Raw genomic sequence first — 72,089 nt, 5'->3', positions numbered from 1 at the left:
TTAACAAGTCAATTCTACTCTAATATTGAAACTCAAACAGGATTTTTTTCATGTGCTAGCTGTGCAAAGTTGCATCTGTAGATGAAGGCCTACCAGGAAAAGGTGGCACATCCCAAGGACAAGATGTAAGATTGTTTACACTGTGTGTGAAGACAGCACCGAGAAACATATGCAAACTAGTTGAAATCAATCTGAATTAACTTTGAAGTACAAAACCTACTATCTTATAGTGAGAGCTATTACAGTGCTGTTTAACTGTTTTTCCACTGTATGTTTCCAATTACTGGAGATAGGGGCCAGTTATTAAGCAGGCTGATAACTTTGATCAGTAGTTATGTGCAATCACACCATGTTATGATCCAGTCTTGACCAAACTCCAGTGTAGAATACCGTGTTCAATTTTGGGAACCTTATCAAAGAACAGAGCATGGATTGACAAGAATGATACAATGACTTCAGAGGTTTCACTCTGAGGACTTGTTGTATACACTTGGCCTCAGTAAGGAAGACCAATGTGTGTAAATGTATACATGATTCTATAGGGGAAATATAGGAAACTTAATTCCTCAGGTGGGTAAAATCAGACCAATGGACGTGAACTTAAAATTAGAGCCAGGGCATTAACAAGAGAAATCTATTTGCACTTCTTCACGCAGAGGACAATGGAAACCCAGAATTCCATTCCTTAAAGTTTGAGGGTGCTGGAATATACCCAATTCAATGTAATAAATATGAAAATGAACAATCAGAATCTTTTCATATGACTTTAAGGTGATACCACCTGTGAGAAAAACTGACAAGTTGTTTTCCATCAATTGGCAAGCACGTGCATTAAATACTTGAAAACATAATTTCAGGTATGATGACAATTTCAGCATTATTAGAAGACCTGTAACCTATCAGCTGGCTGAAGTAGATCCACCCAATTTTCACTTCTCATCAGCTTCAGTGGTAATGTTTTCCTACCTCTGTGAAGATCGGCCTCACACTGTCAGTCCATTTCTGCATGCTGAGCAGAAAAGACAGTTTTATTTGCATAATATTACATAAAAGCAACAAAGGAACAGCAAGTAACATGACTATACTTCAAATAAGAAAGATAGAATCAACCCACGAGAGGTTAATGAATCCCTTTTATTATTTACCTTCACTCTCTTAGATGTATGTGCCCTTTCACAACAGGAAACAAACATTATAGGGAAGAGTGGAAACAGTGAAAGAAGCTGGATGGTAATAGCTGGAGGTGACTAAGGGCTGCAGATGATGGAATCTGATAAGAAAGGAAGATGGAGCATGGAATCAAATAAGAGTGGGCAGATAGTATACTATAGGGAGGGGAGCCAGTGGGAGAAATATAGGTGATGTGAGAAATGTAGGTGTCAGAGGAATTTAGCAGATCGGGGGATAGAGAGAAAAGGGACAGAGGGTGAGCAGATTGAATTTACTGTTCCTGTTGTTGGGTTGTAGCCTATCAAGACTCCTTAGACAGCGCCTTCCAAACCCACGGCCTCTACCAGCTGGAAGGACAAGGGTAGCAAAAGCATGGGAACACCACCAATTCAAAGTCACACTTCAAGCCACACACCATCCTGACTTGGAAATATATCGTCATTCCTTCACCGTCGCTGAGTCAAAATCCTGGAACTCCCTCCCTAACAGCATTGTGGGTATACCCACTGCTCAAGAGCTGCGGCGGTTCAAGAAGGCAGCTCACCACCTCCTTCTCAAGGGCAAGTAGGGATGGACAATTAAATGCTGGCTCAGTCTGCAAAGCCCACATCCCTTGAATAAATAAAACAAAATATGTCAAAGAGTGTGGAAGGTGTGGTGTTGAGTAAATTCAATGAAGGGAATTTTTCACCAACAGGGAAATCAAGATTTTCTGGGATTGAGCAGAAAAATGGTGCTGAGGCCAAATATCAAAATGGGCTTGAATTTATTGAATGATGGAGCTGGCAACATAAAGCTATGTGGTCAAATCTTATTACTGTTTATTTTCTTAACTCACCTCCTATTCCCTAGCCCATTAGGTCCTTTTGCAGTGCACCAATTCTTGTAATTATAGGGAAACATATTAGCTTGCTGCTGACATAATGGAAACAATCATCAGTCTGGTTTCACCCAATCACAATTAGAAGGCTTCTTAATCTACCTCTAATTGGTTACCCACTTCTCATGTACTACATATAGCCATTCTTTTCCCAGATCACTGTATTTCCTCTTGGCATGCATTCTGGATGAAAGTGAACACAGCTGGAAAGCACCTTAAGGTGCCACACAGCAACTCACTCTGTCCCCTTTCATGAGACATTGAGAGTCATACTATCAGGGAGATAACTAGCACTGGACAGCCATCATCCTGATCTTCATTAGATACAGCAAGAAGTCAGATTGATTTTTTGAACAGACAGTCTGAGGACTATCAAAACATTATCAGTTCAAGGTGACAACATTTCCTTCTAGCAATTATTCCAACAAACAATACTCCACCACAAGGTTGACTAAAGCTAACAGCCATCTGCTGATAAACACCATTCCAAGCCATGCTAACTCTTGACCTGTTTCTCTTCGCCCAGGTTCCTACCATCATTCAGACCCTGCCACGGAAGACCTGAAGAACAATCCAGCAGGAGAAGCATTGATACTCACTCTATCCCTCTCAAGTTCTAGCACTGAAACCAGTAACCAGATTGGGATAGAGGATGATGTAAGGAGAAACGATTAGGTGAGTCTTGATGCACAAGTAAGAAGGAGAGGAGCAGAGATGTGTTTTGCAAATGCGATCACAAACTTTCCATGTAATTGCCACAATTTAGAATGAGCCCACAGCTAAGGGGCTTAGGGTAAACAAGTTCCAATAAAGAGAAAAGATGAGACTTTCAAATCCAGAGGCCCATGATGACAATGTGCATAGAGGGTAGGATAAGGCAGAACAAGAAAGCTTATGTCAGTCACTGGGAGGTTAGCACAGAATGGATGAGTATTAAAGATGTTGAACTGAATTTAAGAGAAAAATAAGAAGAGCAAAGCGAGTGTGTACAATATAGGCAAGTGAAAACAAAGAAACTGCAAAAAAGCTTTGCATATATAAATAAAGAGCAAGGTGATAACTGTGGAAGAAGTAGAGCAAATCAGGAACCAAATAGATAATCTATGTATGGAGGTGGAGGATGTGGGTAAGATGTTTAATATATATTTCACAACTGCTAATGTTGTAGTTAAGGAAAAAGATTTGAAATATTAGATTTCACCCAGCAAGAGAGGAAATATTAAGGGGTTTATAATGTTTAGAAAGTGACAAATTACCAGGGCCAGGTGAAATACACTCCAAGTTGTTAAAAAAAGCCAGGGAGGAAATTGTGGAGGCTTAAACGACAAGTTTTCAATTCTATCTGGCCACTGGAGTGATACCAGAATGTTGTACTGTGTAGGAAAGGAGGGAAAATGATAAACCAAGTAATACGGACAAGTTTTGTGGCCTTGCAAATTATTAGAATGCATTGTAAGAGATTACATAAATCTTCAAATATGAATAGATCAATCAGGATGGATTCCTAAGAGGAAGTTGTGTCTGACTTAGCGTTAATTTTTTTGTGGAGGTAACAGTGATTAAGGAGGGCAGTATATTTGATGTGGTCTACATGGATTTTAGCAAGGCTTGTGACAAGGTTCCGCATGATCATCTTGTCAAAAAATAAAAGTTCATGGAATCCACAGGAGATTAACAAATTAGATCCAGGATTGGTACCATTGAACAGTCTGCTGGAAAAACTCAGCGGGTCGAGCAGCATCTGTGGGTGGAAAGAAATGGTTCATGTTTCTGGTCAAAACCCTGCTGAAACGTCAACAATTTCTTTCCTCCCACAGGTGCTGCTTGACCTGCTGTGGTTCTCCAGCAGATTGTTTGATGCTCCAGATTCCAGTATCTGCAGTCTCTTGTGTCTCCTTGGTAACATTGAAGACATGCACTCCAAAACTAGACAGTTCAGCTGAAAAATAATAACTCACCAGACAACGTGAAGAATTTCCCAGGTACGCCTTGTATACAAAAAGCATAACAAATCCAATCCAGCTAAATATTCTCAATCATCAGTAAAATGATAGGAGGAGTTATTCGTAGTGTTACCAATAACCTGTCCAAATATGGCCAGCTTGGGTATTTGCATTGCTGCTTGGTTCAGACTTTATCATAATCTTGGTCCAAATTCAATGACCTTCAATGGTTGGGGTTATAACTCAAAAATGGAAGATGGCTATTGTCGTTGGAAGGGCAACACTGCAGGAATTCCTCAGGGCAGTTTCAAGCACCAGTCACCTATACCTGCTTCATCAATGACCTCCTTTCCATTAAAAGGTCGGAAGTGAATGTATTTTCACCAACGTAGCAAATGCAACCAGCCTTACCAGAACACAGCAAGACTTAGATAATATTCAGACTTGGGTTGATAACTGGAAGTGTTAGGAAAGGACCATCTCTAATGAGAGTCTAATCACTTACCTTCGACATTCAATAGCACTACCATCACCAAGGTCCCCACCATCAAGACCTTGGGGGTCAATATTAACCAGAAGGTCAACTGGAACAGTTATGGAAATACTGTGGCTACATGAGCAGGCCAGAGGTTGGGTATCCTTTTGTAAATGACTTACCTTCTGATGATGCAAAACCTTTCCATCATATAAAATGACAAGTAAGGAGTGTGGTGGAATTCCCTCCATTTGTCAAGATGGTATGTCTTCAATAACACTCAAGAAGCTTTACACCATCTGGGACAAAGCAGCCTGCTTTATTAGTACATTATCCACCACTCCCTGCCCAACTCTAAATATTCATTCCCTCCACCACTGGCAGATAGTGGCTGCAATGTGCACCATCTATAAAATACACTTCAGCTACTCACCAAGTCTACTCCAATAGCACATCCCAAATCAATGAACTCTTCTGTCAAGATGTACAAGGGCAGCAGATACAGAGAAACACCACCACCTGCATGTTCCTCTCTAAGTCATGCGTTACCTTGATTTGGGGAAATGTCACCATTCCTTCATCAGTACTAGGTCTAAATCCTAGAACTCCCTACCTAACAGCTCTGTGGAAGCACATTCACCAAAAGGAGTGTATCAGTTCAAGAAGGTGGCTCATCATTAACTTTTCGAGGAGAGTTATGGAGGGACAATAAATCCTGGCCTTTTCAGTGACAGTCAGATCCTAAAAAAATGAAGATATAAAATGAACCAAGACTTCATCTGTACATAGCTTGCAAATGGATATTGCCTCTATGTGTTCTGAGTGCTTCATGTGTGTGCTGGTTAGCACACATGTCATTGTCCAATCAAAAGCTGTGATATGTGCTAGGGAAACTTTTAGTTCCCAATTGCATTCAATGATCTGTTATTCAATGATCAATCATCCCTATAATTTAATATAATCTTGGCTGCTGTCTTTTGGATTATCTATTAAAATACTAAACCAAATTCAGGATTATATGGAAGGTCATAATTTATCTGCTAAAAAACGAATCGGCTATTCATCGTACTGTTACATAAGGGACCTTGCTGTTCATAATGTAAGTAACACGTCAACCATCAGAAATACAATGAATACATTTCGGTTTGTTTAGAGGATGTGAAAGTGACTGTCATAATTATTTCGCTAAGAAGTCTGATTTTCAGGGTGGTCTGCTAGATGTTGATCAATGGCATCAATTTAATTGCTTGCAATTAACTAGGATTGAGAAAAACATAATTTAGAAGCAGATGTATTTATAGCTCTGACTCAATATATCCTCACTAACCATATTTCCTTGGCCATAACTGTGACTACACTTCAAATGTATTTAATTGGCTGTAAAGCATTTTAAGGCATCCCTGGACTGCTTGCACTGTTACAGAAATTAATTCTTTTTTCCCACATACAGCACAGAAATGAGTAAAGGATGACTTCCCCATGCATTGGAATAACATCACAATCATAAGCAACCAAATTTTCCACTTAGATTTCCAATGTATCTATTATGTTTCTTCTTTTGCCAAATGTAATTATCTTTACCTTCCACTTGCCTGTTTGGCTGATACTTCAGTGTTATATGCTGTGTTCATTTGCAAGCATCCTAAAGGTGAATATGTACACCAGCATGTAAACAAAAGCTTACAAAGTAAATGATCATAATGTCTGTATCCATGCAAAAGTAAGATTTTTAGGTGAGTTATAGATGTGGAGAGAATAGAGTGCATATCGACATGAATTAAAGAGTTTAATAATCAGTACAATGCAGGAGCTCCAATTTTGAGGCAAAGCTTGTTGGCACATGAAACATGGGCTATATCTCAGCTGAGCAGGTTTAGATAAGTTCTGATGAAAGGCCAACAACCTGAAATGTTAACTCTGTTTTTTATCCACGGATAAAGAGGCCTGACTTCCTGAGTATTTCCAATATTTTCTGTTTTTTTTAATTTCAGATTTGCAGCATCTGCAGTATTTTACTTTTGTATTGGTTACTGGTTGCTATCTGGGCTGAAGCAAAAGGCATGATGGAGACATTCCAACCACTTGTGACTTGAGTGATACAGAATGATGAAAGGCCATCAACCTGAAATGTTAACTGTTTCTCTCTTCACTGATGCTGGTTGATCTGCCAAGTATTTCACTTTTATTTCAGGATTCCAGCATCTGCTGTATTTTGATTTAGGACAGCACACCAGAATAGAGCAGACCAAGAGCCACATTAAATGTAGCCATAGCCCTTGTCATAATTCAGGTGAGCTATAGGCTTCAGTCAGATGACACAACACTTTCCAAGTTTTGCCTACTCCATTTTGACTGCGCAAGGCCCGCAAATAACTGCAGAAGGCAATGGGTGATCAAGAGGAAGGTTGAGTCAGTGGTTGCCTTGGGTATATGATGGCACCGTCGTGAAGCCTGACTAAAACTTTTCTATTCTTTTTATTTTGAGCATCCTGTTTTTTGGCCATGAGTCAAAGCCTGGAGAAAGAGTTGTTGTGGTAAACTCTGCTGAATATAAGTGAGCCGAATCTATCTGGCACTGGTTAAGTAAGAAAATAGAGACAAAAAGCAGGGAAACAGACCCTTTGGCCCACCAAATCCATGCTGACCATCAACCACCCATCTTTACTAAACTTATATTAATCCCATTTTTTAATTGTGTACAGTGTTTTCTGTATTTATTTCAGATTCCCAGATTCTGTAGTTTTTTTTAACGTGAGTTTTGTAAGGAACCACAGCTCAGCTTGTTTCAAACAAACACAGAGGTCTGAGATAAGCTGGAGATCAGATGTCCACACAGTCACCCTCCTGCTCAGCTGCTGAACTTACCATTCAGTTCAGCCATGGACTAATGACGTGCCCGGAGATAGATGCAGATTTGTTCTGGATCCACTGCCAACTTTATACCAGGGCTGGAGAAACAAGAGACTGCAGATGCTGGAATCCCTCAACAAACTTCTCTTTCAATTCCTCCCATTATCTACAAATCAAAGGTGTAGCCATGGGCACTCACATGGGACCAAACTATGCCTGTCTTTTTGCTGACCATGTAGTCCTTTGGTCCCTCCCAACTCTTTCCCCACTGCATCAATGACTGCATTGGTGATGTCTGTTGCACTCATGCAGAACCCATCAATTTTATCATCTTTGCGACCAACTTCTATTCTGCCATTAAGTTCACCTGGACTATGTCTGACACTTTTCTTCCTTTTCTGGATATCTCTGTCTCCAACTCAGGAGATAGACTAACCACTGATATCTACTATAAACTCACTGACCACCCCCCACCCCACCACCACCACAGCTCCCTCAACTGCATCTCTGTCTCCTGCATTCTGTCTCCTGCAAGGATGCCATCCCTTTTTCTCAGTTTCCTTGTCTCTGCTGCATCTGTTCTCAAAAAGAGATTTTCTGCTTTGGGATCTCCGGAATGTCTTCCTTCCAGTAATGCAGCTTCCTCTCTGCCATTGTTGATGGAGCCCTCGCACATATTTCCTCCATTTCCCACACTTTGCTCTCACCTCTCCTCTCCTCTCCCCAGACAGAACAGAGATAGAGTTCTGTTGGTCCTCAGCTTTCACACTACTGGATTTCACATCCAGCATATCACCCTTCACCATTTCCGTTTGTTCCGAGGAGATCCCACCTCCATTCACATCTTCTCCTGTCCCCTACCCCTTCTAATTTCTGATGAGACCACTCTCTCTGTGATTCCCTAGTCATCTCTTCCTACCCACCACTCCCCATCTCCTGGCACTTTCCCCTGCAACCACAGGAGATGCACACTTGTTCCCTTCTCATCGCTATCCAGGGACCCTAAGTAGCCCTTCCAGGTGAGGTAGAGCTTCATTTGTACGTGCTCTATTGCATTATGCGCTTGCAATGTGGCCTTCTCTGCATCGCTGAGACTAAGAGTCAGCTCCGTGACTGTTTTGCCGAGCACCGCACTCTGTCTACAACAGCCATCTTGAGCTTCAGGCTGCATGTTGTTTCAATTCCCCTTCCCACTTCCACACTGACTTGCCTGTCCTTGGCCTTCTCCACTGCCAAGGTAAGTCAAATTCTAACCAGAAGAACAGTACCTCATTGGAACTGGAATTGAAATTGGTTTATTATTGTCACATGTACTGAGGTGCAGTGAAGACCTTGAATTGCATACTGTTCATACAGATCAATTCACTTAACAATTCATTGAGGTAGTACAAGGTAAAACAATAACAGAATGCAGAATAAAGTGTAACAGCTACAGAGAAAGTGCAAGGCCACGATAAGGTAGATTGTGAGGTCAAGAATCCATATTATCGTACCAGGGAAGCGTTCAATAGTCTTATAACAGCGGGATAGAAGCTGTCCTTGAACCTGGTGGCACATGCTTTCAGGCTTTTGTATCTTCTGCCCGATGGGAGAGCGGAGAAAAGAGAATGTCCCAGGTGGGTGGGGTCTTTGATTATGCTGGCTGCTTTACCGAGGCAGTGAGAAACATAGAGTCCCTGGAGGGGAGGCTGGCTTCTGTGATGTGCTGAGCTGTGTCCACAACTTTCTGCAGTTTCTTGTGGTCACGGGTGGAGCAGTTGCCGTACCAAGCTGTGATGCATTCAGACGGGATGCTTTCTATGGTGCATCGATAAAAATTGGTAAGGGTCAATGGGGACCTGCCAAATTTATTTGGCCTCCTGAGGAAGCAGAGGCACTGGGTAGCTTATCTCCCTCATGTATTAACTTTGAATTTTCCAATTTTGGGTAACCCACATCCCCTTGTGTTCCTTTCCCACTCCCGCCAGTTCACTCAGGTCCTCTCTCCCTTTGTTCACCTTTTCTGTCCCTCTCCTCCTCCATCTGGCTCCATCTGCCCATCATTCTGCTCCTATCCACCTATCACCTCAGCTCCTGGCCCATCCCTCTCCCATACTTCTCTGTACTGTCCACCTTTCCTCTTCCTTCCCCCCAACCCCTAAGGTAGTGTCTAAACCTTTTTACTTCCACAGATGCTGCTTGATCGGCTGAGTTCTTCCAGCATTTTATTTTTATATAATGGACTGGAATACAGCGACTGATTTCATTTGGGTCACTGATCCTGTCGACAGTTAAGTGTTTAAGTTAATTAACTTTACTCTACTTTGCTTTAATATTTTAAATTATTTGTTTGCATTTTAAAGGGTTTTATATAAAAGATATTTTCTTTATATCTATCTTGTTATCACAAGATCACACAAGACCACGACAAAGGAGCAGAAGTAGGCCATTCGGCCCATCGAGTCTGCTCCGCCGCACCACCATGAGCTAAACCATTCTCCCATCTAGCCCCATATCCCTTGATACCCTGACTAATCGGATACCTATCAATCTCCTTAAACACCCCCAGTGATGGGTCTTCCACAGCTGTATGTGGCAACGATTTCCATAAATCCACGATCCTCTGGCTAAAGAAATTTCTCCTCATCTCTGTTCTAAATGGATACCCTCTAATTCTAAGACTGTGCCACCAAGGGAAACAACTTAGCCACATCTACTCTGTCCAGTCCTTTCAACATTCAAAATGATTCTATGAGGTCCCCTTTCATTCTTCTGTACTCCAATGAATACAGTCCAACAGCTGACAAATGCTCCTCATATGTAAGCCCTTTCATTCCAGGAATCATCCTTGTAAATCTTCTCTGAACCCTCTCCAACATCAGTACATCCTTCCTAAGATAAGGCACCCAAAACTGCACACAGTATTCCAAATGAAGTCTCACCAGTGCCCCATAGAGCTTAATCAACACATCCTTACTTTTATACGTTATTCCTCTCGAAATAAATTCCAACATAGTATTCGCTTTTCTTACCGCCAATCCAACCTGGTGGTTAACCATTAGGGTCTCCTGCACGAGGACCCCCAAGTCCCTTTGCACTTCCAAATTTTGAATTTTCTCCCTATCTAGATAATAATCTGCCCATTTATTTCTTCTTCCAAAGTGTACAACTGTACATTTCTCAACATTGAATCTCATCTGTCATTTCTCTGCCCTTTCTCCTAAACTGTCTAAGTCTCTCTGCAACCTTTCTGCTTCTTCTACACTTCCTGCTCCTCCACCTATCTCGGTGTCATCCACAAACTTAGCCACAAAATCATTTATTCCATGATCTAAATCATTGATATACAGTGTAAAAAGAAGCGGCCCCAACACCAACCCCTGCAGAATACCACTAGTAACCCGCAGCCAACCAGAACAGGATCCCTTTATTCCCACCCTTTTACTTTCTGCCTACCAGCCAATGCTCCACCCATTCTAATATCCTACCTGTAATTCCATGGGCTCTCATCTTGTTAAGAAGCCTCTTGTGCAGCACCTTGTCAAAGGCCTTTTGAAAATCCAAATACACAACATCCACAGCCTCTCCCTTGTCCATCCTACTTGAGATTACTTCAAAAAATTCCAATAGGTTGGTTAGGCAGGATCTTCCCTTCATGAAACCATGCTGGCTTGGACCTATCTTGTCATGCACCTCTAGGTATTCCATAACCTCGTCCTTGAGGATCGACTCCAATAACTTTCTAACCACCGACGTCAGACTAATAGGCCTGTAATTTTCCTTTTGCTGCCTCCTTCCTTTCTTAAACTGCAGAGCTACATTTGTGACACTCCAGTCCTCCAGAACCATGCCAGAGTCTACTGATTCATGGAAAATCATCTCCAATGTCGCCACAATCTCTAAAGCCACCTCCGTTAGAACCTGAGGGTGCACTTCATCCGGTCCAGGAGACTTATCTGTCCTTAGTCCATTTAGCTTCCTGAGCACCTTCACTCTAGTAATCTTGACTGTACTCAATTCTATCCCCTGAGACCCCTGACTATCAGATGTATTGCTGATGTCTTCCACAGTGAAGACTGATGCAAAATACTCATTTAGTTCCTCTGCCATCTCTTTGCTACACATTATAATTTCTTCAGCACCATTTTCAATCAGTCCTCTATCTACCCATGTCTCTCTTTTACTCTTCATATATTTAGAAAAACTCTTAGTATCCTTTTGTATATCATCTTCCAACTTCCTTTCATAATTCATCGTTTCTTTCCTAATGACTTTCTTAGTTTCTTTCCGTAAGTTTTTAAAAGTTTCCTAGTCTTCTGCTTTCGCACTAATTTTTGCTTCCTTGTATGCCCTCCCTTTTGCTTTTATTTTAGCCTTCACCTCTCTCGTTAGCCACATTTGTGCCATTTATCCATTCATAATTTTCTTCTTTCTTGGAATATATCTACCCTGCACTTCCCTCATTTCTTGTAGAAATTCCATCCATTTCTGCTCTGCCGTCCCTCCATCTAGCTTACTTTTCCAATCAATTTGGGCCAGTTCCTCTCTCATGCCACTGTAATTTCCTTTGTTCTACTGAAATGTTGACACATCTGATATCAGCTTCTCCTTTTCAAATTTGAAACTGAACTCAATCATATTATGATCACTACTTCCTAAGGGTTCCTTTACCTTTAGTTTCCTAATCACCTCAGGTTCACTACACAGCACCCAATCCAAAACAGCCAATCCCCTGGTGGGCTTATCAACAAGCTGCTCCAAAAAGCCATCCCGTAGACCTTCCACAAACTTGCTCTCCTGAGATCCACTGCCTTCCTGGCTTCCCCAATCCACTTTCATGTTAAAATCCCCCATAATTATCTTAACATTGTCTCTCTGACACACTTTTTCTACTTCCAGCTGTAACTTGTAGTCCACATCCCGGCTGCTGTAAGGGGGCCTATATATAACCGCTATTAGGGTTCTTTTACCCTTGCCATTTCTTAACTCAAACCATAAGGATTCTACCTCTTCTGATCCTATGTCTCTATGATATTAAGTTAATTAACTTTACTCCACCTTTTCTGATCCTATGATTCTATGATATTAAGTATTTCTGGGTTTTCTGCACACTAAGGGCAATTTACAGTGCTCAATTAACCTACCATCCCACATGTCTAGAGAACATGGGAGAAAACCGGAGCACCTGGGGCATTTCCACATGGTTACAGGGAGAACATGCAAAACCTGGATCACTGGCAGCTCTGGTACCGTGGCATTCTGCTGCCAGGATTACTAAATTTATCATAAGATTTAAAATATCGATAAGTAAAACTTAAAGCGTAATGAAAAGGTAGGGAATCAACTGAAAGTAAATGAAAATTAGGTTATAAGTGCAAGAGAAATGTATAATCAAATATTATCTCCTTATATGTGATGTAAGAATTCAGAATAACTGAATAAGAAATGTCTGCTTTACTTGAAAATAATGACCTCACCATTATAGAAATATGGCATTCTGCACATACTGAGAAGGGAATAAATTTGAACTGTAGAAGTTTAGAATCTTCTCGTGATATGAATAACATGAAAGAAGGAGTGGTAGCTTTATATGTCCTTGACAGCCAATTTGACTCAATATGCACAGGATAAAAAAGTTTTTTTGTGTACAGAAACGTACCATTCAACTTAAAAGGTCCAGGCATTGTTCATATCCCACTCAAGCTTTAGCACACCCTCCTTTATGCAGCTCCTATCCCTGTTTTCCTTCCTTGCCTTAAATGAGTCCATACATTTACCTCAGCTTATCTCTCTGGTGGGACAATCCACATTTTCACCACTCTCTGGTTCAAGGAATTTCTTGTGAATTTTATATATGATTTCTTGTTGAATATTATAATTTTATTGTCAGCTCTCATCTTTGTTTTCCCAAGAGAAAACTGGAACAGTTTATCCATTCCTTTCTGATAGGTATGACTTTGCAATTCTGATATTACCCTTCTACTTGATTTTTTTACCTTCTCCAATGTAGATTTTTTACATGTTAATTTGAACTTTATAAAAGACTTCAAATGTTGGATATTCATTTAATAAAACCTCTCTCATTTCAATTCCATTCTTCTGGAACTGAACTTCATATTCCTGCAATGGTCTTTTTTGGCAATTTGTTTATGAATACTCAGATTCCTTTGTTCCTCTAATCCACTTAGATTTCTATTTTTCATGTAATTTGTGGCCTTCTTACTTTTCTTTCTAAAACATCTTACACTTGTCGATGTTAAAATTCATTTGCCAGTAATGTACACATTCTGTAAGTGTACCATTCCGCCCTTGAAACCACCTAAAGGTGCATTTATGTTGATTTATTTTTCCAACTCACCAGGGAAGCTGTGGCAGGATCGTGTCACACTTCAGGAAAGCAAAGCTGTCAATGTGACTTCTACCATGAACTTTCAAGCTTTAGACTACTTGCAAGTCACAACAGTGGATAACAATTAATCTACTGCGGACAAAGAATGACTCATGCATTGCTCACCAGACAAAACAATTACATTATTTCCACTACGAACATCTGGCTGCCATTCGTTCCAAGAGACCATTTTCTCCAAAGCTATTTGCTTTTGTCACTTGATTATATAAAATTGCACCTTCATGAATTACAGGACTTAGTGATCAATAAAAAATGCAACTCAACTGTGCAGGGGATGCTGTAGATAGTGAACATCTGGCATGCCGCTTCTGTTTTAAAGAAATCCATCACATCTATTGTTTCACACAAAGCTGAAAATTAACAAATAACTTTTGCCGTTCCTGCTAATGAATCTCATCGTTGGTATGGTATTAATCCTGAAAGCAGGTAAAATAGCCCTACGTGTAAACAGCATAAGTTATTGTGCAAAAGAAACATTTCAGATACCTGTAATATCATCTGACCCAGCATCATGAGTAGTATGATACACACTGCAGAACTTTTGAATCATCCAGGAATAACTATGAAATACCTGCAGCAGGTGGAGTAACAGTAGCAACAAAAGGACTGAAAAAAATGAGCACGAACATCCTGTACAGCAGCTCTAGACTGACACAGCAGGCTGTCACAGATAAGCTTTTTTTTCCAAGCACCCGACTACTCAATACATCAATAACTTTCTTTACGTTAAAGCCATACCATCAAATAATACATTTTTTTACCTGCATCACCTCTAGCTCCCTTTCAACTTCCAAAAAATCAGATTCTTGACACTTGCTGATGCATAATTCAAGATCATTATAACAGCACCCAGGTGGCTCATATCTGGAATTCAGGAAACAGATGGTTCTCCCTTTAACCCTGATTAGCCACATATAAAGTCGTTGCAAACTAAAAGGAAAAAAAAATCATGAGGATGCAAAGCTTTTTTAATTGTCCCAAGAGATAATAATAAGGTTTTATATAAATGCAAAAGGTCTTTCATTTGAAGACTGAATTAATGTCTCCCTGGTGTTTTAAGCTCCAATCATTGGTCTTAAGTAGGCAAAATGAGCATATATTACATTTGCAACAAAAACATAAATCCAACAAACAGCAGCTGTGATGATGTACATCTTGTTTGAGTTCATCTCCATGCAAAAAAATGAAGCTCACATCTATTTCGAAATCAGACAGAATTGGTCCCTGCCATTTTATCTATTCTGTTCCATGGTTATCAGATGTGAAAGCAAAAATATACCCTGTAATTATGCAGTATGAATGGCAAAAAATATCTGGCTTTAAGATGATGTATTCACATAGATTAAACTTTACTGCATATTTGTAATCAGGCAATACAGCTATCATTTCTAATGGAGACTCAAGAGACTGTTGACTCTGGAAGCTTTCTTGCCACTCCCCTTCACCTCTCTAAGCTGGCCATCTCGCCTCTCCACTCTCAGTCCTGATGCAGGGTTTCAACCTGAAACATCAACAATTTCTTTCCTCCCACAGATGCTGCTCGACCCACGGAGTCCCTCCAGCAGATTGTTTGTTGCTGTCATTTCCAATGCTTCTATAAAGCTTTCTATTGGAGCAGATCTTCCTTTGCCTTGAATTGACTGTTTCCATTGTGGCACCAGCATAGCCCACATCTCCAGATAGCCATTAATGAACTGTGGACAAAGATGGAACATCTCCTACACAAGCCCTGCCAAGTGGCCTTCTCAAAAACAATTAAGAATCAGAGGTAAATACAGTCTTGCCCCTGATGCCCGGATTACCAATATGAATAAAAACAATTGTATGTCACTATTCTCAGTACAAGCATTATCAATCTCTTTATAATGCATCAATATGATTTACATACAGTCCTTATGCAAACAGTCCAAGGGATTTTTTTTTCTAACGTGGGTTCCAGCCCCTCAGAGTGCAATAGCAGGAATGAATTAAGATAAGATATCTTTATCAGTCACATGTACATCGAAACACACAGCGAAATGCATCTTTTGCGTAGAATGTTCTGGGAGCAGCCCTCAAGCATTGCCATGCTTCCGGCGCCAACGTAGCATATCCACAACTTCCTAACCCGTACATCTTTGGAACGTGGGTGGAAACCGGAGCACCCGGAGGAAACCCACGCAGACACAGGGAGAACGTACAAATTCCTTACAGACAGCAGCCAGAATTGAACCCAGGTCGCTTGCACTGTAATAGCGTTATGCTAACTGCTACACTACTGTGCCTGGCCATTTAAACCATGATCTTTCCCTACAGAGCCTTTGTGGTGGCTGCACCAATCTTCAATCCATCCTCAGTTCATATTCTTGGACCCTGGAATGTGCCAGATCACAATAGTTTTGGATGGCTCCTTGCAAGTCAAACAAGTGTCAGGCAGTTCAGATGATATCCTTCACTGAGCGGATAATCTTTCAGCAGCAGTTGATGTTCGTCTCAGTGTGTGTCTCTGGGAACAGCCCATTGAACAAAGAATCCTGTGTTATGCAAGTGTTCAGGGTCAACTTTAACAAAGACTGGTGCTGAGATCTCCATGTGTAGGAAGGGCCTGGCATTAAGGGCCCTTCTCACCACCAGCCATAAAAAGTCTTGGTGCTGGTTTGAATGTTTTACCACTCAGCTTGGGAAAACATCCAATAGGATCCATTCTTTTTCCTGCAGGGCCTTGAGGACATTCCATGCAAACCACTGCCTGATTGATTTATGGTTAAAGATCTTCGACACAAACTTTTCTACAAGGGATAAGTAATGTTCCAAAATCCAAATGAAAGGAATGTTCAGCAGCAATGTGGCTGGATCCTTTCTTTACAATGCAGGGGAGAGGGTTTGCATTCCCATGCATAGCTTGATTCAGCCACAGACAAAGGCAGCTGTCAGGATGAGAACCACCCTGAGTACATTTCCTTACTTTTCTCTGGATGTTTGTGTCTTGCTTCTCTGCAGACATGAGAAATGAGAATAACTGCAAGTAACTTGAAAAATTATTCTGGTGACTGCTGCAGCACAAGCTCAGTAAAAGGGCCCCAAATGCACCATGTGCAGCGATCACAAGACCATAAAATGTATCACCAAAATTTTATTTCTAGCGAGATTTTGGATCTTAATTGTGAATATATTGTTCATTGCCAGAAGAACAACTTTCTAATAATGCCGAAGGCTCAAAGTGAACACACATTCAAGGAATGAAAATCAAAAAATTGCAAACGCTGGAACTCTGAAATAAAAGCAGAAAATGCTGGAAATGCTCAGGAGGTCAGGAAGTGTCAGTGGAAGGAGCAGCAGGATTCAGTTGTTCAACCTGAAGTATTTTATCTGTTTCACTTTTCACAGATATAGTCTGATCTGCTGAGTATTTGCAGCATTTTCTGCTGTTACCCAAGATGTGAAAGTTGTTTTTGCAATTCTATTAAATTTTATATTTGGATTGGGACATAAATTCTAGTGTTCAAGCTATAACTTTCTGATCAATATCACAACTGGTCCCTCTGACTTATTGGTAAGCTCATTAAGTGATTATGTTGAAAAGACTTTGGGAACATGGTGACATTTGACCACCTACTCTCTTTCTTAATGTTGGGCCCATTTACCTTTTGGCAAAAGGCCTGGAAATGGCTGGTTAGTTTAACCAATTCTGTTGCTTATGCTGGGCACTGTGGAACTAGTAATGAAAGAGGGAGCAATATATTCAAAGACGAAATTATAACAAGCAGTGCTGCATGTTATTTGGGATTATTATGTAATATTTACACAATTTAACACAACATATAGAGACAATATTCCTCACAGGATGAGTTCACAGGACTTCTCTGTGATTCAATTGGTGTGAATTGTCAATTCTACACCAACTATTTTACCATATCCTGGTGAAACATTTACAGATCCTGGCAAATGAAAATTGGCTGTCTGATGAGAACCTGCAGGATCTGAGCTTTTGTGTTTTCTGACAGTGAAACCAGCAAGTCTTGTAACAGGATGTCCTGGTTGTACTAGTGAATGGGAATTGATTATAAAGGGGGAATTTAATGCCTTCAGCCTTTAAATTACAGTGTCACTTAGCTCACCTTGCAGAAGTGAAGCAAAAGAAATATCATTCACCAGACGACTAAATTACCTTACACAGCCATAGTTAGCTTCACAACACAATGTTTAAGCCATTTTTTACACATCCTTGCAGAACAATAACTGAAGATGTTTCTCTCAGAGTTGCAGCAATAACTCAAAGGTAGAGTCAATCAGTACTGATTGTGTATAACTATAGTTGTGAAGGTTTCTCCTGAATATATCACAAATCACAATATCATAAGTTTTAAGCTTACATTTTATCAGCTTTTTCTCTATTAATAAAGCAGTCAATTTTGATTTTTTATCAAGGGGAATGATGTTAGTACTTGACTACAGAATGCTTTTGTATCTTAATCACAATTATAGGAGAAGAAATTGGGTTCCTTGGTCCCTGATTTCTGTGGCATTGCAGTCTCTTCATGTTCAAAATGGGTCCCAGATCCATGGTTAACCTCTGAAAGGAAGTCTGCTGGATACTGTTTGATTTGATGCTAATCAGTACTTTCCAAACCTAAACACTACTCTGGGTCTTCTCCTAACCTTGCAGACGTGACGATGGTAAACAAAATGAATGAAATTGCTCCAGTACTATTTAAAGGGATCCTGAAGTTTTGCAAAATCTGTTATTTTCACTGACAGATTTCATTCCATTACTGTGCAGCAAGTGTGCATCAAAGGCTGCACATCATGCAGTTGAAAGTCCTTCATATTGGTATCTGCCAGAGTTCCTTTGTTTTGCCACAGCAACTGTGTTTGGCACAACAATGCAAGTCAGAAGCTGACCCCTAAGTGACAAGAGATACTTGCTCATGTGTCACTGGGAATTCCGGTGTATACTTAGGCTTACAACAAGGTCCATGCTGGCAAAAGGAACATTATAATGGAGGACTGGTGAAATGCTCCTGTTACACAACCTTGCCTTTGTGAGGAAGCATTCCTTGCCAATGTCCAGAAGGCAAAGAGGCTGAGAAGTAGGAGCTCAAGGAGGAGGAGGTGAAGAAAGAAGACGTCTGGTAGGATATGAAGGAACACAGAGGGGAGGAACGCTATTCAGGCCCCCCTCCTACCCTGCCCCGCCCACACCCCCCCTTTATTCCAGGCTGTCCATGATCAAACAAGCCATGAGAAAAATGTCTAAGTTCAGTGATACCCATCCATACACTAACAATCCTACACTTCTCATCTATCACCATCATCATGTCCTTTTCTTGACTACGTTGTAATGAAAATACTCACACAAATATGTTTTGGCAACTCAGGTTGTAATGGTTACAAAAATAAACTAATCACCCTTATGTTGAATCACTTTAAGCCTGTCTGCCTTTGTCTATCCCATTACTCCTGGAAGGTGTTAGCCAAGTGGCTGGCCAATGGTGGTAGAAGGTAAGTAACCTTCAACTAAGCATGTTCTGGACTATGCCTTGCTTGAACTGCTACTGTCTATCCCAAATGGCTGATTGGCAACAGAAAAGATACCAGTAGAGAGGATGTGGATGTTGACATCCTGGGTGAAGACAGTAAGTTTATGTTCCATGGATCCACTGAATGAGGTTGCAGTTTCACCAGTCTTGCTGAAGTTTCAGAGAACAGATTGATGAATTTCTGTGACACAAGGGATATCCCTGAGCCCCTATGACAGAGGTCTAAGCTTCCACAAGAAGACTCAAACCTTGATGTAATTATGTTACGATTTGAAGCTGTGATGTTGTCCATTGGACCCTGCACCATGGTGGCTTCCACAGTGCTCCAGATGCAGGTGATCACCCATTCCATTTTGGAAAGAATGGGCTCCAAGCTCGCTGAAAAGTCAATGCTTGACAATGGAACCAAGCTTTCTGTCAACTATTGCAAGAGGATTTGGGAACAGGAGCAGTAATGTTCTGCTGCAGCTGTGCAGGGCCTTGGTGAGACCCAATCTGGAGTTTAGGGGCAATTTTGTTCTCCTTGTCTGAGGAAGGATGTTCTTGCAATGGAAAGATTGCAACAAAGATTTATTAGACTGATTCCTGTGATGGCAGCACTGACATTTAAGGAGAGATTGGGCCAATTAGGTCTATATTCACTGAAGAATGAGAGGAGATCTCACAGAAACTAGTTAAGTTCCTAGCAGGACCAGACAGACTAGATGCAGGGAGGCTGTTCCCAATGTCTGGAGAGTCCAGAACTAGAAGTCGCAACCTTAGGGTATGCCAATTAGGACAGAGATCAGGAGAAATATTGTCACTCAGAGGTGGTGGACCTGTGGATTTCTCTACCACAGAAGGCTGTGGAGGCCAAGTCATTAAATATATTCATAGAGCAGCATGATTATTTTTAATGCTAATGAGATCAAAAGAAATGGGGAGAAAAGAGGAATAGGCCACTGGTGTATGATTGCCATGATCATATTTAATGGTGGAGGAGGTCCAGAAGGATGAATAATCTTCTCCTGCTCGTATTTTCTTTGTTTCTATATCTAGTGCACCAAGAACTTAATTACATGCACACATTGGTGTTTCTCCATAGCCTGGGTCATTAAACCCTCACCTAAATCTTGTGTTAGAGGAATTAGTGACCAATCTTGCTTACCAGCAAACTGGTACCTCTACTTTCCCCCAGGCCCAGATCTAGAATGAGACCTGCTGCTTGTCATCTTCCAGCATCTTCCTGCCATTATGTACCACTTGCTCCTGCAGGAAAAAAATATAATATGTGAGTGTGTTTTGAAAAATGATTGGATGATGTGGCTGTCAATGTTGAATAGCTGCCATTATGAGCCACGGCTGTAAGTAGCAAGTACGAGGCTTGCAACAAAGCCATATGTGTGAGGGTGAGATAAAGCATGTGAATGTTGGGGTTGAGGACTGATTGCTGGCTGTTGCTGGAAGCTGATTGATGGGAGTTTGGTGAATTGAGCAGCAGATGAAACTGGTGGTGCAGTCAGTAGGAAATAACATTCGAAGATGAACTCATTCACCTTGTATCATTAAACTTCCTACTCCATATCATTGCATCAACTCACCTGACAGTAACCTCTGACATTACTTATATCCTGTGCTTCTTGAGCATCTGCTTTGAGAGCCACCTGCTGCTTTGCAGACACAGGATATCTCTCCCTCTTCCAACAAGATCCCCCATACATTGTCTTGAAATTCTGGTGCTCAGTCCCTTTCATGCAAAGCCATTGCTCAAAGGCATCACAGACAGACTTTTTGCCATCTTGTTTATGAACAGCAGTCTGCCTCTAAGCCAAGCTAGCCACATGTGATATTGGGCTCCCTGCTGAGGTGTGCAAGTGATGAATATGGTGGAGATCACTGCCTCTGCACAACAATCATTTAAAAGTGCAGACACCACCAGATTAACATCATGGGGATTTCCTCACTCGTTTTTGAGGATTGGTCAATTTCTCCCCTTCATTGGAAAGTATTTCCAATTCAGAAGCTGAGGTTAGCCCTTTCTGGCTTAATTCAACATACCTTAACCTCAAGTTCAGAGAAACATAAGCTATTTCCTCTCCCCCTGCCCAGGAGTGATAGGAAGAGTTGTGGGGGGTGGATGCACAGGATGAAGTAGGTTAGGGGTTAGAGGGTGCAGTGATGAAGTGGTCTGAGGGTTGGGGGCAAAGGTGGAGAAATAGGGCGGTGTTCTGTGCAGGTCAGCAATGTGGGCTTTGTGGGGGGGGGGAGATGGCAGGGGTGGTTTTAGGGCAGCACAGTGCAATAGATGGTGGAGCTGCTGTTTCACAGCTTCTGGTGCTGTCTGTATGCAGTTTGCACATGCATCCATGGTACTCAAGTTTTCTCCCTCATCCCAAAGACATGGGTTCGTTAGTTAACTGGCTACTGTAAGTGTAGGTGAGCGATGGAATCTGGTAGTGAATGATTTGATAAGAATGTTGGGAGAAAATTAGTGGTGAGATGGGCTGGCATAGACTTGATGGGCCAAATAGTTTCCTATTTTGGAAGGAAATATCATTTCAATTTTTCTCTCTTTCCTACCCTAATCAAGAGGCTATCTGCCTGTTGGACAAGCAAATCTGTGGAACTTGACCTGGAATTAAAGAGGAGATGGTGGGTCATGGTGGAGGGGAACATGAGGAGGACAGAGTGGTATGGTTGTGCAGGAACATATGTGAGCTGAGGGAACATCAGGGTGGGAGTTGGGTGGGCAGAAGTTTGCAACCAGAGAGGATATTGAGAAGTAGAGGGTGGTCGCAGGAAGAAGATGTGTGCTTGATGCATAAGGGAGAAAATATGGTCTGAGGAGTATACTGAGTGAACTCTTCCGCAGTGGGGCACATAGTGACTGAAGTCTGATGGTAAGGGAGATTAGCCGAGTGGGCTGGAAACTTGCCCTTCTTGTCCCATTACGAGTGTCACAGTAAAGGACCCAATCTCTCACAATGCCCTTCAGAAGATGCTGAAAAACCCAGCCTACAGACTCTTATCCAAATTTGAGGCACACATTTTTTTAAAATATTGAAATGATGAGCCTACCTCTGGCAAGCAGGTTGATCACCCATCCCTCAATTCCAATCTGCCTCCAATAGAAGCAAAAGTATATACTCAAAAATAGTTTCAGACTTTCAAAAGCCTCCCTGCCACTCTCCGATGTATTGTGGAGGTGTTGAACTTAGTCAGAATGTGTTACTCCCTACTTTATGAATTGCCAAATTTAAACCGGTCAAGCCAAAATCCATATGCAATTATTTGCAATATTTGTATATTTGAAAATTAATCCAGTTGAGGCATTGGGTTTAATTTCATTCCCATATTTAATTGCTGACTAATACTTCAAGGGTTGGTAAATAAATAAACATTAATCACATTGCAATAAAAATGGAAATGCATCCAGTTTCTCCAGACAGCTGGGTTGCAACTATAATTATTTGAGCCATGTTGATAGTTACAGAACCTGACTCTTGAAATTGGACCACATCAGAATCAAGCCCTATCTCAGAATGCTTCTGGAATGTGTGTGTGTGTGTGTGTGTGTGTGTGTGTGTGTGTGTGTGTGTGTGTGTGTGTGTGTGTGTGTGTGTGTGTGTGTGTGTGTGTGTGTGTGTGTGTGTGTGTGGGAGGGTTGGCTGTTGCTGCAGGGACATTTCGGAGTGGAGAAGGAGGGGTTTGCCAACAGTTTGCGAGCTGGGAGTGATACTATTCTTTGTGATGTTACCATAAGCTGGTTTATGGATCCAGCCTCCCTTTTCAGTAGAGCACGTGTTACAGCCTTTTAATTTGGTTTCAGCAAGCCTATAGATAACAGCCTTTTAATTTGGCTTCAGCAAGCCTATAGATAAACCGGACAGAACATACTGATTGTACATAATTTCACAATCAACGTGGCAAAGGAAGCTGAGACAAGCACACCCCTGGTTAGTGTTTGCAATGGACTAAGACTGTTTTGAGGATCACACAATAAGCAGTGTCAACCAATATGATAGCAGTACATCAAAGCACAGAACATTCCACACAGTATTTGCCATTTTGGACCTTCAGGTGAAATTTTATATCATTAATGTAGACACAGACTTATCGAATTTCAATAATCAAAGCACATGAACTTTCCTTGGTCGGAAGTTTCAATAAGGGTCAATAAAAAATAATACTGTCTCCAACCTTGAGGTGACACATACGGGGTAATGGCCCACCTTGATCTTCTGATGGCTTGCCTTGTGATGGTAGTACATGCAGTTAGAAATCTTAACAAAGGACAGATGTGAATTTCTGAAAATTGAAGTTATCTTTTAGAAAACCAGACACCTTCCAGGCTGAGATTTTCAACCAAAAACAAACTGTTGGAGCTACTCAACGAGTCGAGCAGCATCTTTGAAGGTCAAGGGGTAGTCAACATTTTGGTTTGAGACCCTGCCTCATGACTTAGAGTGAAGAAGGAAGACAGCCAGTATAAAGAGGTGAGAGGGAGGAGTGAGGCAGGAGCTGGCAGGCAATAGGTGGAAACAGGTGAGAAGGAGATGATGGGCAGATGGAGCCAGGTGGGGACAGGGGAGTGTTGGAGTTGGGAGACAGTGCTGGTGGGTGACAGATAGAGACAGATAAGGAAAGAGAAAAAAGGGGCAGATGGAGCAGGAAGAGGGAGGGGAGAGAGAAGGTAGAGACATAGGCTGGAAGGTGATAAATGGAGATTGTATGCTGCGGATGTTGGAATCTGATAAGTAAGGAAGGTGATAAGTGGAACCAGATAAGGGAGGGATTTTGGGCAGATGGGACCAGCTGGATAGGAGTGACAGTAGGTATAGTGTGTGGGTAATGGGCAGATGGGACCAGGTGGGGAAGGGGAGTACCTGGGTGGATCAGAAGGAGTGAGAAAGGAGCACAGGCGATAGGGGTTGCCTGAAATTGGAAAATTCATACCATTGGGCGGTGGTCTACCCAGGCGGAATATGAGGAGTCATTCTTCTAGTTTGTGTTTGGCTTCACTTTCGCAGTAGAGAAGGCAAAGGACTGATAGGTCAGTGTGGGAGTGGGAAGGGGAATTGATATGGCCTGTAACTGGAAGCTCAGGATGGCGAGTGTGAACAGAGTGCAGGTGTTCTGCAAAATGCTCGCCGAGTCTACCCTTATTCTCGATGATGTAGAGGAGGCCACATTGAGAGCACTGAATGTTGTGTAGGTGCATGTGAATCTCTTCTCAAGATGAGGCTTTCCCTTCCAGGACATTTCAAATGCCCTCCTTTTTCAGGAAACATGGCTTTCCCTCTTTGTGGCTGATGGAGCCCTCACTTGCATTTCTTCTGTTTTGCGGACTTCTGCTCTCACCCTTCCTCTCTCCAGACAGAACAGAGGTGGAGTTCCCTTGGTCCTCACCCTTCACTCTACCAGCCTCTGCATCCAGCACATCACTCTTTGTCATTTCCACCAAATGCAACGGAAACATATCACCAGTCACATTGTACCTCCCCACCCCTTTCTTCTTTCCACAGGGACCAGTCTTTCCTTGCTCATACCTCCCCATCCATTCACCCCTCCCCATCCTCTGACACTTTCCCCACAACTGTAGGAGGTACAACACCTGCCCCTACACCTCCTCCTTCACCACCATCCAGGGACCTAAACAGCCATTCCCAGTCAGGCAAAAAATTCACATGTACCCTCTCTAACCTTGTCTGCAACATTTGATGCTCCTGATGTGGACTTCTCTATATCAGTGAGAATAAGCATAAATTAGGAAACCGTTTTGTGGAAGACTTGTGCCCTCACCACACTCGCCACCCTGAGCTCCCTGTTGCATGTCATTTCAACTCTCCTTCCCATTCCCACACCAATCTTTCTGTCATCGGTCTTCCCCATTACAACTAGAAGAACAGCACCTCATATTCTGCCTGGGTAGTCCGCAACCCAATAGAATGGACATTGAATTTTCCAGTTTCAGGATCTGGATCAGCTTCAGAACTGAGTAGATCAGAACCCACACTTCTGATCCATTCAGGTTCTCCCCTCCCTCACCTGGTACCATCTGCCTATCATCTCTCTCTTATCTGTCTCCACTTATCACATTCCTTACTTATCAGATATTAGCATCTGTAGCCTCCTGTATCTCCACTTATCACTTTCCAGCTTCTGTCTCACCTAGCTCTATCTGCTCCTTTTTGTCTCTCTCCTCACCTGTCTCGACCTAAAACCTACCAGCTGCTGTCTCCACAGCTCTCCCTCCCACACCTGGCTCCATTTGCTCATCATCCCCCTAAACAGAAAGAAGCAAAGGGATTTCTGAAGCATGATTGGGTGTTTTTTTTTCAGGAGGGCATGTTGTTGGATTCAAGCTAGAGAACAGAAATGTCACCAGTTGGTAACATCTCAAGAACAGTGATTGCAGCATTGAAATTATTTATGGAAATGCTGAAAGAAAATCAAGAGTGAAATTATCTAGAGAAGGGCTAATTTCAGTGAATTGAAGTTGAACTTAGTCCCAGACTTATATGTAGAAATATAATGGATGAATGCACAGTGGGAGAAAGTTTGGGATATTCTAATATAGTTACACAAGAGGGTAAGGGACAGTAATCAAATCCAGAGCTTCCTGAATGATAACGGAGACAGAAAGTCAAATAGAGCAGATAAGGGGAGGAAATGATCGACTTTGACTTGATATTGCAAAGAATAATGAAGGTGAATATAAAAAGTACATAAGTGAGAAATGAAATAATAAGGGAAAAGAAACAATATAGGATTTGATTAGTGGCTAGCATAAAAAAGAATCCATGTTAAGAAGGTTTTCAGTGAGGCAGTAATGCTGACCAGGGACCACATTTGCTGAAGTCCTCATCACTACTTTGCATTTGGTTTCACCAAGGAAGAGGATTTTGAGCAAGCTATGGTGAATACGAGCTTGTAAGGATACACAATCCAATAAAACCAGACAAAGAACAAAACATAAGAAGGATGATAGAGAGTGAAGCCCCCCATCTGGAAGCCAAGAGTGTCAATCAGGTTGATTGCCTCAAATATAGCACACAATGGAGTCTTAAGTCTGCAGATTTGTCGGGTATCCAAATTTCTGAATCTTCCAATTTAATCAACTTCCTGATTCCAGAAGAACATGGCAAATAGGAGCAGGAATAGGCCATATGGCGCCTTTGACCATTCCGCCATCGATTAAGATTGTGGCTGCTTTGATCTTGAGTCTTGATTCCTTTACAGTCCAAAAATTTGTCCATATTAATCTTGAATATATACAATATTTTGGTTTCCACAGCTCTCTGGGTAGAAGAGTCCAAACATTCAGAATGCTCTGAGAGAAGAAACTCCTCCTTATCTCCATCTCAAATGGATGACCCCTTATTCTGAATCTTTGGCCCTTTGTTCTGAATTTTCCCTATGCAGGGACTTGTCCTCTGAGTGGCTGTCAAGCACCATCACAATGTTTTAACAGACCCTTTCCCACCCCACCCCCGATACACGCACAATTTCACATATCCAGTAACAAAACATCTAATTATATTTATGGCATCGGGGGTTTTACAATTGAGGTACAGATTACAAAATCTTATAAGATTTACTGAACCTACATATAATTTTGCTTAGCCATCATTTGGAATATGATGTTCAAATCTGGCACCAGGTTTGATAAAAGATGTATAATGTTTGGAGAAAGTTTTGAAGAGGCTAACTGGAGCCAATCATGAGTTGAAGGATTACTGTTACCTAGGTAGATGGAAGAACTGGGGTACATGTTCAGTAGCTGTCTACTAGACAGACACACGAAAGAGGAACATCGGGAACTGGTAGGCTGGCTGGAGTTAATTGGATTATTATTTGAAAGAGCTGATGCAGTGGCAGAATGGCCTCCTGGTCTTTTGTACCTTTCTACAATTCAATGAGTCTGTCTATTCCTTTCAATACTTGTCATTCAGCAAATACTGAAGTCAGATTATCAGGTCATTGATTGTTAATTGTAGGGTCTTGCTAAGTACCAGTCGCCAGCCACATGCTCTGGAATAAAATGGTAATTCATTAATTGTAACATGTTTTCTACAGATGTTTTCTACTTCTATAGATGCACCCTTGAAAGTATCCCGACTGGTTGCATCACAGCCTGGTACAGGAATTCCAATGCGCAGGAATGAAAGAGACTGCAGAGAGTTGTGGACGCAACATCATGGGCACAGCCATCCCCGTCATTGCCAGCATCAACAGAAGGCACTGCCTCAAGAAGGCAGCATCTTTCATTGAGGAACCCCACCATCCGGGTTATCCCCTCTTCTCACTGCTACTGTCGGGTAGGAGGTACAGGAGCCTGAAGTCCCACACCACCAGGTTCAGGAACAACTAAGTTACTACAACTATCACGTTCTTGAACCTACCTGCACAACCCTAACCCTACCTCAGCAACAGAACACTGCAGACTACCTCTTGCACTTACCATGGACTAGTCTTCAATTGTGCCTTTGTTTTTGCACTGGGGTCTTGCTTTTGCACAGTCTTTTTTTCACTATGTGGTATAATTTTATGCATAATTTATGTATAATTTATATTCTGTGTGTTGTCTGCAATACTGAGGCAGGAAAGATTTTCATTGTACTGTACCTCGCTGTACTTGTGCACATGACAATAAACTTGACTTGACTTTTGGGATGTCCTGGGGTCATGAAAGACATTATACAGCAAGGTATTTCTTTCTTTTCCACATCAATCTCCTTGATTGGTGCTGCAATAGATAGTGTTTAACAATTCAAAAATGTGTAAAATAAAACTTTAAGGAAATGTCAGATATCAAGGACTAAAATTAAGTCTGTAACCAAAGTGACAAATTAATCTCATGATTTATCTTTTATGGTTTATCAAAGTGCAAGGCAAGATGTTGTAACTTCCCACAGGGCTTTCATTCTACTAACATTTTATTAGCTATCTTTAAGAAAATTTAATCAAAATAGGAACATACTGAAAAGAAAACTGGGAATAGAAATGATAAGGAAAAGTTAAAAGTGCCTGAATTAAAACAAATAGTTGATACATACCCCCGTGAATAAGGATTGTTATGAATGAGCAGGGGTGTCCATAAACCATTCAGCTTTGGGACTGTGAAAATTGTAAATGTACTGATATTATCAAAAATGTAAGCATAACAACTGTAGTTTTTGAAGGCTGAAGACAAGCAACTTGATTTCCCGCTAGGGCACCAGTCCCAGATTTGTTAACAACAATACAGTAAACCTTACACTAATGCCCACCTCACTTGGAAGTCTGCTGTTTCTTCACAGCCCCAACACTACAAAGAAATCTAATGGTAAAGGACCTCAGGTAAGTCAGCATGCAGCAAGTTTTTGATCAGCTCAACTTAAGTTTGTTTTATCAAACTAAAAGCAAAGCAATTTCTTCAGAAAACATGGGAACTGACCAGGTTAAAGTTTCTAGAAAAATGCCTATTCACAAGACCAAGGCAATTGCTCATTCAAAAATGTGAGAAAACCTTTTAATCCATGCATGATGAACAACTAAAGCTCACAGCAAGACAATGTTCATTGAATGAATGGATCCAAAACAGCAACATGCATCTGCATATTGTGACAATCGAAACCATAACCTTCCCAAGGTGCTTCACTGGAATGTAATCATGCAAATCTGGCTGGTCTCAGCATTTGGGTTGTACCATGTGTCATCATATGTCTCATTACCAGCTGCATCTGTCTTCTCTTGAATTATCTGATGCATTCAGACCTTACTACTTCAATGAATTTCACCTCCATTGACTACATAACTAAATCTTATTTCAAATGAAATGCATTGTGCACAAGTATTTTGTAATTTAAATCGTATTTTGATGCAACAATTAGATCTGTTGCTTTGTGATGATTGGAAAAACAAGGGCAATTAAACACCAATCTATTTTACCAATAATTGCCTGCAATTGATACCTAAGACCAATACATTGGATGCAAAATCCCCTTTTATTGTATGATCGGGTATTATACAGTCCAGAGGTTTGAGCTTTGATCCTGCCCAAAGGGTAGGTTGACAGATCTCAGTTATAATGTTATAATGGACTTTAATGTCTTTGATTATGGGTAATTAAACATGATGCTGTGGCCTCTTTTGTGCTGCCCAATTACTCCTGCTGGCTGTGTGTAGGGGTGGAAAAAGGTTGGCCTTGGAATCACAAGGATATGGAGAAGTCTTATGACCTCTTTTGCTCAAGTGTCACTGTGTGTAACCAGCTGAAGCTCATCACATTCCAATGTACATGGGCACATGGAGAATCTAGGACACATTTCAGCAGCAATGCACATCTATATAATGCCATTAAAATGGTGAAATAATTCAGGCATTACAAAGTTATGTTATTCAAGTATGGGGATTTTAAGAAAAGACATCTAAGCCAAAAGTTCAATTAGGACATGGTTTAACATTGAGCTTTGTAAAGGAAGAAAGACTTTGATTCGTAAGAAACCAGTCCACCATGTCTCAATTTGTACCAATCCAACCAGAAGAGAGAATGCCATCTACCATATTACCAAGGAGAATGCTGCACCCTCTCAGAGTACTGGTTCTTAGTGGAATGGGAATCCAGGGTCTGCTTTTGTGGCTGAATTTTAATAAAGAACCCAATGGCTTGCATCTTCTTAAGTGCTGTTTTATTCAGTGCACACTGGCAAGTCAGTTTATGACAGATCCTGGTTAATGCTTTCCATACATTAACATTTAAATTTAGTATTTAAACACAACAGGGGAAAAAGAATTGTGCAGTAAACTCTTTCTCACCAACACCCCAGGTAATAAATGTTCATGGAGAGGAAATGCAAGCTGTAAATCAACATTCCCTTCACTGAATTTGTGTGCTATACATAAAATAAACAAAGGTGTATGCAGACATTATGTAATAATTTAAATTCCCATCGAATTATTTATTTTCAGAATTTGCTGAATGCACAATGACTCAACTGGAAATTGTTTTCAATATTTTCATTTCACAATGAAGAACTCCAATGTTTGTTTATTTGCCAGAATTAAATGCATGAGAAGCAAAGTATGAAGACATCTAGTGGTGGATATCAAGCATTACAGAGCTTGGTTCCTCATATCGCTGGTGCATGAGTTTATGGAAGATTTTTCAAGGAGGATTTTAAAACTCTGCATGAAGACCTGGTAAATGAGTTCTGTCCAGTGTAATCTTGTAATTGTATAGCAACAGCTGATTGCAAAAGATGTCATGGCTTTTTAACACACTTGTCTGATTGGAGAAGGAAATCCTGCAATGACCCCAGGAGACCAGTTTCACAATGTAGCTGATAACATCAACTACAATCCAAACCCTGAGAAACAGGAGTCTGATAACAATGTCTGCATATGGAAATAGAGTTCACAAAATAACATTGGTTTGGTGCTAGTGATGGTAGAAAGAGGTTATCCAGAGAGATGTGATGCACTTTAAGAGTCTTTAAAACGGAGCTATCTTGGCCAAGTTTATGGGTTTAAAATTGAACAATGTAGAGAAGATGTGGAGCTGCCAGTCTTTCAACCCTGTCTCCTTGACAGTAACAATGCCATATTCCCTTTTGTTAATTAATGCCCTCATTAAGTTCATTAGCCTTACCTGTCAGACCCCTTGTGTTAAATTGGATGTAATCGAGCAATGCATTGCTCACGTTTATGAGTAAGTCTATCTCTGTTCTGCTGAATGGACTGACTCAGCTTTAAGGTCATATGATCATAGAATCATACAACAGGGAAATAGGCTATTCGGCCCAACTTGTCCACGCAGCCCAGTGGGCACCCTTGACTATTAATCCCATCACTCAGCACTTGATCCATAGCCTTCTATGCCTAAACTTGCCTTTCTATGTATGTGTTCCTTACCCCATCCTGTATTCCTCCTATGTGCCATTTCCTTGCTAAGCAAGTTCAAGCACTCTCCAATAGCACCAGCAACCATCCCCTCACAGGTTGTTGGATCCACTCCATTTCAGGTGCATCCTTTCTGGCTTTTACAAGCACAACCTTCCCCAGAAAGGGTCCTTGTGATCTAGAAACCTAAGGCCCTCCCTCCTGCACCATCTCTTCAGCTATGCATTCATCTGACCTATCTTCCTATTCCCATACTTCTTAGTATGTGACACTGAAAGCAATCCTGTGATTATAATCAAAGGATTGTAATCACGGGATTAAATGCTTTTTAATCTGCTACCTAGTTCCCTAATTTCAAGTTGCAGAACTCATCTCTCTTTTTTTTAAGTTATCTTTATTAGTCACATTTATTAGTCACACAGTGAAATGCATCTTTTGCATGGAATGTTCTGGGGACAGCCTGCAAGTGTCACTACACTTCCGGCACCAACATAGCATGCTCACAACTTCCTAACCCGTAGGTCTTTGAAATATGGGAGGAAACCAGAGCACTCGGAGGAAACCCACACAGACACAGGGAGAACGTATAAACTCCTTACAGACAGTGGGCAGAATTGAACCCTGGTCGCTGGCGCTGTAATAGCGTTAAGCTAACCACTACACTACTTTCCTGCCCTTTACCTATGTTGTTCGTACCACAACGGAGATCAGTGGTTTCCTGCCATAGTTTGGGGTGAGGTCTCCCACAGGGATCCTGACTTGCAGTAGATTGTCAAGGCTCAGCCCTGTGTAGTACAGTACAGGTCCTCTCCCAGAGTGACTGGCCAGCTGTACCTACAGACAGCCTTTGAATGATCAGCCCTCCAGCTCACCAGCTGTCAAGCTGTCAGAGTTAGCTGTCCTTGACATTCACAAACATTCAAAATCACTCCACTCCTGTTAAAAAAAATTATAAAAGAGACTTAAAGCCATTAGGTGAAGTTTTGAATGCAAAGGCTAAAAATACACACACAATTAACAACAAATAAACAGGTTCTTCTCCCAGTTATTTCAATGGGCTTCTGTGCTCAAGCAAAGATTATGCCGATGTATGCTTAGCAAATTCTCCAGCCCAAGAGCTGCTTGCCTAGGGAAGTTGATGTTGCCTCTTCGACCTCCAGTGGGAGTCAGCCAGCAGAGGTCACACCCCATGGTGCTCTGCTGAGCACAAGTGTGCACTTCTGCCTCTGCTCAGGAATAGCCCAGTTACAGATGAATCTGCTGGTAAATTTGCCCAGGACTTGGTGGAAGATCTACTCCAAATTGATTGTGTTCTTTTTTATATAAGAAACTGTAGAGAATGGAAAGGCTGGGTTTGCTTTCCTTAAGGGACTGAGGAGGGACCTGATAGAGGTATGCAAAATTATGAGGTAGGGTGGGATGGTGAGAAACTTCTCCCCATAATGGAGACTTCTAAAATCAAAGAATGTAGGTTTAAAGTTAGGAATCAAAGAGTTATAGAGGATCTGAAGGAATATTGTTTCACCCAGAATGTGGTTGCAGTGCACTGACTGAGAGGGGTGGATGCAGGTATTCTCACAAAAAGTATCTGGACTAGCACTTGATTTGCCAAGGCATAGAAGACTACAGACTAAGTGTTGGTAAATGAGATTAGTGTAGATGGGTACTTGATGGTCGGCTGAAGGGCCTGTTTCTATGCTGCATAACTCCATGCCTCTAATAATGAAATGTGAAAGTGCCCTCAAGGAATATTCAAATAATATTAACAAACAATTTTATACCAACCAGAGACAAGGAAGGGGAACAGTTAGAACTGAATGGGAAACCTGCCCACTGAAAGCCCTGTCCATTTTCGTTGGCCTCTAGTTTAACTTCCTCTTCTACAAAGCAGCATGGAAGCCTTCTTTAGAATATCCAGGCCTTTAGTTAAATGATGGTCTGAGCAAGTAGCAATGCTAGGCTTTTCCAACAAGAGAAAGCAGAGTGGTGCAGACCAAGAGAGTAAGTCTTTAAAAAAACCCAAGAGAAGCATTTTCAATGGCTCCCCATGATTCTCAAGATGCCCCCATCATGGTTTATCAACAATTGTTCCTTTTGGCTCGTGATCCAATGTTTTGGCTTGTCGTACTGTCAGCTGCCTCTACCATCCCATGGGCAAATGATTGGGGGACATGGTGGCATGGTGTGAGGCGAGGAGGTTAAAATCACCAGAGCCTCATGGTGGGTTTGGCTCCTGTTGGGCCTCAATTCCCAGCCTGGGATAAAACCGCTTGTTTAGTTGCATTTTGAATTTCCCCCAAGATGCAATAACTCTCTTGCTGTTTCTTCATCTTGTTCCCTGCTCCATAAGCATGTTTTACATTACTTTCAAAGAAAGGTTTTTTCATTATTTCCAATGATTGACATAGCTGAGTTTCACTTACAACGTGGATGTTACGGTAGAACAAACTGCCAATGTGGATTGCAAAGAAGGACAAGTAGGCAAAAAAGAAATAAATAATTGTCATTCGATATTAATTACACTATTAATAACAGATGGTTTAGCAAAAAAAAATCTAAACATTAAAGGCCATACTTTCAAAGAGTCTCTGTGAGCATCTGTAGGAATCAGTTGTTTGCTTGCCATATGTTCGCTGAGCACACAAAGCATTAGTCTGTAAATGCGCTCTGTTTCATGCTCTATGTTACAGTGATGTGTGGAAGTAAGCCAGATTTAGGAGCTTAATATGCTGGTCACCTTTTCTTGAAACTACACATTGAGGTAAAGGATTCCTAACCACAAAGATGCTGGAGTGCCTGCAACAAATTTGAGCAGATGTTCAGCAATACCTTCCACTAGTGCAAGCATGATATACAAAAAAAATCTCTGTGTAAAGCTTCCTTAGGTGGTTAAATGTAAGTGGCAATGGGGTGGTGTGATGGGTATTCACTATCCAGGGCCAGGAGGCTTTTTGCTAAACTCAGTTTTTTAGCACAGCAGAAGAAACCACTCAATTTTTAACTAGTAATTTTTAACTAGTACTATTTGGCCATCCTTTTGAGAAACAATACTGTCCTATTGTTGACTTAACTGAGACTGCAACCTACTCAGAGGAAACAACATTGTCCATGTTCAGCTGAGGCTCCTGCCATCTGACCTGATGAATGCAGTTGTGAAGACATCACATGCAGGTGAGGTCATTAGTAGGTGACTGGCAAAAAAATGATATAAATATTAGAAGGCAGTAAGGGTGGGGAGGAATTACGGAGGTGAAGACATTGAGTCCATTCCTCAGCCTCAACCCAAGAAGGATCTCCTCCCAGAGCCTTCTTTCTGTGATGGACGACATGCTCATCAGCAATTCATCGGTGTGGTTTTCCAGTTTGTAAGAATTGTACTTATGTTTGGAAATCCTTTGTAGAATTATAATCTCTGCTGGAAATTACTCCTTAAAATAAATGTGCTCCATTTAAAATAAACTAACTGTGTTAAATCTGGTTCGTTAGCTGGAAATATCTCTTCCTTGGTTGGGGGGGGGGGGGAACCCATTGCACGAAATGGTGACTAAAAAGAGACTAAAGTAGTTAAGTAAATTAGTCTTTGCATTATGGGTTGATATAGTATGATCTCTCTAAAGTGAGGATACCGATAGACACCTATAACTACTGTATAAGACTTAAGGTCTTGGCTTAAGTTAAGGACTCTAGAACAGGTACACTTAATATCGTCACAGTGGCAAAGGGAAGTGGTGATGGATGGGAAGGGGCAGGTTTCAAGAAGTTCCGTCGGTTGCGAATATTTTACATATTATGTAAAACTTGTTTCTTAAAACTGAGTCAGAGAAACAATGAACTTGAAATTCTTTTGCACAGATATGCACTTGTGCACAGCAGGAAGAAATTTAAACAAAAGACTCACAAAGCAATTGGGTACTTATTACAGGATTCTCAAAGAACAGTGCATTCCTGAGAAATTGGAGTACTAAATGGGTGCTGACTAAAGCACTAATGGCAAATACAATATCACAATACATCCAAGGAAATGGAGTAAAAACAGAAAATACCGGAAGACGCAAGAGAATGCAGATGCTGGAATTTGGAGCAACAAACAATCTGCTGGAGGAACTCAGCGGGTCAAGCAGCATCTGTGGGTGGAAAGGAATTGTTGACGTTTAGTACTGGAAACTCTCAGCAAATCAGATAACAACTGTGGAAAGAGAAATAGAGTTCACATTCTATGTCCAAGTTTCTTCGGCAGAACTGGAGAAGTGAGAAAACAAGTTAGTTTTAATTGCAAAGAAGTTGGGAGAGAAGTTGGGAGAGGCAGGCACGGTAGTAGGGCAGGCACAGTAGTGTAGCAGTTAGCGTGACGCTACTACAACACCAGCGACCCGGGTTCAATTCCAGCCACTGTCTGAAAGGAGTTTGTATGTTCTCCCTGTGTCTGTGTGGGTTTCCTCTGGGTGCTCCAGTTTCCTCCCACATTCCAAAGATATATGGATTAGGAAGTTGTGGGCATGCTATGTTGGCCCTGGAAATATGGCAACACTTGCGGGCTGCCCCTAGAACACTCTATACGCAAAGATGCATATCACTGTGTGTTTTGATGTGCATATGACTAATAAAGATATCTTTTCTTATAGATAGGACAAGATAATACGATAAGGTGAGAGGGAAAAGATTTAAAAGGGACCTGAGGAGAAAGTTTTTCGCACAGAGAGTGGTGGGCATATAGAATGAGCTGCCAGAAGAACTTGTAGACATGGGTACAGTTACAACATTTAAAAGACATTTAAACAGGTTCATGGATAGGAAAGGTTTAGAGGTATATGGGCCAAATGGGACTGGTTTGGATAGATATCATGGCTGACATGGGAGATTTGGGCTGAAGGGCCTGTTTCTATGCTGTAAAACTCTATGACTCAATGATTTTCAACCTAACAATTGGAGCATCCTTGCTTTAAGAAATTGTTATTTTGGTTAAGTACATTAAAACCTGACTTGCTTGTTTCGCAGATGGCAACTGATTCCTACGCAGATGCCAGCATTGCGCACTGACCCTTACTTTTAAAGAGACATGTCCATGGGAACTTATGGCCATGAGGCGAGGGAGGGGTTGGTTGTGCAGGTGGAATCAGGAAAAAAGCCTGGGGTTGGAGGGGGAAATGGGGGAGGGAGGGGTTAACAGCCCACCGGTCTCCTGGGGGAGACCTCACTGACAGATCAGACCCCATGGCTGGAGGTGACTCCAGGCCCCTGTGAGTATCAGCAGCATTGAGCCAGAGATCACGAGATTTATGAGTTGCATTGCCCAGTTCCCAGACTCCTTAATCTTTACAGAGGTCTGTTAGCATTTCATCATTTCACATTTTTTTGAAGTAATCATTGCTGGGAATATTATTACACACACATATATATAAAAACAGTGTCCATGGGGAATACTTTAGGCCACACATTGTTCACCACTTTCAGCATGATGTCCTCAGGGTGTTATTGTGAGTTACTTATGAAGGTCTTAAGTTGCAAACTTTTTTATCCAGTTTCTGTTGATGAGTAAAGTGAGTTGCATACGTTGAAGGCATTATCATTTGCACAAAGTATGGTGGGGAAATGAAACCCACTTTAGGATGAAGAGCCCGGTATAATTTCCTGATGGGCGGGACTTCAACAGGAAATGGGTGCAAGTACTGCGAAGCAGGCACAAAATACTTTATGTGCATGATTCTCGTACAAAAGGCACCACAAATTGTGGGCAATACAGCAATACATGAAAATATTAAGATGTGCAATGTGGCATTAAATGGCACATTTAAGTATCTGTTGCTTAAAATTCCTTTATACTCGGAGGGCCTGTGACAAACATGAGCCATTCATACAAGCCTGATCCTCAGAACCCATGGAAGCCCAACTGCTGCACATCTTAGAGGGGAGATAACTTTCCTGGATCATTGTCATGGAGTCTACTGCCCGGACCCTCTTGTTGTTAAGTCTCCTTTAAGATCTGAACTAATCCCACACACCTTACTCCCATCTTAGAGTTGTACAGTAGAGAAACAGGCTCTTTAGCCCATTGCTTATATGCCGACCACCATGCCCATCTTACCTGCATTAATCCCATCCTCCCCCCATGCCCTGCTCATTCAAGTACCTGTCCAGATGCCGCTTAGATGTTGTTACTGTTCCTGCCTCCGCCGCTTCCTCTGGCAGCTCATTCCAGGTACCATATATCCTTTGCATGAAAAATTTACTCTTCAGATCCCTTTTAATCCTTTTCCCTCTCACCTTAAACCTATGAGCTCTAGTTTTAGACACCCCTACCATGGGAAGCAGACTCTGTTTACCTTTTCTATGTCTCTCATCATTTTATATACATCTATCGTGTCACCTGTCAGCCTCCTTCACTCCAGGGAAAATAGGCCCAGCCAGTCTAATCTCTGCTAACAACTCAAGCCCTTGAATCTTTTTGGCACCCTCTCTATTTAATGACATCCTTCTCACAGTGTGGCGACCAGAACTGTACAGAATACTCCAAGTGTGGCCTAACCAACTGTCATGACTGTGAACTGAGTCACTGGAGAGACACAGAAGCTGGTAGATATGAATGGTCTTTATTCATCACGACAAGGGGATATTCTCTTGGAGACCCTCTTAGTAGTCTCTCTGAACGCAAATTACATCAACTTTTTCTACTCTTAAGAACAAAGGTAACAGTAGGTGATTCAATATAATTTCAATAGTTACAATGACATTGTTTACTTCAGTATTTTGAGTCTGACAATACTTCCTTTGAGTTACATATCTACAATGGGGAGACACCTCTGAATGTTCAAACACTTTTTTTGTTGGGACAAAGTAATTTACATGAATGGTCTAAAAGCTTCTGAGGACAGAGAACCCAGACACCCAAAATTAATGCTGTGAGGGCTGACTCTCTGCGTACACAAATATACCATCTATTGGTAGATCAAATTTGCCTGTGACCGTGTTTGATGTGCTCGGTGACAAAATCAGTCTGGTCTGGGAGCTTCCATGATTTCAGTCACAATGGTGCAAAATAATTTAGCCAGTGTTGCCTGGTTTGATGTAAGTGAATTCACATAGCCCCATTGTCTTAGGTTTGGCCGATGCATACGAGAATGTCTCATGGTCATGTCAGTTTGCAAACTGTATCTCTTGAGCAGCCAGCCTCCTGCTGTGGGTCAGTAGCCTGTGCTCTGTACTGTTTGTTTATAAAGCTGCCCTTATCATTTCAAACTAATTACTGCTTGCAATTTACAGTGAGAATGGAATACTGGCTTTTGTTTGAATTAATGCCTGTTTTGCGCTTGTATGCAATGTATTATCACAACAGGGAAGCCACACATGGATCCCACTGGATGCCACCAGTGTAAGGTGCCTTTTGAGGTAGACGATTTTCTAATCCTATTATTATTATCATCATAATTATTATTATCATTATTATTATTCTCAACAGTGTTATGCATCCCAATGTTCAGTAAGTTACGTTAACTCTGAAGCCACTACCTGGACAATGCTGTCCTCTGATCCACCTCTACAGCCTTCAGCCCAGAATGGTGATCTAGAGGGGCAGTGGGTAGGTCATTGGGATTAGAAATAAGTCTGTTGAAAAATAAGATAGATTATTTGGAGAAGCAACAGAATGCATAAAGGAGGATTCAGAAAATATCGGGTTGATGATGTATGCTATCCAGCACACTACTCTGAAAACTGAGACCACAGAAAAATTGTACATAGAAAAATGCTTTGAGCATGAGTAATCCAGAGTTTTCAGATTGTCATAAAAACTCAAATGGCAAATGAATATTCGTCATGGGAGGAAATCCATTGGCTTTATCCAGAGCAGGTTAAATGTGACTCCTGCTGCATCCCATTATGGCTGACTCGATACTGCCCTCCGATGGATATGACAAAGATTTTCTACAACTTCAGGGAACTTGATTTCTCTGTCTGTATCAGTCGTCCATTTGTGATATTGACTCAGCTTCATTGTTTTTTTCAGTTTTTTTCTCTTTGGAAAACCTGAAATGTTAGCACTGTTTCTTTTCCTGCAGATGAAGCACAACCTGTAACCTGAGCATTTCCAGCATTTTCTGTTTTTATTTTAGATTTCCAGCATCTGCAGGTTGTGTTTTGGTTTTCTTCTGTAACAAATAATTAAGTGCTTAGATATGGCGACCTTTCATACTCTGATTCCAACCATCAGGTCTTTAAGAAAGCTCAGAATAAGTGGCAGACTTGCCAGCGTTATCTCCAGCAACAAGCAAACTGCTGGAGGAACTCAGGGGGTCAGGCAGGATCTGTGGAGGAAAATGGACAGTCAACATTTTGGCTCAAGACCCTTCATCTGGACTGGCTTTATCTTGTGTGAGAATGAATTTTAAAGAAGGAGCTGGAAGTGAATGAAGTCGAGTAAGTTATTCTTGCTGATGAAGGAATTAAGTGATGTCTGCCAAAAAAATGCTGATGTTTAAATGATTCATGTGACTCCTCATTATCAAGTAATAATCATAAAATATATGTTTCCCTTTGTTTAGGGATAAGAGGATGATACATGTAGAAAACTGTTACAACTCACCGTGGAAAAATTTCATCTGTGCACAATGCACAGTAAAATTATAAGCTCACTTTTTATGAACAAGTTCAGAATTTTATCATCTGCAAACAAAATTAAACTGTATCTACCTCACTGGAAGAATTACAGTTAACTGCACTAAGATGAACATTGGGAATGCCAATAAGTGTGGAACCTAGGCAGGAGTTTCAGGATCAAGTGATTGCTTCTAAAACTCTCCCTCAGTTACCCTTTCAGTCAATTATATACCATAATATTCTGCTGCAGTAGATTGATAGCAATCTTCGGCTCTGAGACCTGGATAAGAATTCAGCCTGGACTGGTAGGATCCAAGTCTCCTCAGTTTTCTGGCCAAATGGATCCCAAATGGAATGTTTTTGGACAGATTCATTGTAGTTCCTAGGGTTCATTGGCCCACAGCCTGAAATTGTTTCTAATTTGGCAATCATACTTGGAGAATCCAGAAGGACACTGATTTGGGAAATTAATATTTTACACTCAATAGCTAGACGATGATCTTTGGTGGTTAGAATGAAGACATATTGAGAGTGAAATTTCTCCTGTCAATAAGAGAACATTTGTCTGTAAACCAAAGCAATACAGCACGGAGTTTGACTGCCATAAAATTTTTCATCCTGAAAACTGTGACCATATCAATGAGACAGGTAAAGGACCACTGGCAGAAAATACAATAGGAAAGTAACAAGCAGAAATTCCATGTAAATGCAAGCTGTGATAAAGCCGATCCTGTCACAGCAAAAAGGATTCTTATGGAATGAGAGACAGGAATTCCTGCCGCTTCAGTGGGAGCAGATCAGTGGGAAAATCCTCGGACATGAAGATGGGTTTTACTTGTCAGCATGGAGAAAAAGTGTGTAGAAACTGATTGGCCACTTGATTTTCTTATTGACTGAAGCCAATGCAGAAGGAGATCAGTAAAATATATGTCAGGGTAGGCCAATCCACCACCTGTCAGGCTCCACCAAGAACTGCAGTCCTTGAAAAGGCTGATAGGGAATACTGAAAAGAAATGTGTACATTTTATGCAGATTTAAATCCAACTATAATAGGTTAATGTTTGCTGTGTCCTCCTTCTTGTTAATCCAGTCCCTCATGATAGAGGGTAACTTTCCTCCACTCGAGTTTTTTTGGGTTCTGAGGTGGCTGATGAGACTAATGTGGGAACGGCAAACTCTTCCACAGATGGGGAGGTGGGCTCGGTGGTATCAGATGGGATAGGTGGATGGTCCACCTCTTCCACTATTCACACAGAGTTTCTGTCTGCTCCCAATGCATGGCCTCATGGTCTTCAATCCTATCCAAAATGCTCCTCCTCCACTCTGAGCAGTCTGCACCAGAGATTCCCAGGGGTCAGCAGTGTGGTCATCTTTCTTCAAGAAGGCTTTGAGCACATCCTTGAACTTTTTCCTCTGTGCGCCACACGTAACTGACTGAAGGTAATGTGGGTGTCAATGGTGAGGATCAGTGGTGCTCACAGTTAAGTGAGTTATCTCACATTCATAATCACCATTAACCACAAGACTGGCAGTATCCCCTGCACACTGCCCCATCAAACATACATATACATATAAAATATGTAAGCATAGATGTACTGTAAGTAAACCCTCTAAAATTTTCAACAAGTACAATAAGAGCTAAACTTATTTGCTGCGTATATTTAATTACCTGGCTGTCAGATTGATGTATAGTTATTCCTCTGAAACACAAGTTCTGTGAGGTTAGGTTCTATGCCGAGACAACAACGCAAAGGGAATCCTTGGAGTACTGGAGAGACAGTCGATTCTGCCTGTTGCTTTTAACCATTGGTTTTTTCAAATTGGTCGATCCAAATTGTTTCATATTAAACAGATGCATTTCCCTCCCTTATTGGGCACAAAGAAGAAATCATGTTCCTGCACCCCAAGATATGTATTCGCCTCTGTACTCTTGTTTCTTTGTTGCTTCCATAATGTTTAGTTGTGTTCCCATGGCAAAGAGTACTAATATCCACAAGAGAAATGCTCATGATTGTTCAAAGAATTCTAATTGTGTTTTACTGATGTCCATGTGTTAGCAGTCCACAATGGGAAAGGTGGTATAATTAGTATATTCTAATAAAATTTCATATTCTAACACAAAGGTCTTGAAGAGCTGTAATCTGCATATCAAGGAGTCCCATGTTGCTGGGGACACTCAGTCTGATTTTCGCTGCTGAGGATATGAGCATCAGAGAGGACTCTGAGCTTGGTTCACTCATATTTTCATTGAGCTTGGTGAATTTTATGGAGGTGTTGTTCGTGGTATTGTTGTAGTGCCTTGAGACGCCTGGTTTAGATAGTACAGATCTTATTGCATTAGAAGTGATCAGGAATGTGAATCTACCCATCACATTTGAGAGCTGCATCTTTTATCCAGAAAAATCAGCCGTGAACAACAATTCCTGTGCTACTTACAAAGGAGCATTGTAGTGTTGATACAAGTTAACTAATCAGAAAGTAGGGACACTTTTCCTCGTGGTAATGATGTGGTAGATGGTAAATATCATTATTATACTTGGGCACATGGAGGCTTTATTTTACAATATTTATTCAGTAATATTAACTAGATGCATCAAAATTCCCCTTACAACATAGAAGAAGGCCATTTGGCCCATCGGGTCTATGCCAGCTCTCAGAGCAATCCCAATGATCCCATTCCCTCACTTATTTCACTGGTTCCTATTCTCTCTCCCATCCCCATTAACTCTTCTTAATTCTCTTATCACCCAATTATCCTAGCGCCAACTTAAGTAGTCAATTAACCAACCAACCAAATAGCATACCTCTGAGAGAGAAATGCCACACAGGCAGTACCGGAGGTCAAGATCAAACCCAGTTGCTGGATCTGTGAGTCAGCAGCTTGACCCACTGTGTTGCCCAAAGAGAATAATTTAGTATCATTAAAGAAACTTAGCTCAGAGAGTCAGTTAGAACTAATATTAGCATTCTGAAACCAGTAACAAACTGATATCAGAACAAGTGTGGAAACAGCTTGATAAATACATTTTTATTATCTTTGAGCATAAAATGGTACAACGATAACCAATCCCAAATCTGCATAGATGCTCAGAGAGTCATAGAGTCATACAGCATGAAAACAATCCATTTGGCCCACTACATCTATGCTGACCAGTGGACACCCACCTGTATTAATCTCATCTTCCAGCACTTGGTCCATGTTCTTCAATACATAAGAAATTTAAGTGCTCTAGACACTTCTTCAATGCTGTCAGCAATTCTGCTTCTACCACTCCCTCATCCAGTGTATTCCAACTATCCACCACTTTGTAGGTGAAAAAGATACCCTTAGATCCCCTCTAAATCTTTTACCCCTTACCTTAAATCAACGTCCTCTAGTTTTATCTTTATTCAGGCTGTTTCTGAGATTACACCACAAAGCTTCGGACCAATATTTATGGGTGTTGAATGGCTTGACCATAGTTCATAAACACTGACCATGTGGCAAAGTGGATTTGCTGGGCATTTAGTCTTGTCGCTTATTTTAAACTTCAGTATCCTACCTGAGTATTTCTGTATGATACTTAAATCTTTCCCGGCACTGTGCTGAAGTGATATTCAAAGAATAGGCTGCCACTTGTGTTTGGCTCTGCTGTGATACGATAAAAAGTTCCTGTTCACTGACTTTTAGAACTTCAGCAGGTTTACCATCTGCGCTGGAGGCCTTGTTGATTTTCAGTTGTTATTTGACCTTTTCAACCTCTTGTTGTTGTGGAGTAGTGACATGACTGGATTGATAGTGTGTTGTGGAATAGTCAAGGACATTCACGTCAAGGACAGAGTCTTGACGCATCTTCCAGCAAATGTTGCCAGCCTCTCTCTCTATCCTTGATAAGCTCTCCTTTGCCCTTTGCTCTCAGGCTCTTGGTTGTTTGAACCATAGAATGTCATGGCAAAGCTGAGGAATCCACACATGGCTAATTGCAAGTTTCTGTACCTCCTGTGCTCCCTCTATTCACCACTGTTATTTACATCATGAGATTTATATTGGACCTCAGCCTTCAGGCACTTGTAATGCTGTACTTGTTTGTGAGAGGCACATTGAAGTCTGCATATGTGGCTAATTATTTCTTGGATTTCCTGTGGCTTCATTAGCCACAACATTTCCCGTGCAACATATTTCAAGGGCTGCTGAAGAACAAGGTGACATAATCTGCTTCCTGGAGCCACAATGGCCTACATTTCAGAGCTTCTGAGTCCCAGAAGGAGGAGATTGGCACTGGTGGCTTGAAACTATCCAAAGCTGGTCATTATGAACATCTCCAAATGGTCCCTGAATGTCACAGTAGATCAGTAGTCACTTTATACCTATTGACTGGATTGGATGTTTAGAGGTGGACGTTTGTCGGGCTAATGTATGAATTCTAAGATAATTGTGTGGAATGCTTAGTCAACATGTTCTTCTGTAGCAGCACCACAGAGAACTGAGTTCAGTCATTCAGGTTCCTGGGATGACCATAGCTCCACTCCCATTTCCAGAACACATTTTCACCTCTGACAGCATGAAGGCAACAAATGTGGAAGTGTCACACATACAAGGAAGTGACAGGATGAAGTAGCATTGTATTGATTTGGTAAGATTATTAAGCTTCCTCTAGGATATGGCACTCGCTGCAACAAATACCTGCCACCAATGAATGAGTGTACAGCCCCTGAGCCCAAACATCTGTATCACTAGGTAGAAGAGGACAAACAGGCTAGGAAACTTGCCTGTTATTTCTCTGACCTGGCTCCCTTCTTTTCCTGGATGCTTGCTTCTATCACAGTTTCTATTGTCCCTTTAACCAGCAGAAGATTTATAGTGAGCTACCATGCCAACTTTTTTCCTCTGCTTAGGTACTTTGCAGCCCCTAATGTACTCTCACTTTCCAGCATCCTGCCCACTACCCCATCAGATGTTTTTCCTGCTTCTTGCCCCCCCTACCGACACTTCCCTCACTCCCTCCCCACCCCAGATCTAGAGTCCCTTTGGAGATTTTATACTGCCACTATCATAGTTTATTTGTGTCTTGTGCATATTTAGTGACTGTAGGCACAGTGGGAACCATTATCCAGATGTGTGACAGAGACCTACTCAACCTTAAGTAAGCCATCATAACACTGGGCTCTTACCCATGGTACGATGACGGGAGTAGACAGTAAATCAGAAAAAAAAATCCCAACTGTCATGGAACTACTCAATTTTCGTTTCCAAAGTGGAAACTGGGAAGATCAAAGATGAGGAGGGAATTTTCTTCGCCAATTAAGCTTCCAGACGGTAAAGGATAAAATTGCCGCTGATATTTCTGAGAGGAAAATCCTCTTATTAATTGTGGATGGTGTATCAGTATTGGTGGATGGTCAGGTGATTTATCCTCACTCCTTCTTTCAGACATGAAGCTGTTGTGGAATTTAACAGTCAACTTGGGGCATGTGAGTCATTTCCAAGGCAGACTTCCTCTTGCATATCAGATTTTCTTTGCTATAAAATGACAAGCAGGTAATAATCTCTTATGGATTTAAAGCACTGCATAATCCCTAACCAACACTTACCTTTTTTGAAAATGTTTGGTGTATAATGCCAATACATGTAAACTAAAAGATATTGGTTATATAACAGCAGCAACTTCATTCCTCTCGTACACATCTTATTTCATGGTGCAGTAACATTGCATCATCAAATGAACAGGTTATATCATTGGAGGAAAGTTATATCCTCAGAAGGAAACTATTTATAAGGGATCCATAAGAAAAAATCCAATTATTACTTCCCAGTCCAGGTATAAATATTCTAAAACTTTTAAAGTTCAGTTAAAGGTCAATGGAAGTAAAGAAAAGGTTTCATAAGCTCCCGCCAAAATGAATTTAGCTTTGTTGCTGCAAAGGTTACAAAATGAATATTTTTATCAGTTACTTTTAAAACTAAAAGCAAGAAGAAAGATCTACAAAGCATTGGAAATAAAAAAAATAAAAAAGTAGAATTGGAGTTGTGGATAGTGGTGGATTTCATGTAAAGTGAAAAATTGGGTATGGTAATTATCTTCCTTCAGAAGCAAGGACTCGGATTATTTTTCTGTCTCCAATTGTGTTGAAAGTTACACACCTGAAACACCATAACCAGCTTCTCTTTACAGATGCTGATTAATCTTCTGGGAATTCCTAGTATTTATTTTTAATTTACCTCATTTTGTGCGAGAACATGACCTGAAAACTGATTAAAGTGTAAAATACAAACTTGCTCTATAATCAGCTTTGTATTTTTGTTCTCACAAAATTCATGCTGGAACAAATCTTACAACTTCACTGAACACAACAATTTAAAATTTAAACTAATTTACCGTATCTTGTTCCAGGATACAGGGATCCATATCTACTTTCTCAGGAGTAGGTGAACTAACACACCTAACTTTCACTTCTGGAATGTTCTCAGAACAATAGGGGAGTGTTATGCTGAGAATGGAGTTATGGAATATACTCAAGGGTGTGTAAAGGAAGTTGTATTCTGTCTTAATTTAACAAGTGCTAAAGATGAACTAGCTGGTTCCTTTCAGAGACCCTGAAGATGTGAAGTGCTGGTTTGTGCTTTCATGTCATGCTGTGTCCCATGTAACAAAGCACTTTGGTTCTGACAGATCAAATTGAAATCAGAAGATCCAAATCTTCACCAATAATTTCTAACAGGGAGAGGAGAAATTCAAGCCAGTAATTGTTGCTGCTGGCACAGTGGTGATCAAAGATGTCTAAAGCCTCTTACATGCATACTCACAACCATAACTTTAAACTTATCATAATCTCAGAAACCACAACAATCCATCAGTCCATTATCTGAATTGCCTCTTACATCATCCCCACTCTCCTGCTCCCCCACCTGTACATTTTTCAAACCTCTCAGCTGGATTCACCTATCACCCACCAGCTCTTGCTCCATCCCCTCCCCACACCCTTTTATACCGACTATCTCCCTCCACTCTTTCCAGTCTTGATGAAGGGTCTCAATCTGAAATGTCGACTGTCCATTTCCCTCCATAGATGCTGCCTGACCCATTGAGTTCCTCCAGCATTTTGTGTGTTGCTCCAGAGTTCCAGCATCTGCAGTTTCTCTTGTGTCTGAATTGCTTCTCTTTTATTTTGCATTTGTATCTAGGCTGAAATATATATGAATCTATCTTTAGTCTGCAAAACGCTCACCCCACTAAAAAGGTTTGGAGGTGCTAATTAGTATTTACTTTACAATTAATAGCCCTCCAGTTACACTGAGATCAACTTTTGGGAGGTGGTTGCATTTAAAACCACTTTGTGAATTCAGGGTCGTGTTAAGGATGCATCTATTGAACATTTAGAAACTTTCAGTTATGCAATTCAAGACAAGGTTATTGCTAGAGATGTGATAAATCTGCAACGATGCTATATTCAATCTGGATGGAAGTGACAGTGTAAATTAGGGTATTAGGAGGAACTGTGGAAATGCCAGTCTGAAATAGCTCCATTATCACATAATGTTCACATTGGAACACATCTACAAACAAAGCAACAAAAAAAGGCAGTAAAATGGCTTTGGCTTCTTTTCTCGGTGAACAATTTGTATAAAGCCTTGCAAGATATTACTCATGCTATTTAATGTTAATTATGCCAAAGCAGCAGCATTTTCAGATGTCTTCTCCATGTAATCTGTATTGATAACATACTCAAGCAACACATTTACACACATCCAATCCTAGTTGAAGAAATTCCAGTTCGTCAACATCCCGCAGGGGAGATCCATAGACAACAGATGGACAAAGCAGATGTGTTCCATTATCACCTCCCTCACAATGAATTATGGGAAAAATTATCTCAATTTATTTGTCATAATCTTGTGTATCAGCACGTCTAAGAAGAAAACTTGAATAACTTTATCATATTTGCATATTGGACTTTAGTGGTGTAACACTATAACACAGCTTGTTCTGTATTACTTGCATATTGTATGATTACAAATGGCCCATTTTATTATTTAAGAGGTGCCCTACGATCTGTTTCTTCTCTGGGAACCTTCATCCCAGGGACGGAAATTTTAGCCCTTTTGAGATCCTTCAGTAGTTTGCCTGGTGTAGCAATGTGATGTGTGCATCAGGTACTTGTACACCGGTGATGGGGTCCCCTTTAGCATAGGAATTATCACTTGGAAGGCAGAGTGATGTAGCTAGTAGAGTTACTGCCTCACACCTCCTGTGATCCAGGTTCAGTCCTGACTTCCAGTGCTCTGTGTGGAGTTTGCATGTTCTCCCAGCAACTACATGGGCTTTCTCCAGGTGCTGCAGTTTCTACCCATATGCCAAAGGTGGGCAGGTTGGTAGGTTTATTGACCATTGTAAATTGCCCCGAATGTCAATACTAGTAGTTGTGATAAACTCTATGACAGGAGTTGATGGTAATGTGGGGAGAATAAAATGAGATTAGTGTAGTGTGGACTCCATGGGTCAAAAGGCCTGCTTCAGTGCTCTATGACTCTGTGATGTTGATATATTGACAATGATGAGGAGCCTCCTCTGCATCCAGGATAATTCCAGGAAGGTAAATCAAGAGGGATGAATTTGGAAGTCCATGCATAGATATCACCATATTAAAGAACTCTTGCAGCTCTGCTTTATGTGTGGTGAATTCTTAAACACATTTTCTTAATCCCCTCCTCAGAGGAAGCATCCCCATGTTTCCTTTAGTGTGGCACAATCACCATGGTTTTCAGGTTTCCTGTGTGAAGTTGTCAGTTAAATCTAAATTGCTTTGTATTGTAGGGCACAGCATGTGAAAGCGGGATTGGGACAGTCTGGACTAATTTTACATAAAAGCCTTTCAGCTGGCAGAGAATAGCAATGTTCACTCTTCTTTCTGAGTTGAATACAGGAGCACAGTTGTTTGGTCCATTGCTTCACCCATTTCCTGTGAGGCTAATTTCAAATCTAAATTCAAATGTGAATTAAAATATATGGCATCAATCAAATTGTCATTCAGTTACACTAAAGAGGAAAGAAAAGTACAAAACAAAGTGATTGATAAGATGCAGATTTTTCAACCTTCGCAGTGGACCGACTCATAATAAAATGCACTGCAGAGAAAATGTTGCCTTTGTGGCGACTCACCGTCTAGTCGGGCGAACCGGCTCGGCAGTCGGGTCGCGCGGCGTCGGAGCGACGAGGCCCAAGATGGCGGCGGGCCTCGTCTTTCCAAGCGACGGGGAGAACCCGCGCGCGGGAAAGTCCTGATGATGTAGGACTTACGTCATTGCCGGTTGTTTTGGGCGGGAACATTCTCCCTTAAAGGGCCCGCGCAAGGCGGGAAAATAAACCAGTTCTGTTTGGCAATCCTCCGAGTAGAGTCTTGTTTTATTCCACGGTAGCAACCGCTACATTGGTGACCCCGATGGTCCAAACGGCTTTTGGACCCGCGAAATGGACGACAGCGCAGCAGCCAACGCAGTGGCCCTCAAGCTGCCCACCTTTTGGACACTTCGGCCCAGCGTCTGGTTTGACCAGGCCGAAGCGCAATTCCACCTTCGGCAGATCACCTCCGACTCCACGAAGTACTACCATGTGGTTAGCTCTCTGGACCAGGAGACAGCCGCCCAAGTTGGAGACTTCATCCAGTCGCCTCCGGAGGAAGATAAGTACCCAGCTTTCAAAGACCTTTAGATCCGGACCTTCGGCCTCTCCCGTCGTGAGCGCGCCGCCCGCCTGCTTCATCTGGATGGCCTGGGGGACAGATCCCCATCCGCCCTAATGAATGAGATGCTGGCATTGGCCGAGGGACACAAGCCATGCCTGATGTTCGAACAGGCCTTCCTCGAACAGCTCCCCGATGACATCCACTTGTTGTTAGCTGACGCCGACTTCAGCAACCCCCGTGAGGTAGCCGCCCGGGCAGATGTCCTGTGGAGGGCCAAGCGCGAGAGCGGTTCGTCCATCAGTCAAATCACCAGGCCGCGAGCCCAACGCCCGCCTCGCCCGGCCTCAGCAACCGAGCATCCACGCCCCAGGAACGCAGACAACGACACGGGTGACCAGCTGTGCTTCTACCATCAGAGGTGGGGTGCGGAGGCCCGTCGATGCCGCCCACCCTGCAAGTTTCAGGGAAACGCCAGGGCCAGCCGCCGCTGATGGCTATGGCGGCTGGCCGCCGACAGAGCCTCCTCTTCGTTCAGGACAAGAAATCTGGACGGCGTTTCCTTGTTGATACTGGAGCGGAGGTCAGTATTTTGCCCCCGACAGGCCGCGACACTCGTGACAGGCCACCAGGTCCTCTACTCAATGCCGCCAATGGTACAACGATATGGTCTTTCGGCACCCGTACGCTTCAATTACACTTTGGCGGCAGCAGTTTTACCTGGACCTTTACCCTTGCCATCGTCGCCCGACCACTCCTAGGAGCCGATTTCCTTCAGGCCCACAACCTGTTAGTCGACCTGCGAAGGAAGCGGTTAGTCCACTCTAGCACTCTCCGGACCTATCCCCTGGGAGAAATCAGCCCACCAGCCCCACGCCTGGACTCCATTTCCTTTTCTGGCGACGATTTCGCCAAGCTCCTAGCCGAATTCCCATCGATTTTGGCACCTTCGTTTACAAATTCTAGGCCCACACACGGGGTACAACACCAAATCATTACCACAGGGCCACCCCTTCATGCCCGAGTACGACGATTACCTCCAGACAAGCTCCGCCTGGCAAAGGAAGAGTTCCGTCACATGGAAGAGCTGGGGATTGTTCGCAGGTCAGACAGTCCCTGGGCCTCCCCCCTGCACATGGTCCCCAAAGCCACTGGAGGGTGGAGGCCCTGCGGCGACTACCACAGGCTGAATGACGCCACCACCCCGGACCGCTATCCCATCCCTCACATCCAGGACTTCGCAGCGAACTTACATGGGGCCCGCATCTTTTCCAAAGTGGACCTCGTTAGGGGATACCACCAAATCCCGGTCCATCCGGATGACGTCCCCAAAACTGCGATTATCACCCCATTCAGCCTGTTCGAATTCCTTCGGATGCCGTTCGGCCTTAAGAACGCCGCGCAGACCTTCCAGCGGCTGATGGACGCGGTAGGCCGAGACCTGGGCTTCGTGTTCATTTACTTGGACGACATACTGATCGCCAGCTGTAACCGCCAGGAACACCTTTCCCACCTCCGCCAGCTGTATTCCCGCCTCCGCGATTTCGGCCTCACGATCAACCCGTCCAAGTGCCAATTCGGACTTGACTCTATCGATTTGCTCGGCCACAATATCACCAGCGACAGGGCAACACCCCTACCCGCCAAGGTGGATGCTATCTGCCATTTTGCCCGCCCCGACACAGTCAAAGGCCTACAGGAATTCCTTGGCATGGTCAACTTTTACCATCGTTTCATCCCTGCAGCAGCCCGTATCATGCGCCCTCTGTTCTTGCTGCTGGCTGGTAAGGGCAAGGACATCACCTGGACTGACGAGGCTGCGGCTGCTTTCGTTAAGGCCAAAGAAGCCCTGGCAGACGCCACGATGCTGGTACACCCCAGGACTGACGTCCCGACTGCCCTCACGGTAGACGCATCCAACAACGCGGTGGGTGGGGTACTGGAACAGCTACTCAAAGGCCGCTGGCAACCCTTGGCATTTTTCAGCAAGCACCTTAGACCGCCCGAACTGAAGTACAGCGCTTTTGATCGGGAACTTCTAGCGCTGTATCTGGCGGTCCAGCATTTCCGATACTTTCTAGAAGGCAGGCCTTTCACCGCTTTCACCGATCATAAGCCTCTGTCCTTTGCCTTCTCCAAAGTCTCCGATCCCTGGTCAGCTCGTCAGCAGAGACATTTATCCTACATTTCCGAGTTCACAACTGACATCCAACATGTCTCCGGAAAGGATAATGTCGTTGCTGATGCACTTTCCAGACCAACCATCCACAACCTATCCTTGGGTGTCGACTACACGGCCCTAGCTGACGCACAGCAAGCCGACGACGAACTGCCCAGCTACAGAACCGCAGTCTCGGGTCTGCAGCTCCGAGATTTCTTGGTTGGTCCAGGTCAGCGGACCCTACTTTGCGACGTTGTGACTGGTCAGCCCCGCCCTATAGTCCCTGCAGCCTGGCGGAGACGCGTTTTTGACTCGGTACATGGGTTGGCGCACCCGTCCATCAGATCTACTGTCCGACTGGTCGCCAGCAAGTTTGTCTGGCATGGCCTGCGCAAACAGGTCAGTGAGTGGGCCAGGACTTGTCCGCACTGCCAGACGTCAAAAATCCAGCGACACACCAAGGTCCCACCACAGCAGTTCGAGCCTACCCGTAGGAGGTTCGACCACATACACGTTGACCTCGTGGGCCCTCTGCCGGTTTCAAGAGGAGCCCGGTACCTCCTTACCATCGTGGACCGGTTCACGAGGTGGCCTGAGGCAACCCCCCTGACTGACATCACCACTGATTCCTGCGCCCGGGCGCTGCTCACAACTTGGGTCTCACGTTTTGGCATTCCGGCCCACATCACTTCAGACAGAGGCACCCAATTCACTTCCAGTCTCTGGGCTGCATTAGCGAACCTGCTAGGGACGCAGCTGCACACCACCACGGCCTACCATCCTCAATCAAACGGGTTGGTGGAACGTTTTCACCGCCATCTGAAATCGGCCTTGATGGCCCGCCTGAAGGGTCCTAACTGGGTTGACGAGCTGCCTTGGGTCCTGCTCGGCATACGCACTGCCCCCAAAGAAGACCTCCGCACTTCGTCAGCTGAGCTTGTATACGGGGCGCCACTAGTTGTCCCCGGGGATTTCATACCTGCCCTTCAGGACCAAGGGGAACAACCCCCAGCAGTCCTACAAAGACTGCGTGAGAAGCTTGGCGCCTTGGTCCCGATTCCCACCTCATGGCACGGTCAAGCCCCATCCTGCCAGCCCAAGGAACTACGGGACTGTAAGTTTGTTTTCGTTCGCAGGGGCACACCTCGGGCGCCATTGCAGCGATCATATGAGGGACCGTTCCGAGTCATACGGAATAACGGATCCACTTTTATTTTGGACATTGGAGGCAGGGAACAGGTTTTCACGGCGGACCGCCTCAAACCGGCCCATTTGGATCTGCAACAGCCTGTCGAGGTTGCCACGCCGCGACGCAGAGGCCGCCCCCCTAAGCAGTAGCTGGCACAGCCCACGGACCTTGGGGACTGTATCGCCGGTTCTGGGGGGGGTTGTGTGGCGACTCACCGTCTAGTTGGGCGAACCGGCTCGGCAGTCGGGTCGCGCAGCGTCGGAGCGACGAGGCCCAAGATGGCGGCGGGCCTCGTCTTTCCGAGCGACGGGGGGAACCCGTGCGCGGGAAAGTCCTGATGACGTAGGATTTACGTCATTGCCGGTTGTTTTGGGCAGGAACATTCTCCCTTAAAGGGCCCACGCAAGGCGGGAAAATAAACCAGTTCTGTTTGGCAATCCTCCGAGTAGTCTTGTTTTATTCCGCGGTAGCAACCGCTACATCTTGTTATCACAATTCTAATCAGTAGTAAAGTCAATAGAGGATCTCTGGTAATACCTGAGGAGGTGGTGGAGGCAGAGACTCTCACAATATTTAAGAAGTATCTTGATAAGCATTTGTATTGCCAAGACAAAGAAGGTGTCATGTCAATTGGTGGAAAATGGGATTATTAAATATGGGTACTTAACGATCAGCATGGACTCATTGGACTGAAAGGCCTGTTTTCTTGTGTGACTGTGTAACTGTGTAATTCTAGACTACTTTAACTGAGTAGGAGTGAAGATATTCCAGTAACCAAAAAATAAGGCTAATAAAAATAATCAAGCTGTATGGAAACATACTTAAAAACCAAAAAAAATTATTATCTGACCTTCCGCCACCTTCTCTGTTACTGAAAACTAATTAGCTTTTTCTGCTTCCTGTAATGAAGAGTCTTGGACCTGAAATGTCAACTGTGTTTTTTTTTCCTACAGGTGCTGCCTGACCTGCAGAGTATTTCCAGCATGTAATCTTCAGGCACACTTGGCTGGAAATTCAATTGCAAAACAATTTTTTTTCAGTATCACACAACTGAATGTCATTTTTTATTCCAGAATGAAATGCATTAATGAACATTTCTGAAATAAAACCAGAAAATGCTGGAAATAGCAGATTAAGCAGCATCTGTGAAGTGGAAAACAGAGTTAATATTTCAGGTTGATGATCTTACATCAGACTGACCAGTTTTGACACAAACGGGAAGGCTGGTTATTAAAATTTTTGAAATCATTGTTGAGTTCCCAAGGCTGTACCATGCCAAGACAGAGGACAAGACATTGTTCCTTAAGCTTACATTGGGCTTCACTGGTACATTGTGGGAGACTAAAGACAGAGAAATCAGAGTGAAAATGGGATGGAGAATTAAAGTGACAGACAACTGGAAGTTCTTGGTCACCCTAGTAGACAGCACAAAAATGTTACCAAATCCATATTTGGTTTCTCCAATGAGAGGAGGCTACATTGTGAGTAGTGAATGCAGTGCAATAAACTTGAAGTCATTCCTTAAACATCAATAGGAACTTGGACAATGTTTTCCTTGGATAAGCTATCGTAGGACACTCAGGGACAATTTCACCTTTGATAGAGTTATAGAGTCATAGAGCACAAAAACCAGCCCTTTGGAATGCCATATACCTGCCACCCATTATACCTACCTAAGTTCACAATTAAGTTCAATTTGCCATTGATTCACCCAATTTTCCAGCTCATCTATATCATGCTGTGGCCTTAAGCAACCTTCCTTTAATCTATGACACCACCAATTTTTGTATCATTTGCAAACTGACTGACTTTCCAATTCGGCACTAGACTTGGACACCTTACTCTTCATCCTTCCGACCCAATTACAATCTCATAATACCCCAATATCTGTATCACTCCCAGTCTGTCAACTCAGGTCCCCAGGCCAATGACCTGACCCTTTGAACAAATGTTCCCACAATTCCTTCAAGTTCAAGGACCCATCTACAAAATCATCCATCACAGTGGCAGTATCCTGAGCTCCCTGCATTCCCCTCCCAATACTGATCATCTATCACTGTGCCATTATCTCACCAATCCTCCAACCAATTCTCCAACATTACCTTCTAACAACTTACCATTATTCAGATATCAGGTATCTCAGTTACACCTCATTCAACCAACTATTCATCACATGGTCAGTTTATCAATACTTCTTCCTTAGTCATCTATCACCAGTGTTTCCCCAGCCCCCTATTCCCATCCTCAACCACTCATTGGTACCAACCTCCAATATGCCCCTCCCTTCCCATCCCCCAGCCACAGCTTGTCCCATCAACCCTGTGGCTGTGAGGGAGTACCAAATGGAACACCTTTGTACTCAGGCACAACTAATGTTTTGAGCGGAAAGGGGTGAGCAGGCAATGTGTCTGTCCCCATTGTCCCCAGTGCTGTGCCTGTCTGCCATGTGCATTTTCTGGGCCACTATAAGTAATCAAGAGGTGTGATGTGATTCCATAAAGAAAATTAAGACTAAATTCCAAACTTAGACAAAGAGAGAACACAAATTAAAAGAGTTGTTGATTATGGGCAGAGTCGAAACACACATTTCTTTCACTTGGTCAAATAACAATGGATTACTTGTTATAATCTGGGCTCTTTGGGTTTTTATTTTACAGTTGCTTTATTGTCACCTTGTTTGTATAAAAAGGAGAACCGATCTCATTCTGACTGTGTTCCATTGTTACTTATTAGCACACAGGCTAATAAGAGATCAGTAATGACATCAGTCGTTTGCAATTACATTGGTCCATAATTAAAATGCCTTATTCTCCATTGACAAGTTCCATAATATCTGTGCAAAACTGCTGCTGAAAGAAGAGTAAAAAGCAAAATATATTTATCTTTGCAAATAAAACTGAAACATAAGGTTCCAAATCTGTTATGCACCATCACCTATAAAGTGTGTCTATTTTCCACTGCAAGATGAAGAGTAAGGTGTCCAATATTGTTTCAGTAGATGCAGAAGCTGTAGATTTATTTCAGCCACTAAAATGTTTGAAACAAGATGTTCCTACAACAATGTTTTTGCATAAACACTTAGTCTTGCACAGGATAATTACATGGAATAATTTGTCATAACATTTATTGCCATGTGCAGCTGAAACATCTGCAAATAACCTTGTAATCTTTTAACATTAACTTTGCTGTTGTTAACTAAAGGGTGGTAATAATATGCCCTTTAAATTCACCTTATGTTGGCTCATCTGTTCCTCTGTTCCTTTGAGTTCTGCTTCACAAATGAGATTATATTCTCCCAAATTTTGAATATTGTATCAGCTTTGTTATCTTTATAGGTTTTCGTTATAGGTTCTTAGTTTTAGGTTTTCCCACTTTACTAAGTGTTGGTGTCATTATGTGAATTTGCACTGAAGAAATTTAAGCACGCTGCAGTCCTTGGTAAGGCTGGAATCAAAGTGCAAACAATCCTTCATTTCCCCTGTAGCATCGATAGTATCCATCTGGGGAAGCTTGTTGCCAAGAGAGAATGTACGTGCCTGTCTTTATTCTTGGTGCATCTAGTAATAAGTACAGCACAGATGGAAGTCCAGAACAATTATTGTCCTGCAAAGCACACAGCAATTACCTAAAGAGCTTGGGATTTATTTTGTCAGCTGCAATTTAACCCTCTGAAGGCTGGAGAATTTTTCTTCAGTTTTTGCAGAGCAGATGAAAATGATTTACAGAATAAAAGATGCTTCACCGCAGCAGATATTGCTGAATGTCACAGAATCCAGTGTAAATAGAAGATGGAGGAGTGTTAGTGACATCTTTTTTGTCTACGTTACAGTTCAGAGAGAATAGAAAATTATAGTCCTGGCAGATAAGAAACAAAATATTTACTACAGACATCAAAGGACTTAAAGATCGGAATGGATCACCTGCTAAAGTAACACTATGTCATTTATTCTTCTTATCAGATCTGCAGTAGAACCTATTATGCTGGAACTGTATTCTGTTATTTGTTTCAATTGAATTTAGTAATGGCTGTGCTTGCTTTTCCTTTAGTTCCAGAATGTTTATGGTGATTACCAGTCTAAGTTTTGATAATTCAACTAAACTATTAACCTCATGCCAGGTCACATTATAGAAGGGTTTTTTTCTGGAAGTACTGCCAGTAAATCTAGCTCTGTATTTTGGGTGTTCATGCTTCATGGGGGTGCTTTAAAATTTAAAGAGTCAATCATGTGTGATTTCAAATTGGTTACAGCAGTTTTCCATGGAGTCCGTTTTATCTTGCTTTATTATGGATGGCTGTGAATAGAGGGACTTTCTACTGGAGATTTCTTTAGCTTTGCTTAACTTAGACAGTTAGTGCAAATGAATACCCAATTTTATTCCCATTTTTATCGTGCTGCATGGAATAAGAAATAGATAATATAATAGTGAGATACTAGAGAAGCATCTCACATTCCAGAAGGATTCAACATTTCCCTACGAACCATATTTTATGACATTATCCGGACTTGACTATCAAATAGTGTATGCAGGGGTTGAAGTTCCCCAGGAGTGGTGACTGCTGAATACTATCATATATACTTCATCTGCAGATGTAAGGAATTTACAGTTACTCTTACGTGGCAATTTTTCTCCTGATTGTGAGGACATCAACAGCTAACAGACCTGCAGGTGCAGAATGTGTTTGGCTATTGTTTTATTTGCAAGAGCAAGCGAGAAACAGGAGAGAGCCATAAATATTTGTTCTTCATCAAACTGACTTGCTTATAATTAATGTTGCATCGGATATCCTGTATGCCACTACCCATGAGAAAGGCTCACGTGTGAACTGTAAAGACATGATTAACTCAGCTGTGATTATCAGTATAGTGCCAGGCTTGTCACTGGATGCAGCCACATGTTTACCTCAAGACATTCTACTATGCTCTCTTGTTATCACCAGTAGAAAAGGCATGGTTGGATCATAGAGGGAAAGGAACATCAGTCGCATTACTGGCTCACAGCCCCTTTGTAACAACTAACTGAAAGGAACACAAAAGATACCATAAAGAGTGTGGTGCAATATCATTTTAAAATTACTCCAGCAAAGGTCTGTGACTGGGGTTAAATAACATCTTTCTGTGCTATAAACTTTTCTAACTCAGTGGCTCATGCACTAAATGATTTTTTTAAATTTGCAGATAGTGGGAATCTGAAATAAAAAATAGAATGTGGTGGAAGCATTCAGGAGGTCAGGCAAGAGTTGAAAAAGTTGAATTTAACACTTCCAGAAATGCGAACCTTCATCAGAATTCGGAAAGAGATTTAATGCTCTAAATGTTGGGAATATCACAGAGATGTTACATTGTTCCTCCATTTTAGAAACCCTATTAAGGTCAATAAAAATCTTCCAACATTGCAGATAGGCAAATGGTAATGTCTTGCTAACAACTGATACAATTCCACCTCTTTCCCAATCTGCCAAGCATTCTTACCCATGCCAGAAATGTGTTTTAGTGCAAAAGAAAACTTTCCTCCTCTGCTTCAACCTGACTGATCCTGTTCTCATTGTGAGCAATTCATTGGTCAAATCCATTCATTTCCTTGAGGTAAAGGTGTAGCTATGGAAACCTCAGTCAGTCCAAGCTATGTCTTTCTCCTTGTGGAAGATGTGAAACATTCTTTGTTTCAGTCCTGCTCAAGATGGCTCCCTCACCTCTTTTACTAGCACAATGAGAACTGTATCAGTGCCACTTCCCGCACTTGCACTGAACTAAAATACTTTCTTACACTTCCTTAGCAAAACAATTTCAACTCTTCTCATCTTTCCACAGTTCATTTCCATTTTACTCCTTCTCTGCCCTCGTTCTCTTTGGTTTCGGACTCCGTCACACAGTACTCAAAGTAAGCTCGAAGAACAGCATTTGATATTCAAAATGGGCATACTACCGTTTTCCAAACTCATCCATCACTTGCCAGTAAGTCATTACAGTGTGGCTATCTGCAATGTTGGAAGATTTTTATTGATCTAAACAAGGTTTCTAAGATGAAGGAACAATGTAACATCTCAGTGGTATTCCCAACATTTCAGGTTGTTAGATTTTGCAGCATGTGTGTTTCTTATTTCCAACATTCATTTTTTTTGTTTTTTATGAATAATTATTCTGCTTCTCACATTTTCACCTCCTCCAGACCAACCTTTACCCTTCACCGTACTTTTCACCATGAACAACTACCGTTTTATAAATTAGTTGCCCCACCTTCCAGATACTTTCTCTTTCCTCCGGTTCTGATGAAGGGTTCCAGACCTGAAATGTTGATTATTTCTCTTTCCACAGATGCTGCCTGACCTGCTAAGCTTTTCCACGCTTTCACACTCACACTTTCAAACTCATCAAACTCATTCTATTTTTCACACCATCAAACTCATTCTATTTTTCACCTTTCCCAGTTCAGACAAAAGGTCATCGAAATATTAATTTTCTCTCTCCACAGATGCTGTCTGATCCACTGAGCATTTCCAACATCTGCAGAATTTTGTTTTGTACTTGGCCAGGATATGAGCCAAGATCAAAATGTGCCTCATTATGTTTATTTCACACATGTGGGACACCAAATTCATTCCATGGGTGTGATCAGAGCTGCTTCCTTGCAAATCATTGGAAATTGCATTCACCAGCTATGTGAGGTAACCATAGCAACTTACACCTAATAATTGTTCCTGGCAGCATCACCATCACAACTGAACCAGCACGATTCATGTAATATAACAAGATAGCACTTTCACCTTACTCTATAGCATCCATAAACTTCACATTTCTCACTAAGAACCACAGATAGTTCGTATGACTCAGTACAAGGAACAACAGCACTATTTTAGATCAGAATTGTACAATCCAAAGGTGTTTATTTTTAGCAAAATAATACAAATTTATAACTGGACTGGAAAACAAGATAATACAGACCAGCATCATAACCCAGCATCCCTTCTCTAACATCTCTCTCTCTCTCTATATCAAAACACACAATTGTGTATTAGTGGCAACAAAGAAGATTTTCAACTGCACAGGAACTACAATTCCAGTAGTTACAATGAATGAGAAATCTTGGACACAAAGAAAATCATTTTCGGCTGCAAGCATGATCGAGCATGATATAATATTATCTTCAGGATTCAAGAGAATCATAAACTTCTCAAGTGAAGTGCAGATGAGTTACTCTAACTCCCCAAGAGTACATTTAAATTCTCATCAAATGTCCAGTCTTTATTGCTCTGTGTACAGCATAGATCAGACAGTGAGTCACAGCATATACTTCAGTGTGACGTCTAAAATACGGCAACAAGAGTGTGACAGGAGTTAAGTATAACAAGGGAAAAGCATTTTATATAATATTCTTAATATTGTATGTATGTATGTATTATGGAATTTAATGTGCTGCTTGTTCAGTTAATGGTCACTCATCTGATCTCTTTGGCTTGAAGTTATTCCAAATCAGCAGAAAGATGATGTGCATTACATTCTAATTAATACAGCCCAATGCCTAAAGAAGTAGTTTTGTTAATTTTTTTTAGCTCATGTGAAGAAAGACACTGTACTCCTTTATACTGTTCTGTGCCCCATGATAAGATGATAACAGTTACACTGCTATACAATATATGCCAATTTGCATCAGTTTTGGTGTAATGGTGTTGCAGCCAAGAAATGAGATTGTCAGTTTAAGAAAGAACTTGGCTGTTAGCTCTGCTGGATCAACTGCCAATCTGAGAGGGAGAATAACAATAATATTCAGGGCACAATTACATTCTTACAGTGACTGTTTCCTCTGGTATCACTCAAGACGATAGACACATCATGTAAATACAATGTTAAAAAAGAAATCAGAATAACAATGGCATGTAATGAAAACTGACTCTATTTTAAATTCCAAGAGTATTAAATTAAACATAAGTGTCTTTAGCAATGCGCATGATGAACTAGATATTGGGAAATCCAAACACACTGTCTTTGGTCCACGTCCCAAATTCTGTTCCTCAGCCTTGACTGCATCACTCCCCAAGCAACTGTCTGAGGCAGAACCAGACTGTTCATCATCTTGATATTGTGATGAGTTTCAGACCATGTTTCTGTGCATTTGCTAAGAATAACTATTTCTGCCTCTGTAACATTGCTCAACTCCTCTCCTGCCTCATCTTGTCTGCTTTTGAAACCCTCGCCTTTGCCTTTGTTACACTTAGACTATTCCAACACATTCCTATCTGACTTCCCTACATCAATCTGAGTCACCCAAAGCTTCACTGACTCTCTGCCTGTATACTTATCCTTTACCCTTGTGTTTCCTAACCTACATTGGCTCCCATTGACTCCATTTTAAAATTCTCATCCTTGTTTCCTGCATGCCTCTGTCCTTCCCTATCTTTGTAATTTCCTCCAGCTCTGTAGTCACCCAAACCAACCTCTGTATCTGGTCAGCTGACTGTACTGTTTAATTGCTCCTCTCTTTGTGGTTATTGTTTGCTCTGCCAAGACCCCAAGCCCTGGAGTTCCTTCCTAAACCTTTCTGTCACTTTAAATTTCTTTCCTATTTTTCAAAATGCTCCATGAAGCATACCGCTTTTGACAAAGTTTATTGTCACTTGCCCTACTACCTCTTCTTGTGCCTCGCTGTAAACATTTGTTTGATGTTGAGCACTTTGGTTTGTTTCACTGTGCTAAGAAGTGTTAACTATGTGGTAGTTATTCTTAATGTTGTAGCAAAGACTACAAATAGAGGTTCAAATACAGAGAACTTACAATTTGGTGCATATGGTTTAAATCCATGCTGGAAGTAAGCAAAGTCTTTTGTTCCCCTTGCTGTGTAAAGGTCCTAAGTGACAGTTATATGCTTGTTCAAAAAAAACAGCTGCTGATGCGCAGGTTGCAACTGTACAAAACTGCTAATATTTCAGCACTAATTGGCAGCTTGACACCCAGAAACCACTCAATGGCTGGTGTCAGAAATAGATGTGTCACATCACTGTATTTTGAATAAAGAATGATGTAAGAAGCACAGAGTGAGTAAAGGTCATTATGCTCATTGACTGTGCTCCTACCACAGATCACGTATGTGTATTGAACTCGGTGATACTTGTTTAATTACCTGCTGGGAGGTCTGGTGAAAGCTCAATGAAGCCACTCCTCATCGGCAGTTTCTTTCACTCTCTCTCACACACACTAACCTTCTTCTGACATAATGCAAATATACATATTCATACAAAAATACACAACCATGGATATGCGTGTGTGTATGCGTGCACACACACACATGCACAAACACACACTCACTCATACAAACTCACACAGACACTCACACAAACACACACACAAACACACACTCATTTACTCACACACACACTCATACACACACATGGACACTCACACAAACACACTCATTCATTTACACACACAAACACACACAAATGCACACAAGCACTCACACAAACACACTGACAGACAAACACACACTCATTCACTCTCACACATACACATACACACACAAACACACACAGACACACACACAAACACACACTTACGCAGACAGAACCTCACACAGACGCACACAGAGACACACAGACACATACACACACATACACACAAACACACTCAAACAGACACAGAGGCACACAGGGACACAGGAACACACAGACACACTCATATATCAGTGTGGCAGAGTGCAGAATAGAGGCTGTCTTGGCCAAGGCAAACAGCTGCGCTGATTGCACAGCTTCAGCAGTTGCTGAGGGTCCACCCCAAGCTCAGCAGATGTCAAAACTGTGACCATTATTGAGAATGTCGCTCAAACATTCAAAATCACCAGGATATCTATTAAAATTAAAAACAATTTATAAAATATTTAAATTATTAAAAGAGCCACACACATACACAAATCAGATTTAAATTATTTTAATTAAATCAAGAGTAAAGCTCCATCTATCCTTGTCCCAGCAGCCGAAGTCTCCCGTTCATCTGTATGAGGCTGCTGCTCCCCACCAGCCCTGACCTGCTGCTTGCTCAGCTGGCTGACCTCCCACTCTAAGGGTTGACAGGTCTGTGGAATTATGCACAGGGGCACTTGATAGAAGGGTGGAAGATGCAGCAACCAGCTTAAGCCCACTGCAGTGCAACATTGTGGGTATCTGGCTTTTGCTTTGATGTAAATGCAGAAGACCTGTCCCATTCTTACCTATATGGTATTTTGTCATTTCAAATTGTATGCTTCCCCACAGCCACCAGTCTTAATCTCAATTAAATATTTACATATTTCCTTTTTGAAGGTGCTGATCATCCGAGCATTTATTGACCTTACTGATAGTCTAATTCATGGACATTTTGGTTCTTCTTTTATCCTTAACCGGGTCTTCCCCATCCATCACAGTTGACAGAGCTCTCAACCATATCTGTTCCGTTTGCTGTACTTCTGTCCTCACCTCCTTGCCCTCACCTTTTTTGATGGAGGGCAGTATTGTGCAGGAGGGGCAAGTTGGTAGAAGACCTTTGTCTTGAGAACGTTCAGTGCAAGATGCATCCCCTCACGTGCATTTGTCAAAGTGTCAACAATGGTGAGACACTCGACCTCTGAGCACACGCAAGGTTCATCATGCAAACAGCCTCCCCTCCAATGATTCCATCTGCTCTTCCCGCTGCCTTGGGAAAGCAGCCAACATAATTAAGGACCCCTCCCACCCTAGTCATTCTCACTTCTCCCCTATCATATTGGGCAGTAGATACAAAAGCTTAAGAGCCTCAAGACCTTCTATCCTGCTGTTGTCAGACTCTTGAACAGACCTCTCATACGCTAGTAAATGAACTCTTGATCTCCCAATCTACTTCCTCATGGCCCTTGCATTTTATTTGTCTACCTGCAATGCACTTTCTCTGTAACTGCATTCTGTTTTCCTTCTTCCTATTTGACATATTTAGTATGGAATGATCTCTCTGGATGGCACACAAACAAAAGCTTTTCACTATATCTCAGATCAAGATTTGGAGCAGGCAATTTGAAAAGAGATGCGTTTCACCTTGCAGCAGTCGGGACTTGGAGTGAGATTTGGATCGGGAAATATGTAACGGTGCTTGTAAGTTTCAGCTTGCAGGAGTCTAAAGGAGGCACATTTGCAAGTTGTTAATAGTTGATTGGCTCATTGGCTAGTTAACAGCAGCCAATAAAAAAGAAGGGTCAAGTAGTGTGGCCATTATTGGAGTGTGCCAGTGTTGGAGTGGGGAGCTGAGGCTCAAGAGGCTTTGGTGAGAAGAGGCAGAGGCTAAGGAGTTGGCAACTTGGAGCAAGAGCAGGAGATTTGAAAAGAAGTGAGTTTCCTTGCTTGTGAGTTTCACCTGCAGGAATTTAAGATGTAAGTCAGTTAGTTGTCAGTTAATAAGTGGTTGGCTAATTATCAGCAGCTAATAAAAAGTTAGGGTCAAGCAGAGTGGCCATTTTGAGTGAATACCAACCTGTGAATAAGAGGCTTCAGTGAGGAGGGTGAGCACATGAAGGTGAGGGTAGGTTCTTATTCATTTTTTTTGTCTCTTTATTTTCCCTCAAAGTTTTTAGGTCATGTCATGCTCCTCCTGTACAATGTGGGAACTTGGGGAGGCAGCCAGTGTCCCTGATAACTGTGTGCAGAAGGTGTCCAGCTGCAGCTTCTGACAGACTGCATGATGGCACTGGAGTTGTGCATGGGTTCCCTTTGGAGCATCTGTAATGTTGTGGATAGCACATTTAGTGAGTTGGTCACACTGTAGTTTAAAGGTCTAGGGAATGGGTAACTAACAGGCAGAGCAGTAGCAGGAAGGTAGTGCAGGAGTCTCCTGTGACTCTCTCTCCAAAACAGATAAACTGCATTGGATAGTGTTGGAAGAGATGGCAAGCATTGGGGAAAGCAGCAGTAACCAGGATCAAAGCACTGAGTGGCTCTGCTGCACAGGAGGGCAGGAAAAAGAGTGGCAGAGATAGTGGTAGGGGATTCCATGGTAAGGAGAATAGACAGGAGCTTCTGTGGCCACAAATGGGATTCCCAGTTGGTGTTACCTCCCAGGTGCAAGGGTCAGGGATGTTTCAAAGCAGCTGCAGGGCATTCTGGAAGGGGAGGGTGAACAGCCAGTTGTCGTGGTGCATGTAAATACCAATGACCTAGAAAAAAAGTGGGATGAGGAGCTACAAGATGAATTTATGGAGCTAGGAGATTGATTAAAAAGTAGCACCTCAAAGGTGGTAATCTCAGGATTACTACCTGTGCCATGTGCTAGTCAGAGTAGGAGTAGCAGCATAGTTAGGATGAATGGCTTGAGCAGTGGTGCAGGAGGGAGGGTTTTAGATTTCTGGGGGAGGAGGGACCAGTACAAACTGATGGTCTACACCTAGGTGAGACTGGGATCAATGTCCTAGGGGGATTATTTGCTAGTGCTGTTGAGGAAGGTTTAACTAATATGGTAGGGGGATGACAATCCATGCAGAAAGATAAAGGGAAGCAAAGCAGATACCAGAGCAAAAGTTAGAAACAAGTGGAATACAGAAAAGTCAAATGCAAAAGACAAAGGTTACTAGATTCTAAAAGGACAATATGTGTAAAGGCACTTTATCTGAATGCTCATAGTATTTGAAATGAGGACAGTGAACTTGTGACACAAATTCGTACAAAGGGGTATGATTTAGTGGCCATTTACAGAAATGTGGTTGTAGGGTGGAGATGAGTGGGAATTAAATATCCAGGGGTATCAGGTAATACGGAGGGATAGGTAGGAAGGTTAGGGAGGAGGAGTAGCAGCGCTCTTAAGAATGAGATCAGGGTGATAGTGAGAGATGGTATAAGATCTAAGGAGCAGAATGTTGAGTTCATCTGGGTAGAGGTTAGGAATAAAGGAAAAAATCACTGGTGGGAGTTGTCTATAGGCCACCTAATAATAACATTACAGTGGCACTGGCAATAAACCAAGCAATATTTGATGTATGTAAGAATGAAACAGCAGTTGTCATGGGGGCTTTAACTTCCATAAAGATTGGGTGAATCAAGTTGGTTGAGGCAGTCTTGAGGAGGACTTCATAGAATGCATCCATGATAGTTTCCTTGACCAACATGTTAGTGAACCTACAAGGGAAAATGCTCTCTTAGATCTGGTCCTGTGCAATGAGATGGGTAGAATTAATGATCTTGTAGTTACAGATCATCATGGAAAGAGTGATAATAGTATGATTGAATTTCTCATACAGATGGCAAGTGCAATAGTTTGATCTAAAACCAGTTTAGTATGCCTACACAAAGGAGACTACAATGGGATGAGTTGACTAGTGTAGACTGGAAACACAAGCTATATGGTGGGACAGTTGAGGAACAGTGGAAGACTTTAAAAGATTTTTAAGGTGCTCAAAGTATATTCCAGTTAAAAGCAAGGACAGTAAGGGTAGGGAGAGCCAGCCTTGAATAACTAAGAAAATAAAAACTGATCAAGCTAAAAGCTCATGCATACAAAGTCACCAAGAGTGGTGGGAAACTGGAAAATTAGGAACATTTTAAAGCAACAAAGAACCACTAAGCAAGTAATAAGGAAAGGGAAGCTAGATTATGAAAGTAAACTTGCACAAAATATAAAAAATAGTAAAAGTTTTTACTTTTTATAAAGCTAAAAGGGGTGGCTGAAGTGAACATAAGTCCCTTAGAACATGAGAAGGGGGAATTAATATTGGGTAATGTGGAAATGGCTGAGGCCTTGAATGACTATTTTGTCAGTCTTCACGTTGGAGGACATGTCTAACATGCCAAAGAGATGTTATGGATACAATGGGTGGTGAGGAGGTAGTGACAAGCAAACTGGTGGGCCTTAAGGTAGACAAGTCCCCTGGTCCTGATGACGTGCATCCCAAGGTACTGAAAGAAATGGCAGAAGTTATAGTAGAGGAGTTTGATAATTTACCAAAATTCTTGGACTCTGGGCAGATTGGAAGACAGTGAATGTCGCAGCATTGTTTAAAAAAGCATGTAGGCAAAAGGCAGGTAACCATAGGCCAGTTAGCTTAACATCTGTGGTCAGGAAAATGCTTGAAGCTATGATTAAGAAGAAATAGCAAGACAATTGGGTAGAAGTGGTTCTATCAGCAAGACAGCATGGATTCAGGAAGGGCAGGTCCTGTTTGGCAAACTCACTGGAGTTCTTTGAGGATATAATGAGCACAGTGGGTAGAGGGGAACAGGTGGATGTTGCATACTTGGATTTCCAGAAAGTGTTCAAAAAGGGGCTGCATAAAAGACATTCCATAAGGTGAGGATGTATGGGGTTGAGGGTAAGGTATTAGCATGGATAGAGGATTGGTTAACCAATAGAAGGTAGAGAGTTGAGGTAAATGGGTGTTTCTCTGGTTGGCAATCAGTGGTGAGTGGGGTGCTGCAGACATTGATGCTGGGCCTGCAACTATTCATTATGTACATTAATGATTTGGAAGAAGGGACTGAGTGTAGCATATCTAAGTTTTGCTGATGACACTAAATTGAGTGGGAAAAGCAAATTGTGCAGAGGATGTGGAGAGTCTGCAGAGAGATATAGATAGGTTAAGTGAGTGGGCAAGGGTCTGGCAGATGGAGTACAATGTTGGAAAATGCAAGGTCATCCACTTGGAAGGATAAATAGAAGATCAGATTATTATTTAAATAGAGATTACAGCATTTTGTTGTTCAGAGGGACTGGGAGTGCTTGCGCATGAATTGCAAAAGGTTGGTTTGCAGGTACAATGGGTTATCAAGAAGTCAAGTGGAATGTTGGCCTTCATTGCAAGAGGAATTGAATTTAAGAACAGGGAGGTCATGCTGCAACTGTGCAGGGTACTGGTGAGGCTGCACCTGGAGTACTGTGTGCAGTTCTAGTCTCCTTACTTGAAGGATATACTGGCTTTGGAAGTGGTGCAGAGGAGGTTCACCAGGTTGATTTCAGAGATGATGGATTTAGATCTGAGGAGAGCGAGTTGCCTGGGACTATACTCACTGGAAATCAGAAGAATGAGAGGGGATCTTACAGAAATGTATAATATTATGAAAGGGATAAGATAGAGGCAGGAAGGTTAATTCCTCTGGTAGGTGAGACTAGAACTAGGGGACATAGCCTCAAGATACAGGGGAATAGATTTAGGACAGAGGTGAGGAGAAACTGCTTTTCCCTGAGTAGTGAATCTGTGGAATTCTCTGCCCAGGGAAGCAGTAGAGGCTACCTCATTAAATATATTTAAGACAGTTACATTGATTTTTTTTGCATAGTAGTGGGATTAAGGGTTATGGGGAAGAGTCAGGTCTTTTGGCTCAACTCCTGTAGGAAGTTTGTTGTGGATAAGGTGAATTGCAGTGACAAATGTGAGACAAAAATGCAGCCTCATTGGACCTGGTCTTCAATGAAATTGGCTTTGTTGCAGACCTGTTAAGATCATGGCTTGTGTGCCACCATGAAGCATATATAAAATAGATATGAATGTCCATGGGCAGCTGAATTTAAAGTGCTCCAAATTCCTTCCTAGTTGATGGAATCAGAGGCTTCAATGAGGTTGAAGAAAGCCGTGAATAGTGGTTGGTGCTGGTCCCTGCTTTTCTCAAAGTTGTCGTGCAGTGAAGATCATGTTCATTATGCCTCTAGATGGACAGAATCCCCACTGCAATTTGGGAGCAGCTTGTCAGCCACTAGGAAATGTAAATCACTTCTCCTATTTTGGGAATTACGCCTTAAAAAGACTGGCTTAGTCTCATCTTCAATGAAGGAGTGCAGCCTTTAGTCAATTGAGGAAAAAGATCTTTGAAGATTAAGTTCTCAAACATGGTACAAAACTCATCATATACCAGGCAGCAGGGATTCCTGCCCTCCGTTATGTCTGAGGCCTGTAATGTCTGTTGTTGGAAAGATACCACCAAATTATCTCTGCAAAATCTGTCTCTTGATAGAAGTGTGTAAGAGGCATAGATCAAGTGGACAGTCAGACTTTTTTCCCCAGTGTGATGATGGCTAACACAAGGGGACATTTTGAGGTGATTGGAGGAAGGTATAAGGGAGATGTCAGGGGTAAGTTTTTTTAGTGGTGGGTACATGGAATGCCCAGCTGAGAGGTTGTGGGAGCAGATACATTAGGGACATTTAAGAGATTCTTAGAAAAATAGAGGGCTATGTGGGAGGGAAGGGTTAGATAGATCTTAGAGCAGGATAAAATGTCAGCTCAACATTGTGGGCCAAAGGGCCTGTACTGTGCTGTAATGTTCTATGTTCTAAATCCACTGACAGGATGAGCAAACCAATGTCAATATTTTTTTCCAGACCATCATTCCTTGCACTGAGATGCTGATTAAACTCTGACACCAAATTTCCAAAACTGACACTATTCTGAACTCCTTCACCAGCAGAGAATTTCAGGTGGAGAGAGGAAAATATTCAAGGATGTACCCAAATCCTGTCCGAGACAATGAAACAGCCTCACTGACCTCTGTAAATCCCTGGCCTGTTACTGTTGGTATTGAGAACCTTGAGTTAATGCATCAGAAGTACACAGAAGGCCTGTGTAAATGCACTACATAACAAACTACCCACCCACCTGTTCCATCAGGCACCTCCTGCCCCATGATTGGAAGAATCTGTGTTCTAACATTGGCCTCATCAGCCACATCAGAAGTGGAGTGGAAGCAAGCCATCCTTGATCCTAAAGAGGAGAAGAAAGACTTTTTTTTTACCTTCCTCATGATTTTAATACTTGATGTTCCAGGGTGTTGGTGGAAGAAACAGACCTAACATTTTGTTTGTCAGACCTCTGACCTGCTTCCTGTTGCTATGCTCTCTCATTCATAACCCTGCTTCAAATAAAGCTGCTTCACAACTATTTTAATATATGCAAGTCATCAATGTGATACCTTCTGAATATCCCAGTTGTTCATTGGACAAGGAGGCTTATTGTTTGCATTGTCAGTCAGCTGTGAGGTACATGTTGTGGGTGCTGTGCTGATGCTGGAAGGTGTACATTTGTTATATGCCAGATCACAACAAGTATTACCATTGCCTGCATGGTTAGCCAGGCAATAGTAATACTTGTTGTGATCTGGCATATACTTCAGAAGGCTCCAGCAAATACTTTGGAACAGTGGAGTGGTGCCTTATGTATTCAGTGCTAATGGCAGGTGGGATTTTTCAGTTTTTTGATAGAATATACCCTGAAGTTAAAAACAAAGGAAGACAATGGAAACATTTCTTAGCTACTTCTCACTGGCAAATGGCTCACAGCTCTTGTATATCAGACCTGAGTTTGAAGCAGCCTTTGGGCAAATGTGTGACATACAGACCATCTTTAGAGATGCTATAAATCTGTGGCTGAAAGGTCCTTGAGGGAACTGAACATGTATTCCCTATCTTGTTAGTTGTGTTGAACAAAAGGAACAATATTTACTTGTCTCATTGATAATTTTTCCCCATTTTGTCTCTCTCAAAATAGACTTCAGATTGTGTGCCTTTGAAAATCAGTGGGAGTGGTTTTAAAACAACAAGCAACAACATTTGCAAGAAAACATGAGAAATTATACAAGATAAGAAATTATACAAGATAAGAAAAGTCATTGAGCCCTGGCCTTTGGAAATCAAATTGGACAGGGTGTTGGTGAATCTAGGCAGCAGTGACTACCCATTTCTTTATTTTGTTTATCATCTCATTTTAATTAAGGATTAGGCTAATATTCTGTTTCTGCTTTTAAATTATGTAGCCGTGTAGATGTTTGGCCCAGAAATGGAATTTTATGGCATAGTTTTCATTTCAACAATATGTGAGAAAGTTATTCTTATTTCTCAAAGACCATTTCAGGGCCATTTTGTTTCACTCTGTAAATTCAAACAGACACTTGTGTGTGACTCACCCTGCACCCAGAATGAACTTCTGCATCAGTCACACATGAGATGATGTCATTCCCTTTACAATACTTCCAAAGCTCATAGCTCTCACCTGCACTACCTTGATCCCCCAAAATTCAGGCCAGGTCCTGGGTGGCACATTTTCCTTGCTAAAAGTGTACAACATTCATTCAATTAAATCTAGGACTTGGGTGCAACTGAAATTTGCAATAATAGTTCACAAGCAAAGCAATTGCTGGTGCACAGGTGTATTAGCAATCCAACTGATCCACTAGGGTGCACTTGAATTTCTAAATACCTTTGATATGGATTCTTTACAGCTGACACCAGTTAATGATTTTACAGCAAGATCTAAGCCTGGAACTTGGTTCTAGTCCAACGGAAGTGTAGTCTCAACATACAGGGGCTGTGGAAAATTAAGCAATGCATCAAAGGACTGGAAATCAACTGAGCACATTATCCAGGAAGGGTTGAAGCTGGAAGGTTCGATTCATCAAGTTCTTATGAAAGACTTGATAAAATGCAAATCACACCTTCTCCCTCCACCCCACTCCTGCTCCATTCCCCACTGGTTTGCCATTCCAACAACAAGTCTGCACTATGCACATGTATAAGACAACTATACCTAGAAATAAGTTTTCTCACCCATGAGACAAAAAAAGCAACTGAAGCATTAATATCCTTTGCTGCTTCTGGTGACACAAAAGGTTTATTTTTCAGATCTTTGGTTAGGTCGTTGTTACATTTTGATGTAGCTTATTGTCTCCTGAGCTATTTCATGGTGTAGGCAATTGGGGTTTCTTTTGCTGAGGCAATGATGAGCAGTAATAGAGAAGGGAAGCATCTGATCAACATACAGGATCCTTGTGACCCATCAGAACAATATCCCACATGTGGAAGCCATACACTGCTAACTAAGCTGACATAGTGTATTTATTCAGTGTCAGTCGACAGTCCCATTGTGGTGTTTTCTTTAATGACCGTAACTACCATTGTCAGTTGGTTTCCTTGAACATGAAGATATATCCTGTTTAATATGGGTAAGTTTATGATAAAAAGAAGGAATGAATGTGAGAACTAGCTCTTATGAAAACTCTTTCACAACCTCGAGACCAACTTCACAGTTAATTAAGTAGTTTTTGAGCATAGTCTCCATTGCAGTGCAGAGATATGCAGCAGCCAACTTTCATCTAGCCAGGTCCCAGCACTGAGATCAATTGATGAATCATAACATGATGCATCAGGTCGGGAGGCCAATCAATTCTTTGAAGCTTTATCAGCTTTTCGAAAGAGTTGAGTCTGTCTCATCCTCCAATCCTTTCACTATAGGCCTACAATTTTCAAATGGGAAAATAATGGAATGAGCATACATCCTCCTAAACCACCTACCCACTCTCCTCAAGTACCTCCAACCCCACCTATAGCAGTCTGCGTCCTTCATCGACCTCCTAAAACACTTCGGAATCCACACAACTGGAGTGGAAGCTAATTATCCTAGATCCCAAGGGACTGCCTTTGAAGAGGGCAATTTTGAAGCGTGAA

This window comes from Pristis pectinata, chromosome 9 (genome assembly GCF_009764475.1).
Source record: "Pristis pectinata isolate sPriPec2 chromosome 9, sPriPec2.1.pri, whole genome shotgun sequence".
In the NCBI taxonomy this organism is placed as follows: domain Eukaryota; kingdom Metazoa; phylum Chordata; class Chondrichthyes; order Rhinopristiformes; family Pristidae; genus Pristis; species Pristis pectinata.
This window is presented reverse-complemented; position numbering follows the sequence as displayed.